This window comes from Vicia villosa, linkage group LG2 (genome assembly GCF_029867415.1).
Source record: "Vicia villosa cultivar HV-30 ecotype Madison, WI linkage group LG2, Vvil1.0, whole genome shotgun sequence".
Taxonomy (NCBI): domain Eukaryota; kingdom Viridiplantae; phylum Streptophyta; class Magnoliopsida; order Fabales; family Fabaceae; genus Vicia; species Vicia villosa.
This window is the reverse complement of record NC_081181.1, coordinates 201,530,183-201,602,271: the sequence shown is the minus strand read 5'-3', so window position 1 is coordinate 201,602,271 and position 72,089 is coordinate 201,530,183. Positions and strand designations below refer to the sequence as shown.

At 35.5% G+C, this 72,089-nt stretch overlaps 6 protein-coding genes and 1 pseudogene across 9 annotated transcripts; 3 read left to right on the top strand and 4 right to left on the bottom strand.

Annotated features, from left to right (window-relative positions):
• Positions 1-10,176: 10,176 nt before the first annotated feature.
• On the top strand, positions 10,177-11,716 carry LOC131653612 (cyanidin 3-O-galactoside 2''-O-xylosyltransferase FGGT1-like). The gene has a single exon (XM_058923857.1). The coding sequence runs from the start codon at positions 10,177-10,179 to the stop codon at positions 11,554-11,556; it is 1,380 nt and encodes a 459-aa protein (XP_058779840.1). The 3' UTR covers positions 11,557-11,716.
• On the bottom strand, positions 11,540-14,792 carry LOC131653611 (cyanidin 3-O-galactoside 2''-O-xylosyltransferase FGGT1-like; annotated as a pseudogene).
• A 3,986-nt stretch (positions 14,793-18,778) lies between these two features.
• LOC131647951 (cyanidin 3-O-galactoside 2''-O-xylosyltransferase FGGT1-like) lies at positions 18,779-20,589 on the top strand. The gene has a single exon (XM_058917761.1). The coding sequence runs from the start codon at positions 18,880-18,882 to the stop codon at positions 20,257-20,259; it is 1,380 nt and encodes a 459-aa protein (XP_058773744.1). The 5' UTR covers positions 18,779-18,879; the 3' UTR covers positions 20,260-20,589.
• A 6,634-nt stretch (positions 20,590-27,223) lies between these two features.
• LOC131653610 (disease resistance protein RUN1-like) lies at positions 27,224-34,544 on the bottom strand. 2 transcript variants are annotated; one of them, XM_058923856.1, is made up of 6 exons: positions 33,907-34,544; positions 31,921-33,022; positions 30,776-31,048; positions 29,572-30,507; positions 28,522-29,230; positions 27,224-27,683 (listed from the first exon to the last, which is right to left on the bottom strand). In XM_058923856.1, exons 1-5 carry the CDS (start codon positions 34,392-34,394, stop codon positions 28,565-28,567), a joined length of 3,465 nt encoding a protein of 1,154 aa, XP_058779839.1. In that variant the 5' UTR covers positions 34,395-34,544; the 3' UTR covers positions 27,224-27,683; positions 28,522-28,564. The 2 variants fall into 2 exon arrangements, with proteins under 2 accessions (XP_058779839.1, XP_058779838.1); XM_058923855.1 differs by lacking the exon at positions 27,224-27,683 and adding an exon at positions 27,874-28,355.
• An 11,578-nt stretch (positions 34,545-46,122) lies between these two features.
• LOC131653608 (disease resistance protein RPV1-like) lies at positions 46,123-50,909 on the bottom strand. The gene is made up of 5 exons (XM_058923850.1): positions 50,167-50,909; positions 48,950-50,045; positions 48,538-48,810; positions 47,575-48,459; positions 46,123-47,456 (listed from the first exon to the last, which is right to left on the bottom strand). The coding sequence occupies exons 1-5, from the start codon at positions 50,766-50,768 to the stop codon at positions 46,782-46,784; spliced, it is 3,531 nt and encodes a 1,176-aa protein (XP_058779833.1). The 5' UTR covers positions 50,769-50,909; the 3' UTR covers positions 46,123-46,781.
• Positions 50,666-59,084, bottom strand: LOC131653609 (disease resistance protein RPV1-like). 3 transcript variants are annotated; one of them, XM_058923854.1, is made up of 7 exons: positions 58,859-59,084; positions 57,762-58,274; positions 55,997-57,098; positions 54,925-55,200; positions 53,979-54,836; positions 52,899-53,621; positions 50,666-50,782 (listed from the first exon to the last, which is right to left on the bottom strand). In XM_058923854.1, the coding sequence occupies exons 2-6, from the start codon at positions 58,238-58,240 to the stop codon at positions 52,947-52,949; spliced, it is 3,390 nt and encodes a 1,129-aa protein (XP_058779837.1). In that variant the 5' UTR covers positions 58,241-58,274; positions 58,859-59,084; the 3' UTR covers positions 50,666-50,782; positions 52,899-52,946. The 3 variants fall into 3 exon arrangements, with proteins under 3 accessions (XP_058779837.1, XP_058779836.1, XP_058779834.1); XM_058923853.1 differs by lacking the exon at positions 50,666-50,782 and adding an exon at positions 52,520-52,657; XM_058923851.1 differs by lacking the exon at positions 50,666-50,782 and adding an exon at positions 52,542-52,679.
• Positions 59,085-61,106: 2,022 nt separating this feature from the next.
• LOC131651084 (uncharacterized) lies at positions 61,107-62,192 on the top strand. The gene has a single exon (XM_058920756.1). The coding sequence runs from the start codon at positions 61,107-61,109 to the stop codon at positions 62,190-62,192; it is 1,086 nt and encodes a 361-aa protein (XP_058776739.1).
• Positions 62,193-72,089: the final 9,897 nt, after the last annotated feature.

The window sequence follows — 72,089 nt, the reverse complement described above, 5'->3', positions numbered from 1 at the left end:
GACTAAATATATCATCAGAGAGACATGCATCCTTGGAGTTGGAGGTTGAATATGGTGCATACAATCTTTAACTAACGGGGTAATAAATTATGTAGCTTTTCTCAATTCTAATTTGTATAAAAGTGGTATTTAGCAACATTAAAATTATATTTTCGGATAGAAATCATGATACCAAAATTTCTCTCCAAGCGACCATAAATTGGTACTCGGTTATCTTTCTAGAATTTTGTACCTTGACCATATTTAACATCAAATAGCCCGAAGTTTCTTTCAGAGCATTTTAATAAGTTTTGCAAGAAACATAGTATCAAGAGGCATATAACCATTGTTGGAACACCTTAACAAAAATGGCTTACCTAAACGCACAAATATAACCATTTTGGAGAGAGTGAGGTGCGTGTTTTTGAGAGATGGGTTGCCAAAGAGTTTCTGGGGTGAAGTTGTTGCTATAACAACTTACTTGATTAACACATCTCCATCCACGAGAATAAACTTCAAAACACCTATGGAAGTTTGGGGCGGGAAACGAGTAGACTACTCAAATTTCATTTTTTTTACCTTTGTTATTTGCTCGTATAAAACAATAAAATTTGATGCTAGGGCTGTGAAGTGTGTCTTAATTGATTATTTTGAAGGGGTGAAGGGTTATAATAAGTGATGGATTCTGAAGGATCAAAATATATCATAAGCATGGATGTTATGGGGATTAAGTTCAAAGACTTGGAAGATCTTTGATGCTCTATGGGATAATACATTGCTGAATTTCCATTAGAAGATCGTTGTTGCTCTAAGGGGTAATATATTGTTGGACTTGTTCTAGAAGATCCTTTATTCCTTAAGGGGAAATTATTGTCGGACATATGACTCCACACACGAGAGAGTGAATTGTGTGTTTTAAAAAAAGGTAGTTTGAAAAACTTTAGGATCATTTTAAGAGATTAAAATAATTTTAAAAGATTTTAGAAATTAGCAGCGGAAAGTAAAAGCTAAGGGAAGAGAGAAAACAATTGGAATTATACAGTTTCAATCAAGAAGACTTAGTCATGTCCCCAAGATTTGACCTTGAGAGTATCTAATAAACTTAAGAGGTTTTAGTAGGTTGAACTCTCGAACCCCCTTATACAAGGAAAGCTAATTTTTTGGCTAACTTCCAACCAAACAGCGTACAGAGGAGAGAAGCAGTTAGTCTTTCTTCCAAACGACGTATTGAATTGGTTATTCTTATTTTCAAACAACAACTTGAAGCGGTTAGTATCCAAGTTGAACCGAGATTTCATACGGGCTTATCTCATCATAGAGCTTGAATCTCACAGATCCAACACCTGCAATCTTGCAAGCTTTGTTGTTTCCCAGTAATACAGATCACCATCTTGATCACATAATTCCTTGAACAAGTCATTGTTTGGAGTCATGTGCCAAGTGCAACCTGAATTCATAATCCACTCCTTACTAGAATCACCACTTGAAACCACAAGAACATCAGATGATTCAAAATCATCTTGAACAATGGTTGCATTGCCATTATCCTTACATCCATGATCTTTCACGCATTCAAGGCACACCTTTCTTGTGTGACCCTCCTTCTTACAATGATAGCATCGAATGCCAAATGCTTCGCCACTGTAAGACTTCTGCTGACTTTTTCCCTTTTTCTTGTCGAACTTACTATCCTTTCGCAAGAATTTTCCTTCAACAGCCAAACCTTCACCAGCAGTCGAAGGTTTATGCTCCTTTCGTTCGTTCAAGTCCTTAGAATACAGGGCTGATTGAACTTCTTCAAAGGCCAGGGACTCCCTTCCATACAAGAGAGTTTCTTTGAAGTGAGCATGTGTTGTAGGCAAAGCACACAACAGTAGCAGCGCTTGATCTTCATCATCGATCTTCACATCATCGACTACAGTATGTACGTCTTCGACACAATTTTTGTCGAACCAGAAGCTACCTTTCGACACACTAGAGTTCGATCCAATTCGCACAATTATTATTATTATTATTATTATTACTCTTGGAGTAAATATAACCCTCCTCATATTGAGGAGGGTTATATTTACTCCAAGAGTAAGTTATCAACACTTACTCTCTATCTTGACCATTAATTCTTCTCAATCTAATGGTTAAAATTAATGAGTATTGATTTTCTCTCTCCATATTTATTTACTCATTAATTTTAACCATTAGATTGAAAATAATTAATGGTCAAGATGGGGAGTAAGTGTTGATAACTTACTCTTGGAGTAAATATAACCCTCCTCATATTATTATTATTATTATTATTGATAGAATGATTAATTTAAATAGTATCCTAAGGGTCTGTTTGGTTCAACGGAGGGGAGGGAATTTAATAAAGGGGAAGGGAGGGGAGGGGAGGTATTTTAATTAAAAGGATGTTTGGTTCAAATGAGAGGGAGGGAAGGGGAGGGCGAATTTTTAATTAAAAATATGTTTGGTTCAGGAGGAGAGGGTAGGAATTTTAAAACTAATTTACCTTTTAACCCTTAAAATAGTATAACACTCACGCTAAATCAAATAAAAACAAAGTGATGTTTTTTTTTTTGCAAATTCATAAACAATATAGACAATGAAACACAAAATATTTACTATTTCAAATACTTTAAAATATATTAAAGCGTAAATAAAATATTGATAAATTTCATACAATAATCATATGATCCATGATCAGATGAATTATTTTATCATCTTGATGATCCATCTAATTCCATATATAGCTCATATACTACAATTATATATAAAAATATGTAATACAACACAATAACTTATAAAACAATTAAGATCTTACAAAATAATAAATCAAAATGTATATAATAAAACACATGAAAAAATGAAGAAAGTCGAGTCACTATATTAATATAAAATAATGGAGTTACCGTAAAAAAATGGAGGAATTCTAATAAGACGATAAAAATTAACGTATAATATATATTAAAAATAATTTAAGATTTTAATTAAAAAGTGAGGGTAATTTTGTCAATATAGAAAAATAGATTTTATCATAACTCCTCTCCCTCCCCTCCCCTCCAAATCCCTCCGATTTGGGGGGAACGAAAAGTTACTTCAGGAGAGAATCTGATTACCTTCAATCCCCTCCCCTCCCCTCATAAAAAATTGAACCAAACATACTTAAATTAAAATATTCCCTCCCCTCCCCTCCAAAACCCCCCAACCAAACGGACCCTAAAGATAACTTTTCATCAAATAATGTTAACGATTGTTCAAATAAATTGCTAAGAGTTTTTCTTTTAAAAAAAATCAATTACTAACAAAATTTAAAAAAAAAAAAAAACATTCCATATTTAAATTATATCTAGACGACAATTCTAAGTTGCAAAGTAAATCAAAGAGAGTCATAAGTTCCAACTTCATTAGCAAAATCAAAATCAAACAATCTCTCATCAAAACCAAATCATGCATAAACTTCAAGCACAATCCCATTCCATCTATCATTGAGATCAATTACAATGTAAAGAAGAAAATAATATCAAATATTTCATATGAGAAATTAGTATAATATCATCATCAAGCAACTCTATTTTAATTATATGAATTTATAAAATATATTTAATCATAAAATAAACTAATGAAAATTAATCATATTAAACAGGTCCAAAATATTTATATTAACTAAAAATTTGCATTCAAGAAAATAATCAACATAGAGTAAATAATACTAGATTTTGATATGTAAATAATTTCCTATCTAATTATTTCTCAACGACAAATTTAAGATGCAAAATGAACCGATGAGAAACACAATCTCCAATTTCATTAGTAAGATCAGAATCAAACACTTGATCAAAATCGAACAATTCAAGAATTTTTTGAACTATCCTCTTTGTTAGCCCCTCAAGTGATTTAGATGAAAAGTCGGGATGACACAAGATAGATTGAATCCAATCTTCACCTTCTTGAAAGAATCTCTTGCAACTCACTTCATGATAATTGTGGAGCAATGTGTCAAGGTGTGTAACCGAATTAGAATCAACTGACCGAGAAATAACTTTGATATAAAAATTGAATTGATCGCTAGACTTGAGTTTCGGGCATTGCATCTCTAGATTATACTTCATCATGCTTTGAAGGTGTTCATATTGATCATAATAGTAAAGAGTTGCTTCTGCAGATGGTGATTGTGTAGAGAAGGAGGGAGACATGGTGGTTTTTCTTCTTCTAAAAGCTTCAGTTTTATATCTCTATAGATTTATTGTGTGCTCTTTTTTCATATGGATGGAACCCTATTTATAGATGAGGAGAAGTAGGAGGAAAGAGTTTGTTTTTTGAAATTGCTTATTTTTCGATATGATATTGTTGGAATTGCTTTATGGATAGGAAGATAATTTGTTTGGGTTTGTTTTAATTTGTTAGCGTTTAAATCTAGATTTTGTATCCTAATAAAAAAAATGCACCTAATAAAAAAAATGTACCTAGTAAAAAAAGAAACTAGATTTTGTATCTATGTTTGATACGATGAATCGATAAGATTTTTATTTAAAAAATATAATTATAAGGAGAAATTTTATTCCAAAAAAAATCCTAAAGATCGTTTAAAAAATTTACTAAAGAAAAATCAATTAATCAACTATTATCTAAAAAATTATAACATAATTGTTATCTTATTTATGTTAAATTTTCCATATTTATCGCAAAATAATTGCTATCTTCATTTTTCATAATAAGTGGGATGGTTTTAATTATTTTTTAATTAAAAATATATTAGATATAAAAACCATGATGAAAGTATCTAAATTTCATGGATTCGACACATTTGTGTTTCCTTTAATAATATAATGGTACATTTTTTTATAATTTATTTTTAAATTAGATATTAATGTAATTCTTTATCGTTGTTTATATCTACGGTGATGATTTTTGTTACTTTTTTTAATTTCGTTTATATAGTGGCGCCATTTTTTTTTTTAGTATGAAAATATTTCATATTTTTCGACAGTTGGTCGTTCTAACCGTTGTGATATATTTTTTCATTTATTTTTAAATATTTTTAATTATTAAAAACTGACGCTTTTTATAAAATTTAATTAAATAACTCTGATATCATTCCGGTTATTTCAAACAATTGTGGTGAAATGTGTTATTAAGAAACATAAAAGACAACTTAACTTGTCTACTTAGTTGTCATTTTTCCATTTCATTGCTATCATTGAGAAATCATTCAACTCTAACACGTTATCATCAGTATTGCTGACAAACCATTCAACCCTAACACGCAATCATTATTGTCGTTTGTTCTTTGATCAACGTATATTTTACAAATATCTTTAGGTATGAATATGCAAATGGGAATCATGGCTTAAGGGATTCACACATGGTTCTGTGGTTTTCTGTGCATACGGAAGTAAAGGTCCATTAGAACAAAATCATGGCTTTAGATTATAAATAAGAATGATCTATCAGTTCTAGTAGAGATCTTATCATAGAATAAAGATTGAAGAACGACATAGGGTACCTTTTGGGGGTTTCATAAGATTAAAGTCAATCAAATTTACATATCCTTGATGGAGATGTAGTAAATGAAAATGTTGATAGACTAACAATGAAGTATTGAAAATATTTGAGTCAAAAGATGACATTAACAGCAAAAAAACAATTTTACGAATTAGTTGAATGAGGAGAAATTTAATTTGCTTCTATGTTGCCAAATTGTTGGATGAACGTTTTTATTCCTGCGACGCAAGAGGAGTATAATGTTACCTAAATTGTTGGATGATGGGTTCAATTCCAACCATGCAAGAGTACTTAAGCAGAAAAGTTTGTTTCAATAATCAGGTTGGATGATGCATGATAGATTTTAGTGCAAGATTAAATCTAGGACATAAGTTATCAGGAGGCATACCTCTTCAGGATTGTTTTCATTAGTGAGAAGTTTTATATGCGCCATTTTTTATAGTATAGTACACATAGAAGTTGGACATCTCCATTTCCAAACAACTTGAAACAAAGAAATCATTATGGAAATTTTTAGGATAGGAGTCAAGAACATCATAAGCAGATTTGAGGCTAAATATATCATCAGAGAGACATGCAACTAGAGTGGATAGTCATGCACCTTGGAGTTGGAGGTTGAATATGGTGCATACAATCTTTAACTAACGGGGTAATAAATTATATAGCTTTTCTCAATTCTAATTTGTATAAAAGTGGTATTTATCAACATTAAAATTATATTTTCGGATAGAAATCATGATACCAAAATTTCTCTCCAAGCGACCATAAATTGGTACTCGGTTATTTTTCTAGAATTTTGTACCTTGACCATATTTAACATCAAATAGCCCGAAGTTTCTTTGGGAGCATTTTAATAAATTTTGCAAGAAACATAGTATCAACAAGCATATTACTATTGTTGGAACACCTCAATAAAAATGGCTTACCTAAACGCACGAATATAACCATTTTGGAGAGAGTGGGATGCATGTTTTTGAGAGATGGGTTACCAAAGAGTTTCTGGGGTGAAGTTGTTGCTACAATAACTTACTTGATTAACACATCTCCATCTACGAGAATAAACTTCAAAACACCTATGGAAGTTTGGAGCGGGAAACAAGTACACTACTTAAATTTGATTTTTTTTAGCTTTGTCATTTGCTCTTATAAAAAAATAAAATTTTATGCTAGGGCTATGAAGAGTGTCTTAATTGATTATCTTGAAGGGGCGAAGGGTTATAATAAGTGATGGATTTTGAAGGATCAAAATATATCATAAGCATGGATGTTATGGAGATTAAGTTCAAAGACTTGGAAGATTTTTACTACTGTATGGGATAATTCATTGCTGAATTTCCAATAGAAGATCCTTGTTGCCCTAAGGGGTAATACATTGTTGGACTTCTTCTAGAAGATCCTTTATTCCTTAAGGGGAAATTACTGTCGGACATATGACTACACACATGAGAGAGTGAATTGTGTGTTTTAAAAAATGGTAGTTTGAAAAACTTTAGGATCATTTTAAGAGATTAAAATAATTTTAAAAGATTTTAGAAATTAGCAACAGAAATTAAGAATGAGTGCGGAAAGTAAAAGCTAAGGGAAGAGAGAAAACAATTGGAATTATACAGTTTCAGTCAAGAAGACTTAGTCATGTCCCCAATATTTGACCTTGAGAGTATCTAATAAACTTAAGAGGTTTTAGTAGGTTGACCTCTCGAACCCACTTATACAAGGAGAGCTAATTTTTTGGCTAACTTCCAACCAAACAGCATACATGGAGAGAAGCGGTTAGTCTTCCTTCCAAACGACGTATTGAATTGGTTATTCTTATTTTCAAACAAAAACTTGAAGCAGTTAGTATCCAAGTTGAATCGAGATTTTATACGGGCTTATCTCGAACCAAGAGAGTTTTTAATCCGGGCTGAGCTCACGAACCGAATCGGGGTTTTGACAAGCTGACCACAAACCTATGACATTTAATACCTGGCATATCTCAAACCTTAACAAGCTTTTAAACTGGTATGATCTTATGAACCGACCTAGATCTTACACAGGATAACCACAAACAAACTTGAGATTTTGATAGCAAGTTGATCTCGAACTGAAACAAGGTTTTACACAGGATACCACGAACTAACTTGAGAATTTACACAATCTATGATTAGAGTCTTATTATTTGAGCCATGAATATTTATGATTCGAGTTAAAATTCCAAAATAAAAATGGAAATCCTTCAGTTTAGTGTGATTCAAGTCAAATAGTCTTGTGATTCTAGTCACTTAGTGTGCAGTTTGTGTGAGGAAATGTGTGACTCTATTCATGAAATCAGGAAATAATTCCTTTAACTCCCTGGAGATTTGATTCAAATCAGATGAATAATGTGATTGATCTCTGAACTCAATAGAATGACTTAAAGCATATTGATTAAACTTAGAGCATACACTCTGATTTATGCATGCTTAAACACAAATTTAAAAAACAATCCATATATGCACAATTGATGAGGTGACTCAATACCAAAAATAAATAAAAACACCAAAAGATTAAAAGACAAACAATCAAAACAATAACCCTTAAGGTGTCAGAGACATGCAATGCAACTTCAATGTTAACAAAGACGCCATACATCTTTCTCTCCACAAAATCCTAATTCACTTTTTCCATATCAGGTTTAGACGTTTCCCCGCACTGTTGCCACATTCCATCTCTCTCCAAAATAGCTTTAGGGGAAATTACCCTCCCCCAATCATGACGCTGATGAATCATGACCATTCGAAGTGTTAAACAAAGAATAAAAATGAAAAAAAAAACACCTGAAGTAGGAAGAGAGAGAGAGAGAGAGAGGGGGGAGCCTTGAAGAGTTGAGAGGATTTTTTTCGTGAAACTAGACACGCAAAACTCGTAAACAGAAGTGTGGATGGAGATGGAACTAATTTCATAAGTTTTGGAAAGAGGTAATGAATGGTTTGAAATGGATAATCACTATTTAAAAGCACATTAGATATACATCATAATTAGAAGCTAGAAAACCTAACAGATAAGTGTAATGATGACAAGAAGTGTACTTTAAGTCCCAATAAAAAAATCATTTAGCATTAAGTCATTTCTTATACGCAAAAGACTAAGATTTTATAGGCAGACAGTAGCCCGAAAAAAAAAAAGGATTTAAACATTAATGGAGTCATACATGATCCACGCCACATATGACTTTCTCCTTGAGCGTCTCATCCCATTGGGCTTTATGCTTAGGAGATGTGTACATCCTGAGAATTTACAATGGTCAGATTTGAATTTCGATTCCTGTGTAATGGTCGAATTTCACATATGACTTTCTCCTGGCCTTTTCTCATGCGTGCTGGTGATGGTGCCTTACTAGAGGAACATTGAGTGAGAATTGACCTTTTCCTCTACCTCTGTTGCTTCTTGTGGCACTATAAAGCAAAAAAGGACATATGTTTTCCCCTGGGTCAGGGGGTCTTCCTACTGCAACTGGTGTTTTAAAAGCTCCATAAAAGAATACTAGAGCATCTCACCTCGTTGGGTCTCATGCTTGGAGGGTTGAGTTCATCCCGAGAATTTACGATGGTAGGATTTAGAGTTTTCGTTCGTGTAGAATAATCAAATTTCCCATATGACTTTCTCCTTAAGCATCTCGTCCCACTAAGCCTCATGCTTGTGAGACTGTGTATATTCCAAAAATATCATGGTCGAATTATGGCCATGGCCAAGAATAACATAGTCCATTTATAGACACTTGACGAGTTTAAAGCTTCCTTAGGCGAGATTTCAATAAACAATTATTTATCGGTCATTATTGCAAGATATCAACATACTCAAAATTGTTTTCAGAGTGTAGTAAATATCATTTATGAATCAGATTAATGACCATGAATATTCATGTTGATGAGTGATGACAATTATTGTCTTTGTCTCCGTCAGGTGGCCACAAGGAAGCATAAAAGAGAGGTTCAAGATACGATGAAGTCAGACTCAACTTCTAAAAGAGAAGTTACACGTTAAGTTACCCATTATTTCTCTTTCAGACCTGTATAAGAAGAGTTTTTAATGAGTATTCTTGTGGGAACAAATTTATTAATAATTAATTATGTCAATCCATAATTAATTAATTAATTAGTATAACATCTACCCTGTCCCATGTTTTGTAGAATTATTTGTCTTTTTCATATGGATATGCATATTCACAAAATGTTCATAATGCATCAATATAAGTTTAGCTTATTAAAAATAACATATAGGACAAAATTATAGCATCTTAAAATTATAGATTAAAAAGAAACAAGTAAATATATGATGACCAAACTTGTGTAATGGAATATTAAAAATGGTACCAATGGACATAATATTACATCTTAAAATTATAAACTAAAAAGAAACAATTAAATATTAGATGATCAAACTTGTCGAATATTAAAATGGTATCAATAGACATAAAATAACTTGAAAATCTTAGGGTGAGGGATTTGTTTGAGTAAAAAATTTGATTAGTATGACAGACTCATATGTCTCTTATTCAACAAAATAAAAATTATTACAATAATATTCAAATCCACCGATCAAGGAAACAACTAACAGAATTTTCATTATATATCAATTTTGTGATGGAACATTATGCATCAAATTGCTAAAACAGTTTATAATATGGTAGTATTTGTATAGTTGTGTCTCTGGTTCAATCCATTCATTATCAAATTAACCATGGATTCACCTTCTCCTCCTTTGCACATAGTAATGTTTCCATGGTTTGCTATGGGACACTTAACTCCATTTCTTCACCTCTCCAACAAACTTGCCAAAAGGGGACACAAAATCTCATTCTTCATACCTAAAAATACACAAACCAAACTAGAACATCTCAACCTTAATCCAAACCTCATCACCTTTTTCCCTCTCAATGTTCCTCATGTTGATGGACTTCCTCATAATGCTGAAACATCTTCAGATGTACCCTTTTCTTTAGTCCCTCTTATTGCTACAGCCATGGACCAAACTCAGAATCAAATTGAACTTTTTCTAAATGAACTAAAGCCACAAATAGTTTTCTTTGATTTCCAATATTGGCTCCCAAACCTGACCCAAAAACTTGGCATCAAAACCCTCCAGTACATTATATTGACTCCAATATCAACAGCTTATCTTGGAAGTTTACAAAAACAAAGTCAAGGAAGAGGGTTAACAGAAGTTGATTTTACGAAACCACCGTCCGGATTCCCTGATTCATGCATCAAGTTTCAATCACACGAACTTCGATACCTAGCTTCAACAAGAAAAATTGTATTTGGAAGTGGTGTTTCTTTCTTCGATCGTTTGCACATAGGCACGACCTTGGCAGATGCAATTGGTTTCAAAGGTTGCAATGAAATTGATGGATCCTATGCTGATTACATTGAAACTGTTTTTGGAAAACCTGTTCTGCTTTCAGGTCCTCTCTTACCTGAGCCACCAAATACTAGTTTAGATGAAAAATGGGTTGCGTGGCTTAAGGGATTCAAACACGGTTTTGTGGTTTTCTGTGCTTACGGAAGTGAAGGTCCATTAGAACATAATCAGTTTCAAGAATTGTTGCTTGGTCTTGAGTTAACAGGTTTTCCATTTCTTGCTGCACTTAAGCCACCTAATGGATTTGAGTCTATTGAGGAAGCCTTACCTGAAGGATTCAGCGAAAGAGTTAAAGGAAAAGGGATTGTTTATGGAAGTTGGATTCAACAACAACTGATTTTAGAACACCCTTCTGTTGGATGTTTCATAACACACTGTGGAGCTGCTTCTATAACCGAGGGGCTCGTTAACACGTGCCAGTTAGTTTTGTTGCTACTTGTTGGCTCTGATCATATCATGAATGCAAGAGTGATGAGTGCAAAGTTTAAGGTTGGCGTGGAAGTTGAGAAAGGAGATGAAGATGGATTGTTTACAAAACAAAGTGTGTGTGAAGCTGTGAAGACTGTGATGGATGATGAGAATGAGATTGGAAGAGAAGTGAGAGAAAATCACGACAAAATGAGAAACTTCCTCCTTGGCAACAATTTAGAATCTTCATGTGTTGATAGTTTCTGTCAAAAACTTTATGATTTGGTCTAGCATTTTTCAGTTACAGTGATAATAAATCTTTCTAATTCAGTTTGGTTATAAGAAAGCCCTATCACACAAGACATAACATATAACGTAATCTATGCGCTATAATTTTAGAGATAGCTTTATAATTGACATTACATAATGCAATAGGTAGTAAATGACTATATCTGTTGTGAAGCTTTATTCTTTAGAATAAGAGTAATGCTTGCCTAATTAATGTCACCAATTTTCATAGGTGTTTACAGAGAGCAATATACATGACTTTTCATGTGAATCCAATCAGATTGATAAGAATATGCATGTGAATACAACAATATATTAGAGTAGGATACAGTTTCCACTAGTTAGGAAATCACCTAACTAGTTCTTGAAGCTTCTCACAGAAACTATCAACACAAGATGATTCCAGGTCATGGCTTAATAAGAGGCTCCTCACTTTGGCATGATTAGTCCTAACTTCTCTACCAATTGCATTCTCATCATCCATCGCAATTTTCACAGCTACACAAATATTTTCCTTTGTGAACAACCCATCATCTTCACCCTTCTTCACTTCAACTCCAACCTTCAATTCCCTACCCATAATCTTTGTATTAATGATATGATCACTATCTAATTGTGGCATCAGCACCATCTGACAATTATTCACCATCCTCTCTGTCAACGAACCAGCCCCGCAGTGTGTTACAAAACAACCAACAGAAGAATGTTCCAAAATCAGTTGCTGTTGTATCCAACCACTATGAACAATCCCTTTTTCCTTAACCTCATTTATAAACCCTTCTGGCAAAGCATCCTCGACTGTCTCAAAACCAACAGGAGGTTTAAGAATTGCCAAAAATGGATAACCTGCTAACTCAAGTCCTAATAACAATTCATGAAACTGTTCTTGTGTTAATTTCGATTCACTTCCAAGTTCATAATAAACTACTGAACCATCCTTAAATCCTCCAAGCCAATAACCCATTTTTCGTACAAAACAGTTTTTGGTGGTTCCAGTAAAACAGGTCCTGAAAGAAGAACAGGCTTACCAAACTGTTCTTCAATGTAATCAACATGAGGCCCTTCAATTTCTCTACACCCTTTAAACCCAATTGCATCAGTTAAGTTCAAACCATTATATAGCCTGTCATAGAAAAGAACCCCAATTCCAAATTCCAATTTTCTCTTTAAAGTAAGGTGCTTTGCTTCATGAGAATAAGGATTAAAGGATGAAATAGGCTAACCTTTTGGGGGTTTCATAAAATCAAATTCAGTCAAGTAAAAGTTTGTACCTTCAAACATCCTTGGTGGAGATGCAACATATGAAACTGTTGGTGGACTAACAATGAAGTATTGAAAAGACTTGATTCCTAAAGTTTGAGCAAATTTTGGTAACCAAAAGGAGAAATCAAAGAACACAATTTTAGGGTTTAGTTGAGTGAGGAGAAGTTCAATTTGGGATTAGGTTTGATCCATTGCTGTCATGATGAAGGGAGCTAAAGACAGAGAAACATCTGAAGTTGTTTCGGCACCAAAGGAAAGACCTTTGACATGAGGAACATTGAGAGGGAAAAAGTGATGAGGTTTGGATAATTGTTGAATCGTTCCAGTTTGGTTTGTGTGTTTTTGGGAATGAAGAATGAGATTCTGTGTCCCCTTTTGGCTAAAGAGGTGAAGAAATGGAGTTAAGTGTCCCATAGCAAACTATGGAAACATTGCTATGTGCAGAGGAGGAGGAGGAGGAGGAGGAGGAGGAGGAGGAGGAGGAGGAGGAGGAGGAGCATCCATGGTTACTTTGTCTGAATCCATGGCTGCAAATAATGATTCCATCATTAGTCCATTTGAATCATTAGCTACTGCAGGTTCTGAATCAACTTCAAGATACCTTCAGGCCTTAGGACATGGCTCTAAACCTCTAGCAGATTCCTCCTTTCCTCCACTTCCCATAACTTCCAGCAATGGCCAGCAAAGGTCCAAACATGAGTTTGAAGGTTCATCAAGCAATACTATGGCAGCACGTTTGAGTCGGCATGAATACATAAATATATCTGTTATTAACTCTGCAAATGTCTGGTCTATAGCAGGTCGTGAACCTGTACAAACATTGACAAACATTGTAGTTTAGGGTCTACAGCAGGAAATTTTGATCTTTAGACTGAGTAGCTTACCTGAACACATCTAGAAATAATGTCTGCGAAATTTGACAACGACTTGGCAGGAAGCAATTTCATCAATTACTTCATCATCCTCACCAGACAACTGTCTTTGGGAAAAAACATGTGAATCTAGTAGAAGAAAAAAATATCAAGAAATTCAGACTTCTACTTCCAAGAAAAAATATGGGTTGCTCTAAAAAACGATATTTCTTGACAAAATTGAGACCTCCAGAAATTCTTAACAAATTGAGACCTCCAAAAATTCTTCTATGAGATTCTTCAAAAACGTCACTTCAACTGCATTTGAAGGATTTGAATGCTACCTTCCTTTCACAGGTTCCTTCTTTAACATCCTTTTCCATTTCTTGACCAACTCTGGATTAAGACAAAGCTCCATCTGCATGTATGAAGACCAACGACCAAGAATGCATTTAGCATTAACATTATTTTCCTGTTATCAAAACAAATAATTAAAATAAATACCAAGAGAAAAGAATCACCAAGCTGCTATTCTTAGTATCCCAAACTTAATATACAAGCTTTGTATTACACCTCTATTTCCATTATTTTCAACATTGCAAAAGGGTTTCACAAGAATTATAGAGAAATATTGTAAGAATATAAACACAAATCAAAGTTACAAGCATTCATCTAGATTAATCGAACCTGTTCTCTACCGATGTATAGCAACAACAACAGCATGCCTTCACCCATGTCTCAGTACAACACAACAACTACTTCCTCTTCCTTGTTTCTCTAATCTGAATCGAAAATCAACAAACATCCACTGTACCAACCCTTTGTCTTCTCTCAATTTTTGCGGTCACAGATACTCCCTCCAACCACTATGTTTCAACAATCATCACCGACTCACTCTTGGTTCACACAACAACCACACCAAACCGCGGTTTGGATCGAAGAAAGGGAAAATCGGAGATTTAGGGTTTGAAAGAGGAGAAGCGGAGATGAGGGAGCAAGGAGATGACCGTGATTTTAGGGTTTGAATGTTGAAGGAGGAGAGATAGCGGGGGAATAAGAAAGAAAGAGAGAACGTGATATGACAGGGGGGAGAAAGAGAAGTGTGGGAAATGGAAAGGTTTTTGGGTTTTGAATGGTTGGAGGGAAAAACCCAATGGTCAATAAGTATATTAAGAAATAATGAAAAGGAATATGAAAAGAGAGTGTCATTTGGAGGAATGGGGATATGTGATTGGTGGGAATAAAACTTTGATTTAGTAAATTACAATAAAGGGCTTTTGTAAGAGTAATTATTATTTTCATTAAGGGTAATTTTGGGTGTTTGGTTTTATGTTTTATTATTAGTTAGGTAGTTGATACTCCGTCGTCCCACAATTATCTTAATACTCCATCGTTCTATGATTAGTGACTCAGTTCACTATTTCATTGATATTAGAAAAAGTGTATAATAGTAAGAAAAACATTATTTTTATTATAGTATTTTTATCATATATTCAAATGATGAATTTTTTTATTTATTAGAAGGTAGAATTAGAAAAAATATATTAAAAATTGAAATGAATTACTCATTTTAAGACACTATTTTTTACAAATGGATCATTATGAGATGGAAAATATATTTCAAACAAAAAAATAAATGAAGGTGTGTTCAGAAAATCGTGGTCTCCATCTTGTTTTTCCTTTCTTTTCTCCTTTGACGTTCATCCACGTGTTGTTTCACAATTTTGAAAAGCAGCCACAAAACAAGTTATCGGATTGAGTTGCGGATTAGATCGCTCTCTTTAAAATGTTTTTTGACACTGTTTAAAATTATACAAAGTATTTGAACTACCGCGCCGCCTCTTACATAAAACAGCTCAATTGTACGATTACTACTTACAAGGTAGATAATCGTTCTAGAGTACATCCTCAGATGGTACAAAGACTAGTCAATGATGGTGTTAAAATTACTCACAATTTCTGGTAAAAAAACACTAGTCGTGAGGGCGTAGACTAGCCACTCGAAAATAGAAAAGAAAGTTTAAGAAGTAGAGTAGAGAGAGAAAGATAATTTCAAATGCATAATTCTAGAGTGAATTGTAAGTGATGGAAAGGTCACTATTTATAATTGAGGGTCTGGGTCGAATGGAGAAAGAATTGTGAGAAAAATGGAGCGCGTCGATCCAAAACTAGTCGTTATGGAGCTTGGTCAGCAAGGAAGAGCGGTGACTTGGTAGACAATGCAAAACGTGGTCAACATTTAGGATTATGTTAATGTTTACATCATTATTAATTAATTCCAACATACAAATAATTAATTAACTACAACACACACGATAATTAACAAAATTAATTTATATTAAATAATAATATTAAAAAAATTCATTTCAGTATCAAAAAATATTGGATAAAAGCCCAAGCCCAAGACTAGATCGAATCGAGCTAAACCGGCCGGACAGACGTCTGAGACGGCGGACTCGTGTGTAATGTTTCATGGTAATGTGTTATCATCCAACCACAAATTGGATATCCCTTAGGGTCCAACCCAACTTTCCCACTTAGAATATATAAACACTACTAAAATAAAATTTTCCTTTTAACTTGCCACCCTCCAAGTTATACCTGACACCCTCACATTAAGGATGTTTTTACCGTTTTATCCTTGCATAAAATTATTGGTTTTCAAAATTCTTGAGGAAGTATTAGAAATACATCTTCGTACTCTATTAGAAAATGTATGTCCGAAATAAACAAGACACAAATCTAACGCCTAGCTTAAAAGCAGCATTGATTGTATGTGTTTTGTGCGTCTAGAGATGTAATTCTGAAATCTCAAAAATTATAGTATTTTTACAAGGTGTCATAATAATGCATAGAGTGCATTAAGAAATTCCTGAATAAAATTACTACATTATTTACAACCACCACCATAATTTCAATAAAAAAAAAAGGTAAAAGTTAAATCATTCTTTAAAACACTACCTTTGTTTTCAACCACTACCTCCGTGATTTTTGTAAAAAAAGAAACACACTTTTTGATCTTAAATGTTAAAATGCAAAAAGCTTAAAAATTTTGTCTTCAACAAGTATTGAAAAATGTCCCTTTCAATAACATAATACTCACTATCCAGTAGGCCAAACTTTCCTTCTCATATATATATATATATATATATATATATATATATATATATATATATATATATATATATATATATATATATATATATATATATATATATATAGACACACACATATATATATATATATATATATATATATATATATATATATACATACATATATATATATATATATATATGTGTGTGTCTATATATATATATATATATATATATATATATATATATATATATATATATATATATATATATATATATATATATATATATATATTACATATATGTTTAGTATTTAATAAAATACTTAATATTTCATATTATATTTTATTTCAATAATTTAATTTCATAATTATTATTTTATATTATATTTTAATTTTATTAATATTATGAAATTATTATTATTTAATATTTGAACTATTTAATATTTCTACTATTAATATTTAAACTTTTTAGTTTGTTAAATATTTCAACTTTTTAATATTTTAAATTTCAATATTTAATAATTTATTTAATATTTAACAAATTATTTATATTTTAATTATTAATGATTAATTAATTTATTAAATATTAAATATATTATTTTAATATTTTAACTATTTAATATTTTAACTCTTAATATTTTAATTATTTATATTTTTACTATTTAATATTTCAACTATTAAAATTATAATAATCTAATTCATTAAATAATCATTTTAATAAATATTTCAGTTATTTATTAAATAGTTTAATTTTTTGATATCACTAAATAGTATAAGTATAATTAATTTGTAATTGAAATATTTTTATGTAATATATTTAATTATGTTTGAAATATTAAATAGTTGATATATTTAATAAATGAAATAGTTTAGTTTCTTTTAACTATTTAATTTATTAAATAATTAGTTATTTAAATATTTTAACTATTAATATTTTAATTATTTAGTTTATTAAATAATTAATTTTTTAAATATTTCAACTATTTAATATATAGACTATTGAATTTATCAACTATTAATATTTCAAATATTAATAGTTGAAATATCTAATCACACTTTAATAATGTATTTAAATATTTTTAAAATTTCTTGTCAAATTAACTCAACACAATATTATATCAACACAATAAATAATATGTTTATGTAATATATACATGTAGTTGCATCCATAAAGTATTGTAAATATTATAAATATTACAATAAATAATATGGTTATGTAATATATAAATATGCAGTGAAATTGTTTGATAAAAAATTGAAGTAGCTTAGTGGATAGGTAATAAAGCTATGAGTATGATCAAAAGGACATTTTTTGCATTTTTTTTTCTATAATATATTTTGTAATAAACAGCACTACTCTAATTTCAAATATGTTTCTTACTTTCAATAAGATAGAATATTTTTATTTGTTAGATGTTTTTAAAGGCTTGAACTTGTTGATGAAAGTTAAATTTTAGACAATTTTTCATTACATCCTATGAGTCTCATATGCAATATTGAATTGACTAAAATGTCCTCGAGTTTCTGTAGATGTCTTTTGAGAAGCACTATGTTTTCAAAACAATTAATTTTATATCTACGGAACATTCGAATTTTTCCCAATTAATTGGGAAAATCTTAAATTTCACTATGTTTTAACGCTTCCGTAGATAAAACTAAATTTTTCAAAAAAATAAAGTGTTTCTAGAAGTGCATCTACGGAAATAAGAGACAAAAATGAAATTTCGTTCGATATGTACGAGATCTATGAGGTGCATTGAGATATTGTCAAACTTTATGTACTCTAACTGATGTCACAATATCTCAATTATAAGTATCATTTTGGCCTACTATTTCAATAGTTATAGTCCCCATCAAAAATCTTCTTTATGCACACTTATTTAACTCTCGGTCCCCAACATCTCTTGGCTGGCTACATGTTGCTATCTCGTGGTCTCAAAAGTCACAAATGTGTGATCAAATTTTCTTGCCAACAGTTGAGTGGTGGAACCTACCATGCCTCACACTATTAGAAGTTATTTCTTTCTCATGTAGACAAAATACATCATCCATAAAATCTTCATAACACATCCAAACTTACTCACTTCTCTGTAGTTATTTCATTCAGAATCAATCATGGAAGCTCCTTCTCCTCCTTTGCACATAGCAATGTTTCCATGGTTTGCAATGGGACACTTGACTCCATATCTTCACCTCTCCAACAAATTAGCAAAAAGAGGACACAAAATCTCATTCTTCATCCCTAAAAACACACTCAACAAGTTACAACATCTCAACCTTCATCCAAATCTTATTACCTTTTTCCCTATCACAGTTCCACATGTTGATGGCCTTCCTCATAATGCTGAAACTACTTCTGATGTACCCTTTTCTTTAGCCCCTCTTATTGCTACAGCCATGGACCAAACTCAGAAACAAATTGAACTTCTTTTGAAGGAGGTAAAGCCACAAATAGTTTTCTTTGATTGGCAATATTGGCTACCAAACATAACTAGAAACCTTGGCATTAAAAGTCTTCAATACATGATATTGGGTCCCCTAGTAGTAGCTTACGTTGAAAATCTAGAAAGACAAAGTCAAGGAAGAGATTTAACTGAAATTGATCTCGCGAAACAACCTTCTGAGTTCCCTGATACATGCATCAAGCTGCATTCACACGAACTTCAATTTCTAAACTTAGTAAGGAAACTAGAGTTTGGCAGTGGTGTTTTATTATACGATCGTATGGGAATAGGTGCAAAATTGTCAGATGCGCTTGCTTTCAAAGGTTGCCAAGAAATCGATGGGATATATGCTGATTATCTTCAAACTATTTATGAAAAACCCGTTTTGCTTTCAGGCCCTCTATTACCTGAGCCACCAAATACTACTTTAGATGAAAAATGGGTTGCATGGCTTAAGGAATTCAAACATGGTTCTGTGGTTTTTTGTGCATATGGAAGTGAAAGTCAATTACAGCATAATCAGTTTCAAGAGCTGTTGCTTGGCCTTGAGTTAGCAGGTTTTCCGTTTCTTGCAGCCCTTAAGCCACCTAATGGATTTGAGACTATTGAAGAAGCTTTACCTGAAGGGTTGAGTGAAAGAGTTAAAGGAAAAGGGATTGTTTATGGAAGTTGGATTCAACAACAGTTGATTTTGGAACATCCTTCTGTTGGATGTTTCATAACACACTGTGGAGCTGCTTCTATTACTGAGGGACTTGTTAATACTTGTCAGTTGGTGTTCTTGCCACGTGTAGATGGTGATCATATCGTAAATGCAAGAGTGATGAGTGCAAAGTTGAAGGTTGGTGTGGAAGTTGAGAAAGGTGATGAAGATGGTTTGTTTACAAAAGAAAGTGTGTGTGAAGCTGTGAAGACTGTGATGGATGATGAGAATGAGGTTGGAAGAGAAGTGAGAAAAAATCATGACAAAATGAGAAACTTCCTCCTTGGCAAGAATTTAGAATCTTCATGTGTTGATAGTTTCTGTCAAAAACTTTATGATTTGGTCTAGCATTTTCAGTTACAGTGATAATAAATCTTTCTAATTCAGTTTGATTATAAGTAAGAATGCCCTATCAATTGTTCATGAAACTTCGGCTCTGAAATAAGGAAGTTTGATCATGTAACTTTATGAATTTTAAGAATGAACAACTTTGTGAGGTATCTATAAATTTATCTCCATTGCATTTTAAAATCTCAACAGTTATATTTTTGCCTATCTAGCAACACATATTATGAAGCATGCACACCGGACACCTCTAATAATTTAGAAAAATGAATAGACGTAAAGACAAGTGTCAGTGTCGGTTTCAGACACGGACACACATTTTTTCATAGGTGTCTACAGAGAGCAATACACATAACTTTTCATGAGAATCCAATCGTATTGATAAGAATATGCATGTTTTTTATTGAAATCAGTCAAGCATACAATAATATATTAGAGTTGGACACAGTTTCGACTAGTTAGGAAATCACCTGACTAATTCTTGAAGCTTCTCACAGAAACTATCAACACATAATGACTCCAAATCATGGCTTAATAAGAGGCTCCTCAATTTGGCATGATTAGTCCTAACTTCTCTACCAATTGCATTCTCATCATCCATCACAATTTTCACAGCTTCACAAATATTTTCCTTTGTGAACAACCCATCATCTTCACCCTTCTTCACTTCAACTCCAACCTTCAAATTCCTACCCATAATCTTTGCATTAATGATATGATCACTGTCTAAATGTGGCATCAACACCATCTGACAATTATATTTATCATCCCCTCTGTCAACGAACCTGCTCCGCAATGTGTTACAAAACAACCAACAGAAGAATGTTCCAAAATCAATTGTTGTTGTATTCAACCACTATGAACAATCTCGTTTTCCTTAACCCTTTCTTTAAACCCTTCTGGCAAAGCAGCCTCAATCGTCTCAAAACCAACCGGAGGTTTAAGAATCGCCAAACGAAAATCAATTTTTTCATGTCATCACTTAAATGTAACTTTTCTGTTCTTACCCTACATTGTCTTTTATTTCTTCAAAAAGTTTACATTCCTAAATTTTTGGTAGATTTTCTTCAAATAAGCTTAAATTCCTACATTTTTGTAAGGCTGACGGTTTAGAACAATGCTGAGATCAACCTAAAAGATGATCCAAGATATGATTTAAGTGTATTTGACAAGTTCGTCTTTAGAGGTAGGAGTTGTGTTACCAGCATTACCCACAAATATTTTCCTTTCAAAGCTTCTCATTTATCATGAGCTAAAAAATACCCTAAAGAATAATAACAAATTTAGCATTGAAATAGGGAGGACCAATAGGTAGTTGGTCCAGTGATGATTGATGCTGGACTTATTAGGGAAGGTCACAGCTCGATCTCCGCAATTGTGATCGGGAGGAGCTGGAATCACTTGATGCCTGAACTGACACTTGAATCGGACTATATCGGTAATGCAAAGTCAAAAAAATAGCATCAAAGTGTAGATCCCAAATCTGGCAGAACTAAATAAAAAACAAACCAATATCAACATCAACATGACATTAAATTAAATTAAAATATTCATTACATAGATAGTCATTAAATTAAATTCAACATTACATGTTATCATCAGGACGTTGCAACATAATGATTATATCCTCGACGAATCTTTGAATCTTCTCATTCACTTCAATCAGACCCTTTGATTCATAACAGACAAAAATACTGCACATAATCTTAAAATCTTCATTCATCTTTAGTTCAAAGTTGGTGAAATGGACCTTCCCTTTGCTGTCAAACGAGGATTACCGATACTCGAGCTTGACAACTTTGTGAGTTTCTAAAAAGTGCAGTAGCGTATTCAGTTTGGATATCAGATCTGCAAAGGATGTTTAGTCAATGACCCTAAACCGAAGTGGCGGCATCACGCCATTGAATGATATACACAAATGCAAGGTGGGAATATGAACTCATTCTCTGGTTTTTGTGTGTTGTGTAGAAAAAATGGATTGAGAGACACCCTATTTATACAAGCATTGGGTCACTTTGGACCTTAGAAACCTTATGATGTCATCAGGTTACTTTTCGGATATTTATCTCCGAAAAATTCACAACTTTTTTTTACAAAAAAAAGGTAACTTCGGAGATGAATATCCGAAAATATTCCTAATTGAGTTTTTTTTAATAACGTGAGGTTAATTCGGATATGTACATGTGAAACATACCTGCACCAGAATCAAACTAGAATCCTAGTATACTAGCACATACAATGTAAACCATAAGCAAACCAGAAAATTTAATCAAGAATTACACCATCGGTGATGATGTTATATATTACTTATGTATTAAATCATATCAAGATTACATCGTTGACGATAATTATTGATTACAATCTAAAATGCATCAAAAGATCCAATACCGCATAAATCTACAATTGATTCCGCCTTTAACTTTTCCTGATTTGATTCTCTTTCAAGCTCGCTCAATTTGGTGAACTCTTCCATCCTCTCCAGAAATTGATATGGCAAATTTTTCGCCTCATTTGTTGAATTTGTTGTCCATTCCAACGATGTAGTTAGTATTGGACACCCAGGTTTCAAATAAACCTCAACAAAATGTAGCGATTTTAAAAGCCACCCTATGCACATGATACGCCCGAAAGAGTCTTTAGGTGGACCACTCCAAAGTGAAAAAAATGTCTTCGAGAATCCATATCTTGCTAGATTGATACACACCTTGTCATATGTACTTGCTATAAGATGGTCCATATCAGGGAAGTGCATCCATTTCGAAAATAATGCGGGACCGCTAGCACAAGGAATGAATGCATCTTGAATTAAATCAAAATGTTTTTTTGTCCTCTATAACTTTGTGTAGAATTTCCTATGTGTCATCAACTTTTTCAAAAGGGGTATATGGACAAATTGGTGATTCTCTTGTCCATTACCGAGCTAGCTAGATACGGCCCAAAAACCGCAATTACCATCATCCCTAACATTCATAATCCGCTCAATGTGTTTGTGCATAAAAAGCGACATTTCTTCAATGAATTGAATCTTCGGCATCGGTTGTGAGGAAGTGGTTTGCTAATTCGAGCATCCTTGTGCACACTTTTTGAGATTTCAGAGTTGAAGAATCCGAGAAATGTGAATCAACATGTTCAAAGTATGATGAAGACCGCTTTATTGAATTGTCATCTTGAGTCTGTTTTACCTTTTAAGGGCACCTTTAGTTTTAACCGATCCCAAAGGAGGTTTCAAATTTGTAGTATCTGGATAGGCAATCTTCCTCAACTACTCTTTGATATGAAATTTTATGGTGTCTTTTGGTTCACGACGTTCCTCTCTCTACAAAAATCACCCTTACTATCACCCAACCATTTCTTCAATGTCGAATGTGCATACTCGATTCTATTGGTTTTTATGTTGCCGAGGTGTCTAACCTGATCGGTCCAAGCACAAACGATCTTCTCCTTCATTTGGTCAAGAATATCACGGATATATCTTCTCATTCATGCAAGGTGATCGTATATTCAATTTCCCGCTGGAGATTTTCGGAGATATATCTTCGAAAATATCACAGAGTCGTTAAAAAAAATCTTCTAAATGAAACTGTTGGGAAATGGCTTCAGGGGTATGTTCGGAGATGTATTTGTGAATTAACCTTAGATTTATTCAGAAATGCATCTCCGAACTAAATTTTGACAAAAAATGGTATTTGGTGTTATTCTGAGATGTATCTCTGAATAAACTCAATAGTATTTTGGATTTTTCAGAGGTGCGCCCCACTACATAAGGGTGTAATGAAAAATTGTCAAACACTGGGAAGTTGTACACATTACCATCTTTTTTCATTGTATAACCTTCACTATGACTAGAGGTGTCAATTTATGGGACCAAAAAATTTGAGCCCTAGTCCACTTAATGATATGGCCTAAAAAATCTAAGAATAATGAGGAGGTTTTAACTTTTCAACCCCCTAAGTACAACCTAACACCCCCCTATATTTTGATAATGTCAAAAATGTCCTTGGTGAAAAAATGGAACAAAATTTCCGAACGAAGTTTTCGGTTGGACATATGAAATTTTCGGTATGCAATCAAAATTCTGGTAGTTCAATTGAAATTTCTGGATAAACTCTAAAACTACAACCCAATATTTTAGTTGCCAGCTAGAATCAACAAATTCCAAATCATTCTTAACATATTACAGAGATTAGAAACAAACAATGAAACCAATATTCAGTAATTCTCATTAACAAACAAGACTTAATTCCTACTAACAACATTTTAATCAAACACAAAATAACATTGTGAATTTCATGGAAACATTTTTACAAATAACTTGTGAGTGCATAAAAAGAGATGGAGAGAGATGAGTAACTTAGTTATAGAAAAATAAAACAACGAAGATGAATAGAAGATGGTGACGCAATGGAGTTTACGGCGGTGCAATGGATTGACGGTGGCACGACTGTGATTATTGAACATGAAAGAGTCTCTGATCTTTTTTGTGTGCGGTGGAGTTTTCTCAGTGAAAAGCAAAGGAATTGGTGAAAAATTATTGCATAGGTGAAAATTTTGAAACAGGATAAAGCCTCCTCAATAGGGCCCGAAAATAACACATTAATTAATGGGTCTAAAACTTTGGGGCCTACAAAATTGGGAATTTTTTAATGCATCCATGACTTGCTATGACACCTCGTAAAAATATAACAATACCTCCAAATTTCAGAAATGCAATTTCGAACGCACCTCAAACACATACAATTCACTCGTTTTTGAACAATGCCTAAATTTTATGACTAAATTTATTTTGAAAATACATTTATGAAGAGACTTAAAATGACTAATGGTGTGTCTAGAGAGCATTTCTTAACTCTAAAGGGCATTTTTGGATTTTTTATAAGGTGTTTTTCCACCCTATAGGTAATTTCTCTTCCCACCCTTATTATATGGGCACACCCTTGAAATTTCAAAAATGCCCCTGAGTTAATTCGGAGATGCATCTCCGAATGCACCAAATATCATTTTTTTGGCAAATTTTAGTTCGGAGATGCGTCTTAGAAATAACCTCATGGTAAATTTGGAGATGTCTTTCCGAAGTCACATGTGTTACATTTAGACAGAATCAATTTTCTAAAATTGTGGTGTTTTCACTCGAAACTACTTTTAATTATTAAAATTGTCGTTATTTGTTTCAACGATTAATAAAAACGAATATTATATAAGCACATAAAACTTTAATAAAACAGAATATTATAGAAACGTGAAGATTATAAAAATCGAATATAATTGTACAATCATTATTCTTAAAGTCGATTAAAAATAAACAAAATACAAATCAAATGCATGCTCTACTGTGTATGCCTAACTCTAACACCCTTGTTCCTCCTCTACGTACGGTAAGCCACCACATTTCATGCCTCGGAAAAGAATGGACTCTGCTAGGCCGACCATTTCGTCGTGCTGAGTGCGGTCAATATACACACGGTACAACAAGATATGATCATTCCCTCTACTAGGGACAAACTTGCATGCATATGGCCAATCATGAGTATAAACCAGGTCACGTGCAAACCCATGGGTCCGATGATAGTGAGTCAGGATCCATCCCTGAAAACCAATAAGAAAAAAGTATCAGTAACAAGTGTAAAAAGAAAAAAACTAGTTTGTAACTTAATAGTGGAATTTGGAAATTACCGTAAGCAGGGTGCATGAACCCGTCATTTGTCTTGTCGTCCATTTCCAAGCTTCATTCAGGTTGTGATACATGTAAACCAAGCACATTGCCCCCAATTCCATTCGCAAATGGACTCCAAGTCAATGAAATATTTGAGGTAGGCCACATTCTCGTAGGTTGCACTTTTGTCCACAAAAATAGACGTGTCAACTAAGAACATGAAGTAGCACCTCAGGGCACATTCCCTGGGGTACAGAACTCATAAATCATCGACGTCCGGGTTTCCAGCTAACTCCAGGTTGTTGTGATACAATGTTGCCAACCAAGACAACTTTGCATGTACACCCTTGGTTGTTCTACACTAATCAAATGCTTCTTCGGGGTCCGCTCCCAACAAAGTCACCATCATATTAATCGCATCGACCCTGCTGATCTTAGAATAATCAAGCAATCTTCCTCTAATAGGAAGGTGTAAGAGGCAAGCTACATCATCCAACGTGATAGTCATTTTTCCAATGAACAAGTGGAAAGATGGAGTTTTGCTATGTCATCTCTCAACAAAAGTAACCTGCAAGCCACTTATGATGTTGGTGTATCCGGAAGCACAAAGACCTACAAGGCCAAAGTTTTGAAGTACAGTTTGGAACCACTCATCATCATGCTGATAAAGATGGTGATTCTTTCTTGCATGATTCACACTTTTCAGACTTGCACGCTCCTGTTGAAAATTAAATAAAACATGATCAGTTGAGTTTAATTTGGATACAAATTAAATAATATAGAAAGTTCATAAATATACTTCTCCTTCTCAAACATGGGGAGTCACATGCTCATTAAAGTATATGAGCAAGGAAGTGTCTATCGGCCCTTTTGAAAACAGATCTGCAAGGGGGGCAACCGCAACAATTGGAACTTGGGGTACAACAGGCTCATCCTCGTCATAGGTCGCACCATTCTATGATCCCGACCCTAGTGAAAGTCTACTCATTAAGGTCGGCGCCTCCCTATCGTGAGGTAGAGGGGGGACGACTATAGCCTACTGGTGCTGACTAGCCCATTTCGCGGCGAGCTAGGGCAGTTAAGGCAGGTCGCCCGAGCCTCATCCTTCCTTGATTTGCTTGGTTTTCAGCCATATTCAGAAAAAACATAAAAACTTATGACACAAGAAAGAGTTCGGAGATGCATCTCTGAACACCTGAAACAGCCAAGTTCAAAGATGTATCTAAAAAAAAGCATCTCTAAATATGTTTATCTAGTTCGGAGATGCATCTCCGAACTTTTTTTTATTTAAAAAAAAAAGTATGTTCGGAGATGCATCTCCGAATATACCCTCTAAATTACTTTGGATGTGCATCTTCAAATTTTAATTTTAAAAAAATAAAATTTGGTGCGTTCGGAGATGCATCTCCGAAAACATGAGGCATTTTTTAAAATTTCGCAAAGGACCTAGAAGAATATATAAAAGAAAGAGAAATTGCCCAAAAAAAAAATAGGAGCTTTAAAAAATTGAACTTATTTGACAGCTCTAACTATGAACCTATTAATCACCATAAAACCATCAAATGATTTTCTTTCTACTCTCAGTGGCATCTTCATCGAACCAATTCCATGAAACATCCAATACCATGGCTTCTCGCCTCCTCCCTATACTTGATTGCATCATCCGATCCACACCATATGCACCATAATCATATACAACCAACCTTCTTCCTTACAAACTCCTTCTCAACACCCCAAATCAAAAGCTCTCTATCTTTGTCAAGCCTTTTTGCAACACCTTTAATCATATCAAATCATAAGGGAAAAAAACCAATATAAAAAGGTAGCTAATTATGAAACAGTTAAAACAACCACAAGATGTGACCGAGTTTGGTCAGAATGACAGAATACAAAAACATGTACAAACCAAAGAAGCAGCATCCAAAAAAACAAACCCAAAAGTAAAAAAAGGTTATTGACAAACAAAGAAAACAAAACCAGCAACCAATTACAACAATTGAAATAGGCCAAGAAACATTTGACAACAAGCTTAGAGTGGCAAAAAAAGCACCCTCTTCCAATGTATATGCATCAATATAAATGAATCAAAGTGTCATCATTTCTGTGACAGTAAAAACATAATTCCAGAAATTGATTATTCCCTCTCAGTTCCCCCTACACATCTTATTGTACTATAGAACTTGAGCAGCCTCTCAAATTGTTTCACCAACATCTAATTTGAAGGAAACATTTCGCATGGTCTCATTCTGAATTTCTCCAACACGAAATTATGGACCCAGACTAATGAAGTTAAGAGAAGTTCAAATCAAAGACCTTAAAAAAATTCAATAACCACTGATCCTTGGGTTAACTTAGAGTTAGAGATCCAAGCTAAGCCAGGTTGCACCGTGAATTCCAATTTAACATCTTCGTGAAAGGAGTGGCAAAATTGAACAATAATAGAAGAAGCCTAAAATATTAGTTAAAGAGAAATTCTTAGATAAACTTGGTAAACAAAAGTTGGATGCACAATACTAGTAGTTCATATCATTATTGTAAATAATGATTAATTAATAATTAACAATTGAGATGAGTTATTACTTAATAATGTGTAGCTGTTTAGGTGAGATAGTTACCTCAAGGCTCAAGGAAGATGGGTTCAGGCTGTGATTGTCATATCTAAAGACCTAGATTAGAAAGATTAATTTCTTTTGACTTGGCTTGAGAATTCTCAACTTCCTCTTCCTCAGTAACCAACCAATTGTAGGGAAGCTGAATTTTAGGTCCATGCCTGCTGATGTTTTTTTCCACATAATCAAACATAAGATGATGCACTTCAGATTCTTCAAAGCCATGTGAAGATAGTTTTACTGCACCCTTCTTCTCGATTAGCACGCGCAATCCCCATTTCTTTATGATCAAACCTGGGCAGGCTTTAAATGAGATATGTGCTCCTGTTTTCACAAAGTGGCAATGCTCTTGAGAGATATAAATTATCCAAAGATGTTTAGATCCATCAATTTTGTCCAATTCCAAACTAAGTAGCATATCGAAGCGTTCTTCCGTTTGTTCACTTTCAAAAGAAAGATAAAAAGGATGTGGCAGTTCCGAGGACAAGGAACCATGTGATGAACCAGAATTTGCAGAAAGGTTGTTTACCTCAAATGCTACACAAAAGGAAAAGCCAATCCAGTTGTCATCCAGATTAGACTGTACTATACTTACTATTGAATGCCCATCAAATTGGTGACAGAACCACATTGGAATAGGATGAGTAGGTGGATGATCAACACATTCAGGCCAAGGAACAATAATGTCAAAGCCACACCGAAAGTGACGGGGTTCCTAGTACAAGCGAAAAACCAAAGGTCAGATCTGGAAAGTTTTTGCTATGAAAAACTGCTATGTGGCTTGCGGTTGCCGGATAACAATCAGTTGGCTAAAAACTAAAACTAACAGTGGAAATCATTTTAAAAGCCCAACTCCCTGATGAAGCAATGTTTGATTAGGGAAGTAGAAAAACATTTAAGCTTATGTCAATGCAGCAAGGGAACGAGTTTAACTATGTTTCAGAGTAGACCTTGATTGCAAAAGATATATCAGAGAAAAAAACACAAATATCAAAGGTAGAGAAAAACTATCTAACCTACAAATTTAAAGAGAGGGATGTTATGCAAAGTACTGACCTTAAGAAGTCTTTCTAACCATTGATAAATATACTTGGTAAAATACTCTTGGGGACTAGATAGGAAGAACTTCACTTTGGGGCAGTCGAAAGCATATAATCCTGACCTATGATCACGCGATCCCGATGTCATTTTAAAATAACTTCCCCCTAGAGATGAATCTTTCAGTGTATTTATATGTGGAAAAGTTTGAAGCTCATGGCAATGAGCCAAGTTCAGATATGCCAGCTTTCCAAGCTTATTGAAAGTATAGGGCAGTAACTTAAAGTTGTTTCCTTGTAGACTTAGTCTTTCTAAACACCGTAGCTCTCCAATAACATCAGGTACTTTATGAAGATTGCAAAAGCTTACATCAAGAAAAATTAAGGATTCCATAGGGGAAGAATAGAAAGTCCGTTCGAGGGGCAGAGTCGTATCTTTCATATAAGAACTGAAAGTCCATCTGAGGGGCAGAGTCACAAGTTTTAAGCAGCCGCATAAATCTAGAGTTACAAGAGAAGTCATGGTATTAATGCTATTGGGTATTCCGGCAAGAGTTATGCAATCCCTCAAACTCAAGAATCTAAGCTTTGAAAGAGCCCCGATAGATTCATGAACTTTGGATAAACTTGTACAACCGTCCATATCAAGATACTCAAGATTTGATGCCCCAGTAAAATCTGGCGTGTTTTCAAGTTTTGAGCAACCAGAGAGACGTAGAACTCTCAAAGAATTTAAATTCAATACACTACCAAAATCGAGGTCGACCAAACTGCTGCAGTTTTGCAAACTTAAGAAAACAAGTTCTGTAAGATGTCCAATTGATGGATGGACCTGTAATAAGTTTGTGCATCCGGTAAAATCTAGGCGCTCCAGTTTTGGGGTCCAAAAAAATTTTGGAGTCTCTCTAAGATACTTGGAGTTGCTCAAATCTAAACTTTTCAAAAAAGGGAGATCCTGTAAAGAGAAATAGCACCTATCAATAAAGATTTCCCGCTAAAAGATGAATTTCATTAATTTGTTGTGGTGTGCTTTCCAAGGAAATGCAAATTTTAAAAATCCTCAAGCAAGTTTACTCGCATTTTAACTGTTGCTAAATAAGTGCATAAGAGCATCTCTAGTAGAGATTACTTTGCAGAATAAGAAGTCAACTTAATAAATAATTTAATAAATATATTAGTGTTGAAATGTAATAATAATAGAAATGTAATAATAATTCGAGTACCTTGCGGCCTTCCCACAGTCGTTGAATGCTACTATCAGGCATATTCAATTCCATAAGATAATATGGCTCAAAATTTGACGGCAAAGAAGTAAAAGGGTATCCATGCCACAAAAGATATCGCAAGTTGTGGGAAAGAAAATCCAAATTTCCTGAAAAATTGTTATGATACAATATGAGAAGTGCAAGGTTCCTCATATTTGAAAATCCTTCAGCCCTGCATTTGGAGAAACTTTCCTTTTGATCCAGAACTATAGCTTTAACATTGTTTGTTCCCTGAGGAAAGAAAAGAGTAAGCATCGTCAATAATTCTTGGCTTCATGCATTTCTCATTGTTATTTTTTCTATATATAGAGGTTTCAGGGCTATTCAGGTAATTACACTAAATCATTACATTTAATGAGAACAAATCAATTTTCGATTTGTTTCTCTTATTCTAAGAACAAACTCTTATTCTAGGAACAAACTAATTCTTATTCACAAGCATAACATAGAAAAAAAATGAAATTACTTGAACGAACCATTTTAGAAACATAAAATTACCAATATATCCTATATTACAATGTCAAAACATTTAATGGAATAAGAAAATCATGGAATCAAACTGTGTTCAAATTAATTGTGTAAGAACAACATAGTATATGGTTTTCTTTAAATTGTTTATTAAAAACAAGTTCCCAGTATGAATGTTAATTGAAATGTACTATATGTCATACGATGAAGATGTTCTAGGAAAATTTGGTAAAGTTGTGATAACCAAAATATTATCGAAATGATAATATATAAAAATTATAAAAAAAGCTCTTCATAAACAAAATATATATTTGGCATAAAGCAAATGTTAGCAACAGATTGTTACTTAATGATAGGAAAGTCATGGTAAGAGATGCTGTCATGCTACCAAATCAGAGGAACAAGGCAGAGAATACCTATTGGCTCAAAACTAAACTAATGATAGCTATAAAAAAACTAAACAAATGATTACCAAAAACAGCATTTGCAATGATTCAAAGATATAAACCAACAAATAACTAATGCGAAATCACAAATGAAACCTAAAATCATCATTTCCTCCACAAAACCCCGCCCAAGTTAAATTCACTCAAAGTAAAAATCGCACCCTCTAGTTTTGGAAACATAATTGTTACCGTTTCTGTTGTCAATACTTGATAGAAATCATGATATTGCCATAATCTACTCCACGATCCTGGCTCTTCGGGAAATCGGTGCCGGACGATTTTCTTCCCTAATTTTTGTAACATATCATGCATATGAATCTCCTGGTTTTTAATGGTAATTAGAGATTTCTCAAGGATTCTTTGAATCCCAATGTGAGGGTGTAGTCCACAAGCATCTAAGATTCGCTTTACATAAACTTCCCTCTCCCCTTTAAAGAAACAAGCAATGTGCAGAAATATTTCCTTCTCCTCATGTTCTAGTCCATCAACACTCATCTGAAGCACATCCATAATTCTACTGTCTGGATTGTTCTTCAATCTATCCAAAGCATCTATCCATTGAGTAGCATCTCGGGTACACAAGAAAGAGCCCACTACTTTAATTGCTAATGGAAGATTTTGAGCATATTTTAGTATCTCTGGAATCAACTCAACACAATTGCTGCTTTGGTCTTCACCTTTGAAGGCTCTTCTACGAAAAAGTTCACATGCATCATTACTGTTCAACATGGGAACTTTGTGTATTGTATCTGCCTCATATACTCTTAGAATATGCTCATCCCTTGTGGTTATGATTATTCTACTACCACTCCAAAGTAATTTAGGATTTATACCTAATTCCTGCAATTGCTCTAATTGATCAACATTGTCAAGAACTAGAAGGACCTTAATGCCACTATGAAGCCTATTTAACATAATCTCGGCAATGTCACAAGTATCGTAAGAGTCTAGATTTCTTTCGTCTAGAGTTTGACGAAGAATTTGTTTTTGTACAGCAACAATACCACCATCCATATAAAGTTTGCTTGTGTTACTAATAAAACAACGAGCATCAAACTGATAAGAGATTCTATCGTACAAAGCAGCAGCATGAGTTGTCTTCCCTACTCCACCCATCCCCCAAATTCCCAGAACTCGAAAATCATCATCCTTTGAGTTCAATTTTAGAATCTTTTCTAATTCTTCTACACGAGGTTGCATCCCAACAAGATCATTGGTAAACCCTGAGAATTTATGATTCAATGATTTTATTACTGCTTGAACAATTTTTTCAATCTCTGAAAACTCTGGCCTGAAAGAGGAAAAACAAAAATACAACTAAATTATGACTTTAAATTACTAGAAGACAAATTAATAGATTGTGTATAACTTGTTGCAGAAAAAAGAGTCCAAGTTGGATGATAATTGTTGATATGATGACCAACTATGAAGGACTGATTCATTGACTAGAAGGGTTTTAAACAAAGGTCGTGCTAACGAGTGCCTCGAGAGCACTCTTTAAGGACACTAAATAAAGAAAAGATTATTTAAAAAAGTTAATTATTTTAATTTTCAATGCATTGAAATTGAATACATGCATTTCCAAAAAAAACTTACCACTTTAATAAACACTTAAAGAGTACCTCTACGACACTAATTAGCTTTTCCCTTTAAACAATGAAGCTGACTACGCTTTTTCCCAAAAGAAAAATGAAGCTGACTACGCTAAAGTGTATCAAATCGTATCCGAACCAAATAAAAAAAGGTCTTGCCAATGAGTGCCTTCAGAGCACTCTTTAAGCATACTAAATAAAAAAAAAAAAATTTATAAAAGTCATGATTTCAATGCACGCATTTTTAAAAAAACTTACTATTTTAATCACTTAAAAAGTGCCCTTGTGCCCCAAGGGCACTGGTTAACATTATAATGGTTTTCAATGTTACCAATATCAAAAAGCGACCTTAACTAAGGCCGCATACGGCCTCATTTGATCGTGATAACCTGCAATACCAATTATTCTCTCTGTTCCAAAATGAGTGAGTCACTTGACCATTTCACGCATATTAATAAAAGGGTATAAAAGTAAAAGAGGATCATCTTTTATCACAATATAACTGCATTAAAAGTAAACAGAGCATATTTTTCATAAAGAAGTTACAAAAAGCTGAGAGAAGAGTGTTTATTTATTGACTTACTTGTCTCTAACATCAAATCCAACTAAATTGGCCAACTCAGTCGTAGCTCTCTTCCATTGATCAATTAGGTCAGGTTTTAACTTCTTAGTTTGTGACCTTGACTTAAAACTAATTTCGAAAAGCCCAATCTGCTTTCTCACATGAGATGGATCAACATTGTAGAAAACAGGGATAACAGTTTGATTGAATTGTGTGTGGCAATCCGCGATAGCAGCCATTTCATTCAAACACCATGTTGAGTTAGAATAATACTTTGAGAAGACAACTATAGAAACCCTTGAATCTCGAATTGCTTGCAGAAGCTGCGGTGAAATAGATTCTCCTTTCTGGAGAGTTTGATCGTCCTTGAAGACGGAAATACCTTTTCGGATAAGATGGTGATAGAGATGATCGATGAAAGTGTTGCGAGTGTCGGTGCCTCGGAAACTGAGAAACACGTCGTATTTACAGACTCGGAGGGAGGAGGAGTTGTTGCTACTAGAAGCCATAGTGGTTCCGACTTCTGAGAGATGAGTAGCAGATGTGAGGCAGTGGTGCTTAGAATTTCCAACTAACCAAATTGGAACTAGTGACGAGTTGACTAGTGATTTGCTTGGGAAGACCGCTAAGATGGAAAAAGACAGCACTATACTCCCTCCGGCCCTATGCGACAAAATGCGTTTGAAAATGTATTCATGGAATTTAAAGGGTATTTTTGGAATTTTATAAGTTGTTTTTCAACCCCACAGGGTGTTTTAAGAAATTCCTTGCCTTTTTGTCCCTTAACTTTACGTCGGATCTAGTTTGGTCCCTTAACTTTAAAAAGTGTTATGTTGGTCCTTTAACTTTCAAAATAGTGTCACATAAGTCCTCTTCGTCAACTACCTTCAAACGTCCGTTTATGTGTGAATACTGTCATACCCCAATTTTTGACCCTAAGATCATACATCATTTGCATCTCAATCATTAATCAAGATCACAATCTTGAGATTTCATTTTTCGGTGTTATGTTTGCTTCGTCTTTGAGGGGAACTATCAAGCACCTAATTTTCTTTAATTTGTTTTATACTAACCCAAATACCAAAAACATTGCTTTGTTTCTTTGTAGGCTTTTGTTTTGTAGGTACCAAGCCAAGACATGCAATAAACAAGGCATTTTTCACATTTTTGACTGATGAAATCGATTTCCCTACTGGGTAAATCGATTTCCCTGCAGCAATCATCAACAAAATCACATTCTGGACAGCATGAAATCGATTTCCCTCCTGGGTAAATCGATTTCCCTAGTGTATTTTGCGCCAATTTCTCTTCTGGAACAGAGTGAAATCGATTTCACTCCTGGGGAAATCGATTTCCTTAAGGCGAAATTCAAAAAATATAAGGAGGGAAGCTTGACATCATTTTGGCACCTTTTTATTTGATCATTTTACCAATTTTCCACCTCATCAAAATTAATCCCTTCATTAAACTCACTTAAACCCCATTTTACCACTTTTAACCATTTAATTGCCACTTTAATCACCAATTAAACACAAGCTAATTACCAAATGCAAAAAGACCAAACTACCACTACTCTTGCTCTCATCCTATAAATAGAGCCCACTATTCTCTCATTTCTCAAGCTTGGAGAGCAAAAAAATTGCTTGCAAATTCATTTCTCACCCTTTCCAAAACCCTCACCCAAAGTTCATTTTCATAAGATTAGTGAGATTCACATTGAATCTTGCTAATTTTGAACTAAGCCTCCTACATTTCACTCTTTTCTTTGTGTGATCATCTCCAAATTTGAAGGATCTACACACCTTGTGCTTGCTCTTGAAGCTACTCCAAAATCTTTGTTCAAGAAGTGGTAATTTGCTAGATCCATGATGTAGATCTTTATTGCTTGTGTTCAATGCATCTTTGATGCTATATTGATGATATTTGCTGGTTTTATGATGGAAATTTCGTGCTCAAGTTGATGTGTGATCATAAGGTGTTTGTATATTTGTTCAAATCAAGTTTCATGCCCTTAAATGCTGTTTTTGCTGAAATTTACACTGAGGAAATCGATTTCCTTAAGGCTGAAATCGATTTCCTGCTGAACGTAACTTGTTTTTTTTGAAAACTGCACTATGGAAATCGATTTCCCCCTGCATGAAATCGATTTCCAGCAGGCAGAATGTGGTTTTTTGCCTTTTTTGTGCTTGTTTTGGCTTCCTTCTTCCTACACTTCATTAATATCATTGGATCTAGGGTGTTGATAGGTTTGAAATGACCTAATCCACCAAAATGGATGAATGATATTAATGATAGTGTGAGTTGATTATCTTTTGTGTTTTCATTCTTATTTTCATCTTATTTTTCTTTTGATCGATGAAAGTCTTGACATCTTGAGAATTCTATGGATTCTTGATAAAGACTAGATCAATTTGTTTTCATTCTTATCTTTTTTCATCTTGTTTTCTTTTGATCGATGAAAGTCTTAATATCTTGAGAATTCTATGGATTCTTGATGAAGACTAGATCAATTTGTTTTATTTCTTGTCTTTTTTCATCTTATTTTCTCTTGATCGATGAAAGTCTTGATATCTTGAGAATTCTATGGATTCTTGATAAAGGCTAGATCATTTCTTCTTCTCCTTCTTATTTCTTTTGATTGATGATCTTGATACATGGAGAGTTCTCCTACATTTGTCCCGACTCGATAAAAGATCAAATATGGAAGAGAATTGTATGCGGTTGATTTATGACTTATGGAAATTTATCGTGTAGTCGCTATGATTTTATCAAGCTTCTGATAAGTTTCCATTGACCTTAAATCCGAGTACATCATTCACTCACCATCGATCTTCATTACTAACTTTGATAACATACTTGACAAGTTTCAAGATGGTTGTCTTTAACATCTAACAACTAACTTTAATTTCCGCCATTTATTATACCGCTCTTTATATTTCTCGCTTTATCGCTTTATTTTATCATTTCATCATATTTACATTCCGCCATTTTCTCTTTGTCCATTTGGACGTTTATAATTCCGCTATTTTCTCTTTGTCCACTTGGACATATGTTTATGCTTCCGCTATTTTCCTTTTGTCCACTTAGACCATACTTTACTTTTATGCTAAAACACTAATAAACAACCAAAATCTAAAAAACACATAAGGCTCTCTTTGGACTATTGGTTACTATCCCTAGCATTTTGGAGATTCGGACTTATGGACCTCGTGCCTCTGGACTCTTATTCTGTTATTACTCTGCTGTTATTCTGTCTTTCTGGCATTGGATTGTTGTCTGTTTGTATGTGCAGGTATTTCCTTGAAAGCCCTTGATGGTTAATACCAAGGCATTGAGATAAGGATTTTACCCGAAAACAGCCGTTACTCTGCCCGATTTTCGTCAGAATCTTAATGTGCTTAATGAAAAGTGGTGCTAAGACAATAAGTTCATCTGGATCCCCCAAGTGTTAATGTGTTGGTATTGATAATTCCAAATGATGGGAAATCTACCTTGACTCTTAATGTCAAGTGTTGGCTTCTTTTTTCGGTTAGACCGTTCTTTTCCTTAGCTTTTATTTTACGCAATAGGATAGCCTCTTCATCTCCTCCCACTTCTTAAATTTTCAAAATCTTCTCCCTTTTTCAAAATATTCTTATGTTTGCAATCATTTTCAAAACCTCTTTCTTTAAAAAATCTTTTGCCCTTAGTGGCCTTTTTCTTCAAAGTTTAGACACCGTTAATTGTCGAAACGAGTGGTTATACCCCACGATTTTGAAATTGATTGATATAATGAGATCTTTTCCGCGTGAGAGAGCTAGTGGCATACTCGTTGATTTTATCCGAGTTGGAGCCCTTCTTTCATTTGCGATGCAAAGAACTTGTTTGTTCTCATGCTCAAGATCAATGGCTGAGTATTTCTCTCCGACGACAATAAAGTGTTTATTCGTTTTAAAAACCGTTTTCCCTTTTAAGCGGAACTACATTAGCTCTGACTTCTCCATTGCACCGAGGAGGTATGTAGGCACAAGGCTTAATGTCTTGCCGAGCTTATTTTAAAAATAAAACAAACTCTTTTTTTAGCACACACGACACAGATTTTCAAAAAGGTTCCTGTGGAGTACCACAGATATGAGGGGTGCTTAAAACCTTCCCCTTGTATAATCAACACCCGTACCTAAGATCTCTTCTTTTGTTTTTAAAACAAACTTTGGGTTTTCTTCGTTCTTTTCCCTTTTCCTTTGGAAATAATAAAGCGCGGTGGCGACTTTCACTGAAATATTGATTCGAGTCATCCTATGGCTTTGATATCAGATTTTCCCCGCTACAAATACGTGGCAGGTGAGTTGGCAAGGCAACTTCATCTTCTCTATTTACACAGAGTGTTCGTGTTCCATGCTTCTCAAATTCGACCTAGGGCAATTTGGAATTAGGAATTAGGGTTTAGGTAAGCATGAAATCAGGTAGTTGTTCATCCTTGTTGAAACATAAAAATTTAGAAAGTGGTGATTCGAACGTATACAGTAGCTAACGATGGAAACTCATATGTCATTGTGGAGACATGGCTGTTCTTCGAAGGGCAACAATGGTTAAGAATTTCGGAAAACATTTATAGGGTTGTCCAATTTATAAGAAATGCAAATAATTTATGTTTTATTTGTGTTTTGAGTTGGAATCTTGTACCTATATTTGAATTCCAGTAAATAAAAATTTCAAGGATCTTTGCAAGCTGGGTGTGGTTACTTCTGTTGGTTTTATGAGGATGTGGGAGATGAGAAAGAGCAATTTTGTAAGGATCGGTTGGAAAAGAAATCAAAGGAAATTGCTGAAGTAAAAAAAAAAAGAGTTTGAAAAGCTCACAATGGCGAATGAAGAATTAGGGAAACAACTGATGAAACTTGAAAGTGAAATGAAGAATATCATGAAGTGGAAAAAAATATTCCTACTACACTTCACAATGAAACTTGTTCTTCTTATTTTACGATCAGACCCATCAATCTCTCCTTGTTCAAGATTCCTCTTCTTCTTTGGTCTACCAGGTATTTTCCTATATTTGGATGGTTGCACATTTGGATATGGTGTCTTAACCCACAAGTTTGATCCGTTTATAGGATAGAGCACATGCTTATATAGTGACTTGTACCTTGAAATCCTATAACACTCAGGAATGTAACCATCAATCTTGAAGTGCATACTCTTCATAACTGACAATGCATGAACACATGGAAGTCCGGTGAGTTCCCATCTTCTGCATGCACATACATGATCTTTCAAGTTTACAGAAAATTTATCAGCTTGATTTTTCAAGTGCTTTACTTCAAATATGTGTTCATCAGACATCTTAAAAAAAACAAGCCAATTGTTCACATTTACCAGTATCCAATATTTACATATAAGTAATAAACAACGAAAAGCCAATTTTACATACCTTACAAGTCATAAGTTGGTGGGCATTGGCTAATATGCATAAGGATTTTCCTTATGCACCATGCATAAGTCAATCTAAGCCATTGGATCATATTTTTAATCCAGTATTGAGTATTGAGTATTGAGTACTGAGTATCGACTATTGAGTAGTGAGTATTGAGTATTGAGTAATAATTATAATTTGATCTAATGATCCAATGGTCAATAATACTCTATGCACGGTGCATAGATTTTTATCTATGCACCGTAACTGCACCCAAGTTGGTGTATGTGCTAGTAACGTCAATTTTCCTTCTAGTATTAGGCAATATCGCATTATCATCCAAAGTTTGAAATCTCATTATGTTGGTTGTCCATATCTCCATAATGTATATTCTGATGTCTTCCAACATAGTGACTAGTGGTTTTGCCCTTGCCTCAAGAATCACACTATTAAAAGATTCAGACATGTTGTTGAGAACAACATTACACTTGTTTGTGGTTTTAAAATAAGATATACTCAAAAATCTTGGTGGAGTCTTCATCATATGTTGATATGCTTCTTCATTGATAACCCTCATTCCCATCATCTCTCTTTCACAAGTTTGTGAGTATGTTGATTTGGCAGCCTTCCATATGATCTCCTTCAAAATCTTTCTAGGATACATCCTCCTAAATTTGTTTATAGATAGCAGGTAGTAACAATATGTTTACAAAACAGAAAAATAAATGCATATTTACCTTTTGTTGATTTGAGATAAAAGTGTATGAGAGACATTCATCCCTGCCTCCAAGGTCATCAATCAAAAGCTCTAAAAACCAAGTCCAATTATCCTTTTTTTCACCCTCCACTACCTGATACATCTTCTGCCCGTGGTTATAGAAATTTTGGGAAGTGATCCGTTGTCGCACGCGGGTCAAATTCGAGTTAATTTGCAAAAACTGTAGTAACGACGGTAACGGTAACTCGAGTATCGTCTCTCAAGGATTCCTATTCTTATTAACCAAATGTAAAGTCGAAATTGGAGGGGGGTTGGTTCAGTTTCGGATTACAGAAAAAGTGCTTAAAATAAATGATTCTAAAAATAAGCTGTTTTGAAAATAAGTGATTATTGTGCAAACGAATTCACTGCTTCGGGTTCTACTTATCATCGATTGATACAACTACGATCTCTATCCTATTTGAACACAATATTATTCAACAAGCGTGATCGACATCGTAAGATATATATTCCTATTGCCGGATTAAGCATACGGTTAAAGATATCACAATTCAACGGTTAAGCAGAGTCGAATTGCGATCAAAAGTCAAGAACATATATCAATTCAAATTTAATCAACAATATTATAAGGAAATTGAATTAAGCAAACAATGATCATATAATATTATTGAAAGGAATAGAATTCTAATTGTAGTTATAACAATCTCAAAGTATTGAACCTGAATACAGCAAATCCGTCCGGAAGGTTTAGTTCTCCATAGCCAATCGTACAAGCCTGGTTTTTTATGTGAATAGTGATCAAGATCCACAGTACCGCGGCTGCTACCCTAAGAGGAAATAGTACAACCCGTTTTACAAACCAACTGGGTCAAACATACGCCCCAGGCCCAAAACTAATGACCCGAAACTTAAATAAACTAGTGCTGCAACTTCAACGAATTTTTTGGCCCTGCTACAGTCCAATTCTGACTTCGATTCCAACATAAGAATTGTAGCTCTTTCTCTTAGCTTTCCGGCGATTATTAGAACGCCTCAATCGGACTCCTGGAACTCCAGATATGATCGTTTCCGTGCAGACTGCTAATGCTGAAAATTAAATACGAAAATCAAATAACAATAAAAATAAATTAAAATATAAAAATATTATAAAATACAAAAATAAGACAAGCAAACCATGGAAATGTATAAGTACAAACGTAGAGGAATGTGAATCAAAATGCACTGATCAAATTCCCCCACACTTGAACTTTTGCACTCCGAGCAAAATGAAAAACAAAACAAAGAAAGCACAAATACATCAACAGTTACTCATCCTAGGCTACAAATCTTCTTCGGTTAAGTTTGCATCGACAGGTACTAATCTTGCACACTAAGGACATCGTAAGAACACTAACCACAGATATGCAGACATAAGCCTCCTAAATACACAAACCAATTCAATTCATATTATTATACCATAGCCTGACTTACTCATCCTTTTTGCTCTTTTTCATTCAGGTGCAATCACATTAAGCCCGTTATCTCCACACACTTATAGCAGGACGACCGGTTAGTGACTCTGATCCTTTTTTGCACGGGGTTCTGATACTTACGTGGCATAACCCTTTGCGTACTCAGATGTAGTTGCGGGGGATCGGACCGTAATCCTCCCTACCAAGTTCAGCACCAGAAACCGCTGAACCAACTAACAAAGAGTTTTGAAAACTTTTTTTTTGAAGATTACACAACCGTTGGGTTAAGTGACCGGGTGAGGTTCACCAAACTTAGAAGGTGTATTTTCTTTTTCTTTTCTCTTTTTTTTCCGGAACACTCACTTATATTCATCGGCTTCCCTGCGTAAAGTGTGTGAGAGATGGTGCCGACTGCTGAAATAAATTACTCAAGAGCTGTCAGAGAATGAGAATTCAAGGCTATGTCATAACAAGTATTCAAAACAATTTCCATACTCAGGAGACTTACAGTGTTAAAACGATACCGATATTGTGAACTTTTCCCAAGTCTCCACAACAAACCTCATATTAATCTATAGCCTAAAACTTTCACAAAGATGTTTTTTTTAAGAACTAAAAACAAAAACAAAACAAAAAAATTGAAAGAAAACAAAACAAATAAATGATTCCCTCCCCCACACTTAAGACATACATTGTCCTCAATGAAAGAACATAAATATAAAATAAGAGTGAGAGAAAGGAAAGAACACACCTGAGTAGTCAAGGGGGATAAGTGATCACATAAGCTGCCTTTCCCAAAGAGAGGTCTTCTATATTCTCTTCTTTCAAAGTGGAGCTCTCATGGAGTAGCTTTCGATAATGCTCATCGTCCTTAAAAAGTGGTTTAGCTCCTTCTCCTTTTATTCCAGGATCAAAGAATGTTCTTCTAAAAGTAAAAGTGTCAAATGGGCACGTGAAGGTGCTCTCATCTTTCACAACATCAAGGAACCAAAGGTTATGAGGCTGCCTCACTACTTTTGCTGCATCTTCAAGTGAGATCCTATGCACACACATGGACGAACTAATATCATAAATGTCATCCAAGGTCCATCCAATTCCTTTGGTATGCTTCTTCAAAACCTGCAAAAACTTACTTTCTTGATCAAAATAAAGTTTAGAAGAAATTATAACCGGAAGTTTTTCATTCATCTCTAAATAAGCATATTTAAGATTGTGAGGAATTGGTTTCAGCTCCCGGGAAGGTGGTTGTTCAATGGATGGTTTGATCCGGGCAGCCGGGGTGTCGAGAGCTTCATCTACATGAACAACTTCATTTGCAACCTCATCTGTAGTAAGAATATCAACTTGCAAGGCAACCTCAATTTCAGTACAAACAGAGCAAATTTTAGTGTCAGTACAAACATCACAAGAGTAAACATCATCAAAACCAGACAATGATGGAAAATCATCTGCAAACAAACCAGTACAAGTATCAACAACATTTTCAGAAAGAAACTCTATTTGAAAAACAGAATGCTCTTCCAAGCGTTGTTGGTTTGATCCTTGAGCTTGCTGCATGGCATTCATCAAAGTGGCAAGCTGTCCAATATGTGTTTGCAAAGTCTGGAGAGTAGAATCTACTTGCTGTTGATACTGAAGATTATTTGCAGCCATTTGTTTGACAATATCCTCTAGTGAAGGTTCGGAAGGTGCAGAGCACACAACCTGAAATTCCTTCAGATGCTTATGCGGATCATCACCTGCAAAACCATTAAACCTAGGCAACAAATATGTTAAACCATATTCCAATTCAAAAGGTGCATCACCCGCAGGATAGTCAATACATAAACCATTATAGTTCACATTAGGGACAGCCAACTGCGTTAGTGTTCTTTGTTCAGCCATGGGTTCAACATACACCGAAATATCGATTATGTCTCATACATGCATAAACGAATAGAAAGAATAAAAACGATTAACTAAATTCAGAAAAATATAAAAAACACGAAATTTAATCTAATTAAGACAAATTAGAATTTTAGGATTTTTTTTGTATTTTTTTGACTCTATGAAAATAGTAAAAAATTCATTAAAAATAGAAAAACGATGAATTTGGCAATTTTGGCTCGAATTCCCTTACTCTTCTAGAGTAAGGGAGTATTAATCGTACGATTTTTTTACTTCCAGTAGGAAAAAACTTTTTACAATCAAACACAATTTTTTTCAAAAACTGAATTTTTCGACTCTAAACGCGAATTGGCCAAAACCGTGAGGAAACTATGGCCAAAACACACAAACACTACACCTAGGACTCTAATATCAGTTAATATTCACAAGAATCCCCGGCAACGGCGCCAATTTGATCCGTTGTCGCACGCGGGTCAAATTCGAGTTAATTTGCAAAAACTGTAGTAACGACGGTAACGGTAACTCGAGTATCGTCTCTCAAGGATTCCTATTCTTATTAACCAAATGTAAAGTCGAAATTGGAGGGGGGGTTGGTTCAGTTTCGGATTACAGAAAAAGTGCTTAAAATAAATGATTCTAAAAATAAGCTGTTTTGAAAATAAGTGATTATTGTGCAAACGAATTCACTGCTTCGGGTTCTACTTATCATCGATTGATACAACTACGATCTCTATCCTATTTGAACACAATATCATTCAACAAGCGTGATCGACATCGTAAGATATATATTCCTATTGCCGGATTAAGCATACGGTTAAATATATCACAATTCAACGGTTAAGCAGAGTCGAATTGCGATCAAAAGTCAAGAACATATATCAATTCAAATTTAATCAACAATATTATAAGGAAATTGAATTAAGCAAACAATAATCATATAATATTATTGAAAGGAATAGAATTCTAATTGTAGTTATAACAATCTCAAAGTATTGAACCTGAATACAGCAAATCCGTCCGGAAGGTTTAGTTCTCCATAGCCAATCGTACAAGCCTGGTTTTTTTATGTGAATAGTGATCAAGATCCACAGTACCGCGGCTGCTACCCTAAGGGGAAATAGTACAACCCGTTTTACAAACCAACTGGGTCAAACATACGACCCAGGCCCAAAACTAATGACCCGAAACTTAAATAAACTAGTGCTGCAACTTCAACGAATTTTTTGGCCCTGCTACAGTCCAATTCTGACTTCGACTCCAACATAAGAATTGTAGCTCTTTCTCTTAGCTTTCCGGCGATTATTAGAACGCCTCAATCGGACTCCTGGAACTCCAGATATGATCGTTTCCGTGCAGACTGCTAATGCTGAAAATTAAATACGAAAATCAAATAACAATAAAAATAAATTAAAATATAAAAATATTATAAAATACAAAAATAAGACAAGCAAACCATGGAAATGTATAAGTACAAACGTAGAGGAATGTGAATCAAAATGCACTGATCAGGAAGCCTTATCCTATAAAATTCCAAAGAAAATACTGTTAATAACAAGCACAGTTAGAAATAATAAATTTCAACTGAGGATAAAAAAAGTAATAAGTCTAAGCAATGTTACCTCTATGTTCCAGACATGTCTGGCGGTATGATCACCATACCTTGTCAACAGTAATAAATCGGAAACACCCCTGGGTAATCCTCAGGTGCCTCAGGCCCATCAACATCATCATGCAATGGGTTAACACCATCAGGAGGTGACACAAGAGAACCACCATTATCAGGAGGTGGCGCATGAGATCTAACATCGACTGGAGGTGGAACAGGAGGAGTAGAAATATCTTGGCGACGTCTGCGGGTGGAGGGCGTCTGTGAAGTACCGTCACCATCATCCCCATGCCTCCGGGATGAAGAAGTAGAAGAGGAAGGCATGTGTCCACTATGTCGAGGAGGTGTCTGTGTTGTGGCCATAACCAGAACCTCTGCTGGAGGAGAGGTGTCAGCTACCTATGCGACTATATAGCTCCGCGCACGTCACACGGGGGCATGTTGTATAACCCTCCCAGCTATAAGTTGGTCTGACTCATCAATGATAATGTGCGTAAGGTATTACAAATAAAGTTGAATTAGCTACAATTAACTTATAAAAACAAAAGGAAAAACAAAAAACACCAATTATAACTCTGTAGATGCAAATGAGGAAAGCTTCCATAGATACAAATATGGAAGCATCCAGCATTTTAAAAAACTGGGTTTGTTCCAGAGCTGTATTTACGGAATTACCCTAACATTTAATTGTTCCGTAGATGCACCTACAGAATGTTTTGCAACACAGAAATGCAACAATGGCATCCATAACTGTTCACTTCCTTTGAAAAACCATTTTTGAGCCCCTGATCGTCTGTTTTACACAACAACAAATACCTACATTGTCTCTAAACTATGTTTCTAAAACTATCTAATGATTTCTACACCTAAAAGCGTATTCAAACTCTATTATGGGAAATACTCGAAAATACCTCGGAAATTCGAAAATTTACCGATTAAGTTTTGAACGAATTGGAGGGTGTTGATCATTGATGTTGATGTTCATTGCCAAACTCGAGAGAAAATTTTGAGGTTGAGAGAGAGTTTGAATAGAGAAAATGAAAAATGTTGATAACGAGGGAGGACAAAAGTCTGACTTGAATTTAACATCAAATGGTTTCGAAGGTGCATAACTGGAAGTATTCCTCAGATTCACATACGGAACAAATCAAATTTGAGAAAAAACAAGGTGCGTCCACTCCAGAGATACACCTCAGAAAGTTAGGTGACATTTTTGGAAACGCGCATGGTGCCTAAGAAGTTCAAGAGGTGGATTAAGAATTTCTCTTAAATTTAGACATGATAGATATCCACCACCCAAATTGAGAGGAGTGTTGATTACCAAATCAAGTTCAGATCCTTAGGATTCTAATTGTACAACTATTATTATGAAATAATTACGATTGCAGTTTTGATTTTATTTTCTGAGTTAGGATAACATTTATAGGGAATCAATTTTCCTATTTTCAACATTATTTGTCCTATTTATACTCCTTATATAACAATTTGTATGCATCAAGTGAATAGACAATCCTTTTTCCGCCGTAAGAACCAAAGAAAAACAAACCAGGAGCATAAAGACTATTGACCAAAAGTACAAGGTAACTAGCCAACCAAGAACACATAACCAGCAATTATAGAAATATGCCAAGAACACTCCAAATCAAGCTAATTTATTAATTAGAAAGAAATACTTGGCTTGCAAAAGTCGGATATCCTATATACTAACAATCATATCACTATTTATACATAGTAATTACTGATTAATTAACAATGATAATGAATTATGTGTCACTGCTTAGATGAAATAATTACTTTTAGGCTCATGGAAGATATTGAGTTTTGACTTTTGGTTGTCAAGCATATTTAAAGGCCCAGATTATAAAGATCAATTTCTTTTAACTTTGCTCGAGAATTCTCATTATCCTCTTCCTCAGTAACCAACCAATTGTAGGGAAGCTGAATTTTAGGTCCAGACCTACTGCTGTTTTCTTGTACAGAATCAAAGTAAAGACTGTGTTCATCTGACATTGTAAAGCAATTCAATAAGCCGAGGGCAGACTCTATACGAAATAACCCAAATGGATTTTTAATTATGCTCTTGATTAACATCCTCATTCCCCATTTCTTTATGATCAAACCTGGACAAGCTTTAAATGTGATATGAGCTCCTGTTTTCACAAAATGGCAATGCTCACTAGAGATATAGATTAGCCAAAGATGTTTGGAGCCATCGACTTTGTCCAGTTCCAAGTTAAGTGGCATGTCAAAGCGTTCTTCCGTGTGCTCGCTTTCGAAAGAAAGGTAAAAAGGATGCGGTAATGCCGGGGAAAATGTATCTTGTAGAGAAACAGAATTTGCAGCACCACTGTTTACCTCAAATGCCACACAGAAAGCAAAACCAAACCAATTCTCAGTCTCTTCAGATGCTACTATCCTCACTATTGACCCCCCGTCAAATCGGTGATTGAACCATACTGGAGTGTTATTCCAATTCCATGGAACAACAATGTCAAAGCCACACCGAAAGTAATGGGGATGCTAGTACCAGAAGATAAAAATAAACATACATATATATATTATATCAGAAAAAGAAAGAAAAGAAACACTAAAATATATCAAAGCTAGAGAATTGGAGAAAGGTAAGCAATGTACACACCTTAAGCAGTCTTTGTAACCATGTATATTGTATATCTGCGGATTGGGTTTCAGGGCTTTTCGTCATCTTGGGGCAGTCAAAAATATATAATCCTGACCTATAGTCACGAGATCCCGAAGCTATTTTAAAGTATCTTCCTCCCGAAGAAGCACTTTTTGAAGGTAGCCATTGAAAAGTTTGAAGCTCGTGACAATGAGATAAGTTTAAATATGCTAAACTTTCAAGACGGTTGATTTCATCAGGTAGTGAATCAAAGTTATTTCCCTGTAGGTTTAGTCTTTCTAAACATTTTAGCCCTCCAATAGCAACAGGTACTTGATGAAGACTGCAAAAGCTTAGATCCAGAAAAATCAAAGAATGCAGATGACGAGAATATTGTAGAGTACTATGTTCTAATGGTAGAGTTTTAAGTTTAAAGCACCCATGTAAATCTAGAGTTATAAGAGATATCATCCTATTACTGTTATTGGGCATTTCAACAAGATTTGTACAGTCTCTCAAACTCAGGAATGTAAGGTCTGCAAGAGCCCCAATGGACTCATGAACTGTGGATAAACTTGTACATCCATCCATATCAAGGTACTCGAGTTTTGATGCCCCGGTAAAATCAGGTGTCTTTTCAAGTTTTGCACAACCAGAAAGGCGTAGAACTCTCAAAGAACTCAATCTTGATACACTACCAAAATCAAGGTCAACCAAACTGCTGCAGTTTTGCAAACTTAAGAAAACAAGTTCGGTAAGATGTCCAATTGATGGATGGACCTGTATTAAGTTTGTGCATCCTGTAAAATCTAGCCGCTCCAGTTTCGGGGTCCAAAGAAAATTTGGAGTCTCTATTAAATATTTGGAGTTGCTCAAATCCATCCTTTTCAAACTGGGAAATTCCTATTCAGAGAGAATTAACTGTCATCGGTAAGCATGTCTTTAAATCAATTAAAAATGGGAAAACTAATATTAGAGTACCTTGCATCCTTCCCACAGTCGTTGAATGCTACTATCAGGTAGATTCAATGCCACAAGATAACTAGGCTCAAATTTTGACGGCAGAGAAGTAAAAGGGTATCCATGCCACAAAAGAAATCGCAGGTTGTTGGAAAGAAAATTGAGATTTCCTGAAAATTTGTTATGATACAATATGAGCAGTGCAAGGTTCTTCATTTTTGAAAATCCTTCGGCCCTGCATTTGGAGGAATTTTCTTTCTGATCTAGAACCATGGCTCTAACATTATTTGTTCCCTGGAAAAAAATATAGAACAGACATAATGCATAGACAAAAAAAAATGAAATTACTTGAACTAAAATTATCCGCATATCCTATATTAAATTTTTATACTCTTAATGGAAATAATAAAATTATGAAATCAAAATGTGTTACCGTATCTGTCATCAAGACGTGATTGAAATCCTTGTATTGCCATAATCCAGTCCAACATCCTGGCTCATCGGGAAAATTGTGCCTCGTGATTTTCTTCCCCAATTCCTGTAACATTGCATGCATATGAATTTCCTGGTTTTTAATGGTTATAAGTGATTTCTTAAGCATGATTTGAATTCCAATGTGAGCGTGCAATTCACAAGCATCTAGAATACGCTTGACATAATCTTCCCTTTCCCCGTTAAAGAAACAAGCAATATGCAAAAATATTCCTTTCTCCTCGTGTTGTAATCCGTCAACACTCATCTGAAGCACATCCATGACATCATTGTTTGGATTGTTCCTCAACCTATCCAATGCATCTCTCCATTGGGCAGCATCTCGGGTACACAAGAAAGAACCAAGTACTTTAACTGCCAATGGAAGATGTTGTGCATATCTGAGTACCTCAGGAATCAACTCAACACAACTGCTACTTTGGTCTTCACTTTGGAAGGCTTTTTTACAAAAAAGTTCACAAGCATCTTTACTATTCAACAATGGAACCTCATACACTTCATGCGCTCCAAACACTTTTAGAATATGTGCATCCCTAGTTGTAATGATCATTCTACTTTCTGGGTGAAGAAGTTTGTGATCAATTGCCAGCTCTTGCACTTGCTTTAATCCATCAACATTGTCGAGAACTATGAGCACATTTATGTTGCTAAGTCTATTTCCTAAAATCGCAGATACTTCAGAAGGACTGAATCTCTCTAGATTTATCTCATTGAAGGCTTGACAAAGGATTTGTTTCTGAATAGCAATAGCACCTCCGTCTTTATAAATTTTGCTTACATTCTCAATGAAACAAGAAGCATCAAACATACAAGATATTCTATCATACAAGACAGTAGCAAGTGTTGTCTTGCCTATTCCACCCATCCCTTTAATTCCTATAACCCGAAATTCATCATCCTTTGAGCCTAATTTTAAAAGAATTTTCAATGCTTCTACTCGAGGTTCAATCCCAACAAGGTCATCAAACCCGGATAATTTATGGCCTAATGTTTTTATCACCTCCTGAACAACACTTTCAACCACTTCAAACTCCGGCCTGAAAGAGAGGGGAGAGATCAAACACTAAACTATCATCTAAGAAAATAAGATACGACTTAAATACGTTAACCAAAATATATAGATGCAAACTATGAATAAGAATAACTTGTGACACTTACATGTCCTTGACATGCCAACCAACTAATGCAGTCAAACGAATCATAGCTCTCCTCCATCTCCTGACCTTGTCTAAATCATCTTTGAATTTCTTCGTGTGTGAAAGAAAAGCTTTTTGGTAAGGTCCACTTTGTTTCCGCACATCCGATGGATCAATATGATAGAAAACGGGGAAAACTTTGTGTTTGAATTTATTAGCACATTCAGCAATAGCAGCCATTTCTTCCAAACACCACGTTGATTCGGCGTATCTTTTTGAGAAGACAACAATAGAAGTTTTAGAATTCTCAATTGCTTGTAGAAGCTGTGGTGACAGGGATTGTCCTTTCTCAAGGCGTCTGTCATCTTTGAAAACAAAGATTCCTTTTTTGGCTAGATGAGCATAAAGATGATCAACGAAAGTGTTGCGTGTGTCAGGACCTCTAAAGCTTATAAACACATCATATCTATAGTTTTGAGTGAAATTAGAATCCATGGAAGAAACTGTATCTTCCATCATGCTGAAATCGGATAAAGAAAAATGATCCAACAGAGCCCAAAAAGGTTGCAGGAGCGTGGAGCTCCATGAGAGAAACAATTCTGTAATATTTGAGTTTGAATCCATCTTCAAAAAAGTCACTGCAAAGCCAATGGATGAATGATTTCGTTCATGTGAGGAAGAAGGAAGTATGAATGAGTTTATAAATGAATATACTACACATTATTTCCATCTGAGGTAGTATCCTCCTCCTAACAAAATTGTTTATTCCAGAGTGAAGACAAAATGGGTGTGAACAGAGCGGAATAAATATAAAATGAATCATGTTCACATATGTATTCATTTTCATTTTGATATTTTATATTATACTGACTTGACTCAAGTAAGTTTGTTCACACACTTCTTTTTTTAAGTTATATGAATATTGAAAAGTTCAAACCAAATCAAAATTACAATAATTATAACGATCAACTCATATATATTAATATATTCAAAATTATAAAGAAATTACAGGCAAACGGGGCAATAAGTTGGCTATTACCTTTTTTTCGATTAATAATAAAGGGAAGATCCATTTCGGCAAGTTTGAGCAGAAGACTGATGAAGATTTAAGAGTCGTGAAGCTTAAGTACCATTCACCTTCGAATTCGATTAATAATGAAGGGAAGATCCATTTCAGCAAATTTGAGCTGAAGACGGATGAAGATTTAAGGGTTGTGTGCAGTACATTTCACCATTAAGAAACAAATGGTCGAATTGAAATGGATGCGACAATTGCAAAATCAATCGAAAATATTCTAATGTTGTTGGAATGTCCTAATAAAATGTAATGTTAAATTTATGTTAACGATTATATATGTATTGTTAACGATTATCTATGTAATGTTACATATTTTGATGTTTGAGACAGTTCGGTCCATATCCAGTGTGGGCGTTAGAGCATTGAGAGGACCTTTCCCTAGTACGAGAGGACCGGGAAGGACGCACCTCTGGTGTGCCAGTTATCGTACCAACGGTAAACGCTGGGTAGCCAAGTGCGGAGCGGATAACTGCTGAAAGCATCTAAGTAGTAAGCCCACCCCAAGATGAGTGCTCTCCTATTCCGACTTACCCAGAGCCTCCGCGGAGGGTGTTTATATTTTCTTCAAGTTTCTGCATATTTTATTACGGTTTTGTGGTTTGAACTAAAGAGTGTATTCTAGATATGCATCTTCGTAAAACTCAATGAATTTTGACATAAGGGTTATTACATAGATGTACCTCTAAATTAACCTTAATATGGATACAAAGATGCATATCCGAACAAGACAAGTTTATCGAATGAAGAATGCCACAATGTTGGATTTCATCAATTCAAATTAAACCGCATAAAATTAAATTGGATCGGAATAGAATTTTTTAAATCAAACATCCAAAACTGAACCACATGAATTTTTGACTCAGAACCAATCCAACCCACGTCGTGAATCCCCTAGTTGCACACAAAACTTCTCATCACCGGAACTAACCTTTATTGGTCAATCATATCTTATGTCTTCCCTTTGCAAACGGTAATTCAAATCTCTTCATGAATATTTACTAATTTGCATATATAGGCAAAATAATGTATGAAATTTAAACAATTAACACAAACACAAGCACAAGAGGTGGAAATCATTTGACAACAAGCTTAGAATGGCCAAAAAGCACCCTATTCCAACGTAGCTGCATCAATATACGAATCAAATTAACATCATTTCAGTGACAGTAAAAAACTAATTCCATAAATTGATTGTTCCCTCTCAATTCCACCTACAACTCTAATTATTGTTTGATTATGCTTGAGTAGCCACTCAAATTGCTTCGCTAGCATCTTATTTGAAGCAAACGTTTAGCATCCCATTCTGAATTTGTCCAACATGAACATGAGACTACGAACCCACTTACGAAGTTGAAGAAATTCCTAAATTGCAACAGATAACAACATTCATCCTCCACAAACATAGAATCACAGTACCTATCATGTCTTCATCCACCTGATAAGGTTCAGGACAGAACCTAACCTCAAATAATCAGGCATATTCACTTTACAAAAATCAAAATATTAAAAATGTCTCAACATATTAATTTAAGAGAAATTATTAGATAAATTTGTAATGCAAAAGATGGATATGCTATACTAATAATTCATATCATTAGTTATAAAATTAATTATTAATTGGCAATGGTAATAAGTTATCACTTAACAATATGTCACTGCTTAGGTGAGATAATTACCTCAAGGCTCACAGAACGTGTTGTGCATTTTAACTGTAGTTGGCATACCTAAAGGCCCAGATTAGAAAGATCAAATTCTTTTGACTTGACTCCAGAATTTTCAGCTTCTTCCTCTTCAGTAACCAACCAATTGTAAGGAAGTTGGATTTTAGTTCCAGACTTCGTGCTGGTTTTTTGTACATAATCAAAGACAAGTTTGGGCACATCAGTGTCCGATGAGTACTCCAAAGGGAGAGGATGAAATATCTTTAGATCCTTGATTACCAAGCGCAATCCCCATTTCTTTATTGACAAACCTGGGCGGGCTTTAAATGTGATATGCGCTCCAGTTTTTAAGAAATGGCAGTGCTCTTGAGAGATATAGATTACCCAAAGATATTTGGAGCCATCAATTTTATGCAGTTCCAAGTTAAGCGGCATATCAAAGCGTTCCTCTGTGTGTTCACTTTCAAAAGAAAGATATAAAGGATGTGGGAGTGCTGAGGAAAATGAATCCTGTGGCAAACCCGAACTAGCAGGACAATTTTTTTTTACCTTAAATTCCACACAGAAGGCAAAGCCAAACTTCTTGTCAAACTCTTCAAAATCTACTATCCTTACTATTGAACCACCATTAAAATGGTGATTGAACCATCTTGGAATACAACTACGTGATCGAGAAACGGTTTTATCCCAATCAAGAGGAACAACAATGTCAAAGCCACCACGAAAATGCTGGGGATTCTGGTACCGGAAAAAAAATAACACATAAGTATATTCTAGCTAGAGAGTGCAAAAAAATGTTATATATTTATAAGCCACGAAAAGTACTAAGTAGCTTGCCGCTTGCAGATAATGATTAGTAAACTAACTGCAGCCAACAAAAATATAATTACCACATCGGAAAACCATTCTAGAATAACTTCTTAGTAATGAGAGCATGAAAAAATATTTGAGTTTATGAGAATGCAACAAGTTCATTTAAATATGTTGCATTAGAGGTCTTCCCGATTGCACAAGTTAGATCTGGATTTTTTTATAAAAAAGAAAATACAATGAACGAAAGCTAGAGAATTAGGGGAATGTTAGGAAAGTACGTACCAGAAGCAGTCTTTGTAACCACAAATATTCTATGGATTGATGATATTTGGGTTTATCCATGAACTTAGGACAGTCAAATATATATAATCCTGACCTATGATCACGAGATCCCGCTGCTATGTTAAAATATTTTCCTCCAGAAGCACTTTTTGGAAGTTGGCCGAGTTCAATAGTTCTAATCTCATGGCAATGAGATAAGTTTACATATGCTAGGTTGGCAAGAAGAGTGAAACAATTAGGTAGTGAACGCAATTTGTTTCCTTGTAGATTTAGTCTTTCTAACGTGAATAACCATCCAATACTATCTGGTACTTCATGAAGATTGCAAAAGCTTAAATCTAGAGAAATCAAAGATTTCATATAACCAGTAGGTAGAATTGTAAGACTTGAGCAACCACAAAAGTCTAGAGTTACAAGGGATACCAGCCTCATAATCCTATCGGGCCATCCAACAAAATTTGTGCAGTTTCTCAAACTCAAGAATTTAAGCTTTGTCAAATCCCCAATGGATTCATGAACTTTGGATAAAGTTGTACATTCATCCATATCAAGGTACTCAAGATTTGATGCCCCGGAAACATGAGGCGTCTGTTCAAGTTTTGTGCAACCAGAAAGGCGTATAACTCTCAAAGAACTTAATCTCGATACACTACCAAAATCAAGGTTGACCAAACTGCTGCAGTTTTGCAGACTTAAGAAAACAAGTTCTGTAAGATGTCCAATGGATGGATGGACCTGTATTAAGTTTGTGCATCCTGTAAAATCTAGGCGCTCCAGTTTTGGGGTCCCAAAAAACATTGGAGTCTCTATAAGATACTTGGAGTTGCTCAAATCCATCCTTTTCAAATTAGGTAGTTCCTATAAAGAGAATTAGCAACCATCAGTAAAAACGTTTCCCTAAGATTCAAAAGTAACTTAATCCCTCCTTTAAAAGTAACTAGAGTACCTTGCGACCTTCCCACAATCGTTGAATGCTACTATCAGGCATATTCAATTCCACAAGATAATCTGGCTCAAAATTTGACGGCAAAGAAGTAAAAGGGTATCCATGCCACAAAAGATAGCGCAAGTTGTTGGAAAGAAAATCCAAATTTCCTGAAAAGTTGTTATGATACAACATGAGAAGTACAAGGTTGCTCATATTTGAAAATCCTTCAGCCCTGCATTTGGAGAAATTTTTCTTTTGATCCAGAACGATAGCTTTAACATTATTGTTTGTTCCCTAGGAAAAGAACAGAATAAGCATAAATAGTATGTAAGAAGAAATAGAAGAAGTATATGAATTGAAACTGAAATTGGTGCATCCTTAGAGGACAAAGCAACTTATAATATACTCCTTCATTTTAAAATTAATGTCGTTTGAAGATTTTGTTTGTAGGAATGTAATAACGTTGTCAAAAGAAACTACACATTTATTAAATGATTTGTACCCAATAATAACTAAAGGGCATAAGTAAAAAAATGACAATCATTTGCATAAGTAAAAAAATAACAATCACGGTCTTCTCTTTTCCTTTTCTGAAATATCTTTGTCTCCTCCATTCATCATCTCCTCTATTCTCATCATCACAACAACCACTCTCCTTTATTCATTGTGCTTATGGTAATTACTCTTCAAATTCACTTTACTTCCACTATTAACATGTTTTTCACTCAATTAATAAATTAGTAGTTATAGATTTGTCACACTGACACATAATAAATGTGTTTTTCATAGATGTATTTTTATTTTTAAAAAAAGAAAGACGCAAAGCATATGTGTTTTTTTAAAAAACGATAAAAATAAGGAAATACTCATAGTTTTGATTGGAAAATATAAAAAATTTCTTAAGATTCGATCTCTGTGGGAATCTGTGGGAATGGGGATGGAGGAAAAATTCCCTCGTGGCGGGGATTGGGAATGGGGATAGGGAATAAATTTGTGGGGGCGGGGAGCGGAGAAGCATCCTCTGAACATTCCCTGCCTTGTTGAAATCCCTAAATGGCACCCTCTAGGTTTAAAAAAAATAATTTGTTACCATTTTTGTCTTCAAGACAAGAGAGAAATCATTGTATCGCCATAATCTACTCCATGACACTGGGTTTTCGAGAAAGCTGTGCCGAACAATTTTCTTTCCCAGTTCTTGTAACATATCATGCATATGAATCTCTTGGTTTTTAATGGTAATGAGTGACTTCTCAATGACTCTTTGAAGTCCTATGTGAGGGTATAATCCACATGCATCTAGAATTCTCTTTACATAATCTTCCCTCTCCCCTTTAAAAAAACAAGCAATGTGCAGAAATATTTCCTTCTCCTCGTGTTGTAGTCCATCAACACTCATCTGGAGCACTTCCATAACTTTATTGTCTGGATTGTTCTTCAATCTATCCAAAGCATCTCTCCACTGAGTAGCATCTCGAGTACACAAAAAAGAGCCAACTACTTTAATTGCTAATGGAAGATTTTGAGCATATTTTAGTATCTCTGGAATCAACTCAACACAATTGCTGCTTTGCTCTTCACCTTTGAAGGCATTTCTAAGAAAAAGTTCAGAAGCATCATTACTATTCAACAGTGGAACTTTGTGAATTTTATCTGCTCCATATACTCGTAGTATATGCTCATCCCTTGTGGTTATGATTATTCTACTGCCACTCCCAAGTAATTTAGGATTTATACGTAATTCCCGCAATTGGTCAAATTGATCAACATTGTCAAGAACTAGAAGAACATTGGTGCAACTGTAAAGCCTAGTTATCATAATCTTGGAAATTTCCCAAATATCGTATGAGTCAAGATTTCTTTCGTCTAGAGTTTGTCGAAGAATTTGTCTTTGAACAGCAACAATACCACCATCCTTATAAAGTTTGCTTGTGTTATTAATAAAACAACGAGCATCAAACCGATAAGAGATTCTGTCGTACAAAACAGTGGCATGAGTTGTCTTTCCTACTCCACCCATCCCCCAAATTCCCAAAATTCGAAAATCATCATCTTTTGAGTTCAATTTAAGAATCTTTTCTAATTCTTCTACACGAGGTTGCATCCCAACAAGATCGCTGCTTAACCCTGAGAATTTATGATTCAAAGATTTTATTACTGCTTGAACAATTGTTTCAATCTCTATAAACTCTGGCCTGAAAGAGGAAAAACAAAAACACAAAATTATCAACTTAAGCTACACGAAGATATATTAATGGATTGTTTATAATTTGTGTGAGTGAAAGAGTGCAAGTTGGACTATGAAAGTTGAAAATCAACCCGAATAAAATCCCTTGGTTGTTGTAAGAAGGTTCATCGACATATCTTATAAAAAGCTAAAGACATATTTTAGCGTAACTCTCAAGAGGAAACTCTTGGGAACAGAAATAGGCAAAGTGATCAGCCGAACTTGTATCGCTTTATTTTCTGTAATTTATGGTACAATCTCTCTAACGCTTTATTCTCTGTAATTTATTTTCTTTCCTCTATATTTCTTTCTTCTTTCATCTTCGTTGCTATATCTCTATTTGTTTGTACTAATATAAATTGGCTTCTAAATAAAAGATTTTAAAATAATTTAGATTTCTAAATATCACAATCAACACACCAATCATAGAAAAGATGGTAAAAACTATGCTTAGGTAGTTTGGAAATATAAAGAGAAGATCGATAGATTCTATAATAAAGAAAAAAGTTCAGAAGAAGAGTAAACAAATTACTAAAAATAGAGCAAGACCAAGAAAACTTTAAAATATTCTATGAACAGAGTAGAAAATGTAAAACAAGTAGGCAACAAAGGGAATAAAAATAACACTTACTTGTTCCTGACATCCCAACCGACTGAGTCAGCTAAAACCTTCATAGCATTCGTCCACCTCACAACTTTAATCTGATCACCTTCGAATCTCATCCGGTAAAAATCAAAGGCGTTTTGGTACACCCCAGATTGATGTCGTACATGAGATGGATCGACATCATAAAAAACAGAAAATACTTTTTGATTGAATTCTTTATGACATTCAGCAATAGTAGCCATCTCTTCCAAACACCACTTGGACTCGGCATATGTTTCAGAGAAGACAACAATAGAAATCCGTGAATTATGTATAGCTTGAAGAAGTTGCGACGAAAGGGAATCTCCTTTCTCGAGCCTTTTATCATCCATGAAAGCGAAAATACCATTTCTTGTTAGGTGAGCATAAAGATGATCAACAAAAGTGTTGCGCGTGTCAGGACCTCTGAAACTGATAAACACGTCATATCTATATCTACGGCTTTGCGTGTGATTATTATCCATGGAAGAATTGGAAGGTTCAGTTCCTTGCCTCAAACTGGAAAATGGAAAATGGTTGCAAGTACATAAGAGTGACCTATCTATAACACTAATTAAAAATGCAACAACAAAAACAAGTTTAAGTGCATTATTGGTTTAGCTTTTGGAAATGTCAAAAATAATTTTAGAGATGTAGAATTGATCATGTGTGATTTTAAGATGTCTGGTTAAACAAAATTATAATTGATTTTGTCTCCAGAATTGATTCTATTTGAAGCTAGAATTTATAGCTTATGTCTCTAGAATTGATTTTGGATGATTTTTATATTGTAATTGATTCTATTTGAAGCTAGAATTTATAGTTTTTGTCTCCAAAATTGATTCTGCATGATTTTTATACTGTAATTTATCATCCAACTCACTTTTACATAAATGTATCCTAATATAATTTATCATCCAACTCACTTTTACAATGCATCGAAACATAAATCAATTCTGTTAAACTCAATTCTAATAAAATCAATTCTACCAAACTCAATTATGTTATAATCAATTATGTCATCCGTCAATCCAAACACACACTAAGTATAATAATGAAATAATGTGTAAATGAATAGATTTTGATGGTGGAGGCAGTGTTACCTGAAATATCTGAGTTCTAATCCAACTTGTCTCAGTTCGTTGAAGCATGCAAAAATTTGATGCAAAAACTAGTTCATTGAGTCCGTCTTTTGAAGGAAGACGAATTAATATTCTAACAGATTGTAAGAAGGAAAGTCAACGAAGGAGGATTCCGCGTAATGACAGCCGCTTTATCATTATCCATTCCTCACCAGATATATACTTGGTTGGTGCACTTTAGTTTCCAAACTATTTTTCATTTTTCAAAATATTTTTCTCTCTTGCGTGTGTCTATATATATATATATATATATATATATATATATATATATATATATATATATATATATATACTTTTCTATATTTAAATCAATTTAATCGTTGAAAATTTCAATTAATTATTTATTTATTTTACTTAAATTGACTACTACTTTAAATACTCCTTGTTTATGTCGGTTTCTCTCCTATTTGTTAGGGATATCAATGGGTCGGGTGTCGGTTTCATACTACTCAAATTCGCAATCGAAATCACCACTCAAATCCAAAAGATTATTTAGATTGCAAAATAACATTCACGCTCACACCCGTTGAGTTCAGGTTTTTTCACCCAAACCCGAACTCGCAGTAAAATATATTTTTCCTACAATTTTTTTTACATTTTTCCATATATATATATATATATATATATATATATATATATATATATATATATATATAAGCATGTGTAATTTCGGGTTTTTGGTGCGGATTTCTACTACCCAAACTCGCACCCGAAATATCGGATGATATCCACCCAAATTCAATCAACTCGAGTTTTCACCCGTTGATTCTAGTTCAGATGCAGGTGCGTCCCGCGAATTTGGGTATGCTTGTCATCCCCACTACTGCCTCTATCTCACTTTCACAAAATTAAAAATAACTTTATTAATAAAGAAAGAGAGAAGAGAAAAATGGAGAAAAAAATAAATAAATGAGAGGTTCTAAGTCCAACTATTCTTCATCCCTTATTTTCCACTCATTTTTTATATCAAAATTTTTCTACAATTTCTTGATTATGTGAAAGTTAAAAAGGAAAAATTTGTCTCTCCATTACTATCCAAGTCCATCGATAAAATTAAATTGAACAAATTTAATGATTCAGAAAAGGAAACTGAAAATTTTGAAGAAAGGTATTTGATGTTCATGTTGGACGTGCATATAATTTTGCGTTTTCTTCAACAATGATCTTGAACAAAACATATTTTAGTTTAAGAATCCTTTTGTTTTCTTTAAACATGGTTTTGAACGAGCCTTTAATCAAGATTGAAGATTTATGTTTGCATGTTGAGATAATTTTTGTTATCTTTAACAATGGTTATGTGAGATTTATCGTGTACTGAACAATACAATGTTATCACTTAGGTTTGATTATTTTGGAAAGTTCATAGTTTGTGTTTTTTTTCCGATTTCTTCAGGTTTTCAACCAGTCATTCATTCAAGTTTTTTGATTCAGTATAATTATAGTTGTGCGTTTTGTTCATTTTGTATAGCTTCTTTGTATGGAGCTAGATCAAATACAAACAATTTTTCAAGGATTTCACAATAGTGAAAGCCATGGCAGTCCGACTGAGGCACGTAGTGTTAGTTAAATGGTGGATACTACACATTTATAGTTAATATTTCGCGTTACTATAGTGTAAAAATACAATTTTGATATATTATTATATATTTTGAATAGAATTTAGGTGTGTTCTGGACTGGGCCGAGCAGGCCCAGCTCCCCTTGTCAACCGAACAGGCCCAATTCATTTGGGCCCATCTTGCCGTTACGAATTGGTCAAGCATAAAGACCACGTGCGTAACACTTCAGCGAAGGATCCGGTCAATCACCTCCGAATCCTACGCCATGCTCACCCAGAACGTGGGTCACCTGCTGACTCAGCCCTAGCAGAGGTTGTTCTGGCAGTCTCCTAGCACGTGGGCCTCCAACTGGATTTGGCCCAATTAGGAGACCTTGGCCCAGCGCTGGGGGCTATAAATATCCTCTTTCACTAGAGGGTCAGGTATTCATTATCTACTTCTTAAACCCTCACTCTCTCTGATAGCTTCTGACTTTAGCATCGGAGAACCTTGCAGGTACCCCCCACCTTGTTCATCAAGCCAGACCAGCTGCCGTGACGATCCATTCTGATCAGGTTAGATCAGTGGCGCCGTCTGTGGGAACCCTGCTTCCCCATCTTTTCTTTCTTCAAGAAACCTAGAGATCAAAGCTCAATCCATCCCACGATCATCATGGCCAGCAACAACAATGACGACCAGCAGAACAGCGACCAATTCAGCGTTGAACGATTGATCCAAGAAACTGCTGTTGGCAACCAGTCTCGTCCTCGTCGGGACGGGCAGAACCAATCAACTAAGAACGGGCAAGCGGTTCCCATCGGGCAATCCAAACCCAACAATGGAAAACCGCCTCCGAGAGACGGTCAGACGGCCACCCCGTCAACCCAAAGCTCCAAACAGGTCGAGGACCTAGAGGCCGATGCAGAATCCCTCCAGGTTGAGATCCCGATTCCAGAAAACGTTGACCTGGTCACTGTCGCACTGCTCGGCGCAGTTAACCGGACCAACACCCTGCTGTTCGAGCAGAACAAGAGGATAATAGCGGCATTGGAAAAGAAACGCCGATCCAGGACACCTCCGAAGAGGCGCTACCGCCACCGCTCCTCATCCAGCTCTCGCTCTCCTCCCAGGAGGAGGTATCGCAACCGCTCCTACAGCCCCTCCCCTAGACGAGGCAGTCTGTCCCCCGGATACAAACGCGACCTGTCCGATTCCGAGAGTCCCCGAGGACGGAAACGGAACAGTGGCGCCGCTTCAAAGAAGACCTCTGTTTCCAAGCACAAAGACCTGTCACCAAGGAAGAAACCCGCCTCCCCTCACAAAGGACGCGGGGAAACCCTCAAGAAAGCTGGAAAGCCCTCCAAGCCGAGACATTCCCCGAAACGTCCTCGTCGCTACACTCCTTCACCTCCGGAGAGCGACGAGGAGAGACAAAACCCTTTCTCCAAGGAAATTGTCAAAGCCAGAATTTCCAGGGGAATGGAAAAACCTCCGGAGATGGACCTCTATGACGGGACCACCGATCCTGAAGACCACATCCTCAGTGTTGTGACCATGCTCGACTACCACTCTGTCAGCGGCGCCATCAAATGTCGCATCTTCCCCACAACTCTGAGGGGAGGCGCAATGACTTGGTACAAGAATCTTCCGAGGAATTCGGTCCGCTCCTGGGCCGAGTTCAAAGACAAATTCTCCCACCACTTCACCGCGTCTCGTCGGCATCCGAAGACAGAAGCCTCTCTGGAAGTTATAGTCTAGGGACCGACCGAATCCCTCCGAGCCTTTTTGGACCGATTCAACCGCGAAGCAGTTCAGGTGCCCACAACCGAAGAAATGAAGCTATATTTGCTCGACAAAGGGCTCCAACCTGGCAGCGACTTCCACAAAGCTGTCGGCATCGAAAATCCGCGAACCCTGGAAGATCTCCTCATCAAAGCTCAATCATACATCACCTATGAGGAGGGGGCCAATCCTCCTCGAAATGAAAAAAGCTCTAGGCGCGATTGTAGCAACCTGCCCTAAAAATTAAGGTTTTAGAGTCGCCACCTATTCTGAAGGGCGAATAGGAAACCCTACGCAGTTTAGAGATCGGGGTAAGTTATTATAATCAGGTCGAGGGAAGGTGTTAGGCATGGGCATGTAGAAGTAAGGGCAACCTCGAATTATCCTTGGGTACGTCAAACCTGTTGGGAATAAATCGTTAGCGGTGGGTTTTCGTCGTATCGGAACTTCATGAGTTTCCTTTGACTGAACCTCTTTTGCTTTTTGTAAGGATAGTGTCACACCATTCGCAATCTTCGGAGTTCGTAGATTGATAAAGAAACCCATGACCTTTTTGCCCCTTGGTGTGGAGTTGACATATGTCGTATTCCCTCCATCGTGGTTATGCATCTTTGTTTAGGATTTTGCCCCAGTTGGACTAATCCTTGCCCCCAGGTTATCGTAGAGCATCCTTGTAAGTTTGATATGTTCTAAGATGAACCTCTTTATGACTAGATACATCTTGAGTGTATCTATGAGGGAACTCTTTGTTGAACTAACCATTGCTCGATGACAACCTTTATTGTATTTATAATCCTGTTATGACAAGGCATGGACATGCGGCTGGCATGGTGAAAGACATCCTCTTTCTCTTAGTAAGACTAAGATCATTCTCAATAATTTATCCTCCTTTCTCCATAGTCTATGATCCTTTGATTTTTTTTCATGAGTCTCGGGAAATCGGCTAGCACAGAATGGGTGGATGCGTGTGAAGATGTGAATGTAAATGTGTGAATGCATGAAAATGCAAATGCATGCGTATGCGAGAGACCTCTTGTGTTGTAACTCCTTGTATGCAATGCAGACGTATGACGTATAATCCTAGGGATAGCCTTAGAGGCGACATTAGACCCTAGTGAAATCCTTGCAAGATAGATGTTATGACACGCCAATGGGAATCCCTTAGATTAGGGAATATGCAGAAGGTAGCGGCTGGTGACCGTTCAAGACAGTCAGCAAGTTTCATGGCCATCGAGAGGCCAATCAACGTGTACCCATGAAGTTGTCCTTGGTGGGAAGGTTCTCTGTGTGGAACACAACTTATCTAAGGACGATATCGGACGAAGTGAAATCCCTACAGGCTAGGGATGAAAGATGTATAGATGGGAATCCAAACCCAACAAGTTAGAGGGTGCGCGAAAACAAACATGGAGTGACCATTCAGGACAGTCACTAGATCTCATAGCCATCGAGAGGCCAATCGAACGCATGCTAATGAACTTGTCCTTCGGGGAAGGACGCGTCGTTGTGAAAACACATGGATGTAAAAGAAAATCCCTATAGGCTAGGGAGTACGTAGGAGCAAGCACGGGGTGACCGTTCAAGACGGTCACTGAATCGCATGGCCATCGAGAGGCCAATTAACGTATGCTAACAAAAGATGTCCTTCGGATGAAGGATGCATTTTTAGAAATTTAATCCCTACAGGCTAGGGAACTCGTAGATGTAAGCACATGGTGACTGTTCAAAGTAGTCACTAGATCGCATGGCCATCGAGAGGCCAATCGACGTGCGTAAACGAAGATATCCTTCGAACGAAGGACGCGATTTTAGAAGTAGAATCCCTATAGGATAGGGACGAGAGATGTAAGCACGGGGTGACCGTTCAAGACAGTCACTAAATCGCATGGTCATCGAGAGGCCAATTGACGTGCGTAAACGAGGATGTCCTTCGTGGGAAGGACACGTAGATGTAAGAATACAAGGATATTTAAGGAAAGTCCCTACAGGCTAGGGAGTACGTAGATACAGGCGCATAGTGACCGTTCATGACAGCCACTAGGTCTATTGGCCATCGTGAGGCCAATCAACGTGCATAAATGGAGGTGTCCTTCGTGGGAAGGACATGGTTTTGGAAATAGAGTTCCTGCGGGCCAGGGAACGCGTAGGAATACCTGCAAAAATTAAACGCAAGACATTCGCAGTATATAAATTGCATATATAATAAGCACGTAAGCACATAAGCCCTAGGTTCATAGGTCCGGCGTAACGACTTAGGGTACCTACCCTTCCCATTGGTATGTTCTAGAAGGTCTCATGGGATCGTTCGTAGCCGCCGAGACTTTTTGTCTCTTTGGATTTTAGGACAACTCATTTATCCATGAGGTTCGAGTTTTAGGGGTAGGTTCCCAGAGAGATCAGCCAAATACCAAGTCCAGCCCTCAACAAGGTCGAGCCTCGTATCAGACCTTTCCGGATATTCAACCCACTCTGAGTGGAATTATAATAAGACTCGTAGGCGATGTAATTCCCCTCTGGCCATTATTATAATTCCCACGCTTAGGCTTAACAACAATTTATATACAACCCAAAAATGCAATAAAAATAACAAATATTCAAATAATCAAATATTTAATTAAAATTGCTATAAACAAAATAAATTGTAAATAAACAAATAAAATTAAACAATTTAAATATTTATATAAAAACTATAAACCATGGAAATTGCAAATAAATATCTAAATAAAAATTTAAATATTAAATATAAAAGGAAAGAAATAAAACCTAACCCTAATTTTGGCAAATTTGCCAAACCCTAAAAAAAGTTCGCCAAAAACCTAAAAAAGTTTGCCAAAAACCTAAACCCTGCCAAAACCTAGGAGCATAATAATTTACAATTTTGTTATCACTATCCCCAGCAGAGTCGCCAGCTGTAGCAACCTGCCCTAAAAATTAAGGTTTTAGAGTCGCCACCTATTCTGAAGGGCGAATAGGAAACCCTACGCAGTTTAGAGATCGGGGTAAGTTATTATAATCAGGTCGAGGGAAGGTGTTAGGCACCCTCAACCCTTTCCTAAGGTTTTATGTTAAGGCAAAAGTTTTATGGCTAAAAGTTAAGGTTTAATAGCTAAGGAAATGAATAGGGTGAAAATTGAGATTTAGAACTGAATTGAGATTTTAAGGGGGGAGACTTGCCTTGTTACCAAGTGCCTACGTATCTCCTTCTGGAGAATCAGAGTCAACGTAGTTCGAGCACAGGGTTGTACGCCTTTGAATTGATTATGAAAGTGCTTGAAGGCTTTTTGAATGGCCTGTCGTAGTTTTGGAAGTTGTGATTTGAAAGGCATTTTGAATTGCCTGATTGAAAAGGATGAATATCCGTAGTGTCGTGGTTTAGTGTGTTTTGAATGTTTTAAGTGTTTGGGCGTACAACCCTGATTTAGTATGTCACCGTTAGTTGCAGTGATCAATAGGTTTGATCATTATAGTTAACGGATTAATGGGCATTGCGGGTTACTCGGATCGATAGATTGATCGTCGCGGGCAGCAAATTGAATGTGTTTTATTTTTTATGTTTTTATCTCTCGTCTAATGCGACTAATAGATTTAGTCGGGTCGAGGAGAGAATTTAAATAAAGGATTAATTAAATTGTTTTATTGCTTTATTCAGATATTTGATTAGTACGACATAGAGAGTCGACTAATTCGAAGGCGGGATGAAATAGATATTCATCTGCCATTTACCCGTTAAAAGGGAAGTTAGAGTTTATTGTTTTTATTATTTTTATCTCTCGTCTACTGCGACTAATAGCTTTAGTCGAGTCGAGGAGAGAATTAGTAAGAATTCATTAAATTATTATTCACAAATAAATTAAATTAATCAAAATTATTTCTCGCCTAATGCGACTAATAGGTATAGTCGGTTCGGGGAGAAAATTAATATTAAGATTAATATTTTGCCAAACGGTAATGGGAAAGGGCAAACCCTAATATTTTAATATATTTATGTAGGTTTTTTATGGTTTTTATAATTAAAGTTAGATTAAATAAATTACTCGACATGATCGAATAATCGGGAGGAAATCCTAAACCCTAGTCTAATCCTAATTTTATTATCTAATCTTAGTTATTAAATCAACTTAATTCTAAAAAATCAATTTACATAACAAATATATTAAGTTTAATATGATTATGTAAACCATATACAAACAAATATATAATAGAACCTGGGCTGAATCCTGTGTGGCACACCTCTTGGTGATGCATGATGTGACCTCAGCCTTACAGGCGTTAGATCCAGTCGTGAATGAATCCGACGGTGCATGGATGAGGACGCGTGATGGTCTCGCGTAAGCGCTGCATACAGGTGAAGGATAGAAAAACACTTAGAAAGGGGGGGTTTGAATAAGTGTAGCTTTAAAAACTTGACAGATAAAAATAAATTGCACAGTTATTTTTATCCTGGTTCGTTGTTAACTAAACTACTCCAGTCCACCCCCGCAGAGATGATTTACCTCAACTGAGGATTTAATCCACTAATCGCACGGATTACAATGGTTCTCCACTTAGTCAGCAACTAAGTCTTCCAGAGTCTTCTGATCACACACTGATCACTCCAGGAACAACTGCTTAGATACCCTCTAAGACTTTCTAGAGTATTCTGATCCACACGATCACTCTAGTTACAACCTGCTTAGATAACCTCTAAGACTTCCTAGAGTATTCTGATCCACACGATCACTCTAGTTCCTTACAACTTAATGTAATCAATTCTAAGAGTATTACAATTGCTTCTTAAAAGCTATAATCACAAACTGTGATATTTCTCTTAACGTTTAAGCTTAATCTCACTAATATATTACAACAGCAATGTAGTGAGCTTTGATGAAGATGAAGATTCTGAGCTTTGAATAGAACAGAGTTTTAGCAAGTTAATATGAGTTGTTTTGTTCAGAATCGTTAACCTTGCTTCTCATCAGAACTTCATATTTATAGGCGTTGGAGAAGATGACCGTTGAGTGCATTTAATGCTTTGCGTGTTCCGTACAGTATCGCATTTAATGTTATACGCTTTTGTCAACTACCTCGAGCCTTGTTCACGCTGTGTCTACTGACGTTGCCTTTAATAGCTTTTAACGTTCCTTTTGTCAGTCAGCGTAGCTTGCCACTTGTACTTCCTTCTGATCTGATGTTTGTGAATACAACGTTTGAATATCATCAGAGTCAAACAGCTTGGTGCAAAGCATCTTCTGATCTTCTGACCTTGAAGTGCTTTTGAGCGTGATACCATCAGAACTTCAGTGCTTCTGATCTCATGTTCTTCTGATGCTTCCATAGACCCATGTTCTGATTCTGCTTCGACCATCTTCTGATGTCTTGCCAGACCATGTTCTGATGTTGCATGCTGAACCCTTGAGACAAAGCTTCTGAGCGCTGAATTATGCATACTCTTTATATATTTCCTGAAAAGGAAATTGCATTGGATTAGAGTACCATATTATCTTAAGCAAAATTCATATTATTGTTATCATCAAAACTAAGATAATTGATCAGAACAAATCTTGTTCTAACAATCTCCCCCTTTTTGATGATGACAAAAACATATATAAATGATATGAATTTGCGATCAGAAAGAGCAGACGGCAAAAGACAAATTACACAGCTATAGCATAAGCATATGAATATGTCTCCCCCTGAGATTAACAATCTCCCCCTGAGATAAATAATCTCCCCCTGAAATAAATACTCGAAGAACTTTACTAAAAGACTTCCTTGATTATTTCGGTAGAGACGATCACATAAGCTTCTGTCTTCAGAGAATTCATAGCTTCTGACTTCTGCTTCCACTGGACAGCTTCAGAACTAGAATTTCTTTAGATCCCTAGAACACTCACAGCTTCTGATTCCTGCTTCCATCTAGGACAGCTTCAGAACTTGAATTTCTTTGATCTTCAGAACATTCACATCTTCTGATTTCTGCTTCCATTTAGGACAGCTTCAGAACTTGAATTTCTTTGATCTTCAGAACATTCACAGCTTCTGATTTCTGCTTCCATTTAGGACAGCTTCAGAACTTGAGTTTTCTGGATCTTTAGAACATTCACAGCTTCTGATTTCTGCTTCCCTCGGATAGCTTCAGAGCTTTGAATTTCTACCAACATCACTTCATGCTAGATTTGTATCAGAACATTGTTGAATGTACCAGAGCATCATCAGAGCATCTCTACATCCTGAAATGTTACAGAACAAAAACTAAACGACAAAAGTCAGCATGAACGAGTCAGAACATAAAATGTATATTAGAACACATGATATGTATCAGAGCCATATAGGCTAAAATAATGTATCAGAGCAAATAGAATTTTGTCAGAGCAAATAGACAAATATGGATCAAATTCTATTATCAGTGCTTCTGATTCATTCTTCTTTCTTGCTTCTGATTTCTGAAGCTTGACAGCACTTAGCTTGCTTCAGTTTCCATGAGCTTATTCTTTTTACAGAATAACACTTCTTATGGTTTTGCTTCTTGTGTTTGCTTTGAAGATTCTTTTCACTTCTTTATACATGCAAAACACTTAAACCATATAGAACTTGCAGTTCTTGTTAGTAAAAGCAACTGATTAAATCAAATCATTTATCACATATTTCTCCCCCTTTTTGTCATATCATAAAAAAAAAACAGAAAAGATTCAGAGACAAACAAAACGAAACACACGGAGGAAGAAGATGATTTCATTGAAGTTCAAACAGCAGGTACAGAAGTACATGAAGATAAGTAAGATCAGATGCACAAAAACAGATGCAACGAAAAAGAAACAACACAGACTCAATCTAAGATGGCCCTAGCCTTGACAAGATCTTGGCCAGCATCTCTTGAACCTCATTGTTGTGTCCATCTTGCCTCACCATGAAAGCTCTATACTCAGCATTGAGTGAGCTTTGCTCATCCTGTCTCTTCTGAATTTCTTCCAGAGTCCTTGCAAGACGAGAGGATTCATCAGAAGAAGCTTCACCTCTTTCAACCACAGGAATAGCAACTTGATCTGTAGCTTCCATGGATAGATCATTTGCAGGTATTTCCTCAACAGGATCTGATTCAGCAACATGATCTTCAACATCTGCTTCTTGCATAGAAGCATCTCCATATTCTGCAACAGGAATTTCCGAGTCTCCATTCTCAAGTGCCTGAAGAATGGCAGCTAGATTCCTGGGAGCAGAAGGACCTTCAACTTCTGGTGGGTCAACAACTTCTGGAATGACCAAGCTTGGGTCTTTCTCAGAAGGGTTTTCCCTCAGATAGTTAAAGAGAGTCTTAACGTCTCCGAGCAGAACAGGATAATCAGGAATAAAGATAACAATATCCCTGCATGGATTTGCTTCCATTTCAGCAGCCAGTCTTAATTGTTCCATCTCATCCAAGAAGGGCTTCTCTTCCAACAGATGTCTTCCTTTGAGACTAGCAAACCAGAAGTCTTCATAATTCCTCAGAATTCCACGAGGTCGTGGGGCAGCAGCCACTAGTCTTTTCTGTACTCCCACTGCTTCTACTTGAAACACCTTGCGAAATCTTTTCCAGATATTTCTTGTAGAAACATCATTCAGACCATTTAGGAAGGCTTCCTTCAGAAGGTCTAAGCCATTGATTACTTCATATCTGAAAAGTTCCAGGTAGGTAGAAGGTTCAGGTTCAGGCGGATTGAGGGTGAATTTGTAGTTCGGGTAGAGAGGACAAAAAGGTTTTGATTTTCTGGTAGGTAAGGGATTGGATACAGAAGGTGGAGGTGCGGTGGATGAGGAGGAGGGAATAGCTGAGAGAATGATTGATGAGGATGGATTATTTGTAAAGGGAATTGGTGAGAAAGTCTTATCAGAAGGAGTTGGGGGAAGAATATTTAGAGGAGTGGGATTTAGAATGGGAGAGGAGGAGGTTGATGGAGAAAGATTTGGTAAGGTGAAGTTTATTTTTGGTTCAGATGGAGGTGATTGGAAGGATGGTTTAGGGACAGAGGGAGGTGGAGTAAAAACCTGCCTGGAGATTTGCACAGAAGAAGAAGATCTGGTTCTGCGAAAGGAATCTCTAATCCTTTTCTCCCTTCGTTCTTCAGAGTCCACCTTGTCAGGATCAAAGGTGACTCTCAACTTCTTGGCTTTCTTAGCCTCATCTTCTCGGGCTTTTCTTTTAATCCTAGCCTTTTGTTCCTTCTGATCCTTCTTCAAAAGGTCAGCCTTGGACGGAAGTACTCTGCCACGGATCCAAGCAGGATCAATATCTGATTGCTTCCTAACACAATCTTCCAGGTAAGACTTGACAACCTGATGCAGTTCTTCTTGAAACAAGGAGGCAAAACCTTCAACAGCAACTCTTCTTGAGAGAATGTCAGGAAAGCTTGGGCACACAGAAGGTACATTTTGAATGAGTTCTAATCTGAACAAATCCACACCATTAAAAATGGGACCTTGAACTACTCCAAGCAAATGGGATGCATTGAGTTTTCTGATGGAGTCCTGCACTTTGCTTTCAGTAAGAATGTCTGAAATCATTCTTCCAAACGGAATAGTCGTTCTTGAAAGATGAGGGTACTTCGCCCTTTCCTCTTCTCTTGACTCAAGGATTGAAGTCTTCAGATTCTCAAACAGAATGTGAGAAATGTTGATCTCAGTCTTTTTGCCAATGCAGAAAAGAGTGTGCTTGTGATCTGGACTGATGTAAGAAGAGGAGAGCATCCTTTTTCTGTGGTGAAGAGAACCCAGAATAATCTCAGCCCATACTCTATAAAATGGCCTCAAGGTGCCTGTGTTATTCGAGTCAATCCCAGAAGACTGAGAGATTTGTTTTTCAACTATCGACCAATCAACAGATGCATGTCGAAAACCAGACCAACCTTCTTCATCATTCAGATTGTATAGCTTCCTGATCAGTTTTTCCGAGATAACCACTTCATGCCCTAGCACGAATGAAATGATGGCCGTTGGGGTAACCGTTGCATGTACCCAGAAATCCTTCACAAGATCAGGATAAATTGGACCAACCAATCTATTAAGGTACTTGGACCATCCTTGCTCAAGGATTCTTGCATCACACTTAAAGCCATTCGCTTTAAGATTGTTTAAGTCCACAGCAGTTTCACATAAAACCTCCAAGTCCTTCGTGGGTATCAAGCAAGTTTTCAAAGGAGCATATTCATAATTTCGTAGAAGGATTTGTGAAGAAGTAAGTCTTTCTTTTGAGGAAGATGAACAAGAGGAAGAGTTCATGATGATTATGTCGTAAGATTAGAACAAAGACTAGGGTTTGAAAAAGAAAAACAGATGCAGCGAAAAAAAAATGTACAACAAAATAGAGAGAAGGAGAAAAGAATGAAGTTGAAGCGGGCTATTTAAAAGATTTGAAAATAATTTAAATCATTTTGCATTAAATGAGAAATGACATTAGGAGAGATAGCATGGTAAATGAAATGATTTAATACAGTTACCTAGGTCGGCGTCTTTTCAACTGCACGCTTCGTACTGACCGTAGAGACACGTGTTCATCATCAGATAATGGATGACAGGTGTGAAATATTCAATAGGCTTTACGCCTTCTGATTCCGATCACTGCTTCTAAATTGATCAAGTTTCTCTTCTGGAAACACTTCTTCTGAAGTGTGCTGATGTAAATCTGAATGATCTTCTGATCCATTACTTCTGATATACACAGCTTCTGGAGATTCACTTCTTTGTTCTGCAGCTTCTGATAAGATAAAACTGTATCTGCAGAAATTCTTAAGCTGCTTTGTTTCATCAGAAACAAGCTTATCATCAAACCAGATATTTATTGATTCGTCCACAATCAATGTTTCAATATTGTATATTCTGTAGCATTTAGAGCATTCAGAATAATCAAGAACGAAACAT

What these genes read in the sequence shown, in the direction of transcription:
- LOC131653612 (XM_058923857.1), top strand. Translation starts at nt 10,177, where the DNA reads ATGGATTCACCTTCTCCTCCTTTGCACATAGTAATGTTTCCATGGTTT.
- LOC131647951 (XM_058917761.1), top strand. Translation starts at nt 18,880, where the DNA reads ATGGAAGCTCCTTCTCCTCCTTTGCACATAGCAATGTTTCCATGGTTT.
- LOC131653610 (XM_058923856.1), bottom strand. Translation starts at nt 34,394, where the DNA reads ATGGCTTCTAGTAGCAACAACTCCTCCTCCCTCCGAGTCTGTAAATAC. An exon ending in AAGTATTGACAACAGAAACG is followed by an intron (nt 31,049 to 31,920) that starts GTAACAATTATG and finishes TTCTTTCCTCAG; the next exon opens with GGAACAAACAATGTTAAAGC. An exon ending in GGTTAGAAAGACTTCTTAAG is followed by an intron (nt 29,231 to 29,571) that starts GTCAGTACTTTG and finishes CGCTTGTACTAG; the next exon opens with GAACCCCGTCACTTTCGGTG.
- LOC131653608 (XM_058923850.1), bottom strand. Translation starts at nt 50,768, where the DNA reads ATGGATTCAAACTCAAATATTACAGAATTGTTTCTCTCATGGAGCTCC. An exon ending in GGTTGGCATGTCAAGGACAT is followed by an intron (nt 50,046 to 50,166) that starts GTAAGTGTCACA and finishes CCTCTCTTTCAG; the next exon opens with GCCGGAGTTTGAAGTGGTTG. An exon ending in GGTTACAAAGACTGCTTAAG is followed by an intron (nt 47,457 to 47,574) that starts GTGTGTACATTG and finishes TTCTGGTACTAG; the next exon opens with CATCCCCATTACTTTCGGTG.
- LOC131653609 (XM_058923854.1), bottom strand. Translation starts at nt 58,240, where the DNA reads ATGGATAATAATCACACGCAAAGCCGTAGATATAGATATGACGTGTTT. An exon ending in TTGTCTTGAAGACAAAAATG is followed by an intron (nt 55,201 to 55,996) that starts GTAACAAATTAT and finishes TTCTTTTCCTAG; the next exon opens with GGAACAAACAATAATGTTAA. An exon ending in GATTGTGGGAAGGTCGCAAG is followed by an intron (nt 54,837 to 54,924) that starts GTACTCTAGTTA and finishes TTCTCTTTATAG; the next exon opens with GAACTACCTAATTTGAAAAG.
- LOC131651084 (XM_058920756.1), top strand. Translation starts at nt 61,107, where the DNA reads ATGGCCAGCAACAACAATGACGACCAGCAGAACAGCGACCAATTCAGC.